At 36.1% G+C, this 72,089-nt stretch overlaps 1 long non-coding RNA gene across 1 annotated transcript; it reads right to left on the reverse strand.

Annotated features, from left to right (window-relative positions):
- Nucleotides 1-10,661: 10,661 nt before the first annotated feature.
- Nucleotides 10,662-49,749, reverse strand: LOC141420676 (uncharacterized). Its single transcript, XR_012445200.1, has 5 exons — nt 49,658-49,749; nt 42,422-42,671; nt 33,427-33,514; nt 12,666-12,798; nt 10,662-10,819 (listed from the first exon to the last, which is right to left on the reverse strand). It is a non-coding gene; the product is annotated as an uncharacterized lncRNA (long non-coding RNA).
- Between the last annotated feature and the right edge of the window lie 22,340 nt (nt 49,750-72,089).

The raw sequence follows: 72,089 nt of genomic DNA on the forward strand, positions 1-72,089 counted from the left end.
TTTGGTTTCTATTTCGTTGATTTCAGCTCTTATTTTTATTATTTCTCATTTGTTTTGGGATTTGTTCTTGTTTTTCTAGGAGTTTGAGATGTATCATTAGGTCATTGATTTGGGATCTTTCAGTCTTTTTAATATATGCACTCATGGCTATAAACTTTCCTCTCAGGACTGCCTTAGCTGTGTCCCATAGGTTCCGGTTGGTTGTGTTTTCATTTTCATTGACTTCCAGAAACTTTTTAATTTCCTCTTTTATTTCATCTATGATCCATTCTTCATTAAGTAATGTGTTATTTAGTTTCCAGCTGTTTGCATGTTTTTTGTCTTTACTTTTGTTGTTGAGTTCTACTTTTACTGCATTGTGATCAGATGGCATGCACAGTATAATTTCTATTTTCTTATATTTGCTGAGACTTGCTTTGTGCCCTAGGATATGATCTATTTTGGAGAAGGTTCCATGGGCTGCTGAGAAGAATGTATATTGTGTAGAAGTTGGATGAAATGTTCTGCAGACATCAACTAGGTCCATTTGATCTATTGCATATTTTTGATCTTGGATTTCTTTATTGATTTTTTGTTTGGATGACCTATCTATTGATGATAATGGGGTGTTAAAGTCTCCCACAACCACTGTGTTGGCGTTTATATATGCTTTTAGGTCTTTCAGGGTATGTTTGATGAAATTGGGTGCATTGACTTTGGGTGCATACAGGTTGATGATTATTATTTCCTTTTGGTCTATTTCCCCTTTTATTAGCATGGAATGTCCTTCTTTATCTCATTTGATCAATGTAGGTTTGAAGTTTACTTTCTCAGAGATAAGTATTGCTACTCCTGCCTGTTTTCGGGGGCCATTGGCTTGGTAAATCTTCTTCCAGCCTTTCATCCTTAGCCTATGCTTATTTCTGTCAGTAAGATGGGTCTCCTGTAAGCAACAAATTGTTGGATCTTCCTTTTTAATCCATTTCATCAAGTGGTGCCTTTTGATGGGTGAATTAAGTCCATTAACATTAAGTGTCAGTACTGATAGGCATGTGGTGATTCCTGTCATTTAGTTGTCTTAGTTGTTTGAAGGTTTGATTGTGTGTACCTAAGTTGAGGTTACTCTCTACTGTCTTGCTTTTTCTTTTCCTGTGGTTTGGTGCTGCCTGTCTTTTCATGGTTAAGTTGGGTTTCACTTTCTGTGTGCAGAATCCCTTGAAGAATCCTTTGTAGTGGTGGCTTTGTGGTCACATATTGTTTTAGTTTCTGCTTATCATGGAAGACTTTTATTGCTCCATCTATTTTGAATGATAGTTTTGCTGGGTAGAGTATCCTGGGGTTGAGGTTATTTTCATTCAGTGCCTGGAAGATCTCACCCCATGCTCGTCTTGCTTTTAATGTTTCTGTTGAGAAGTCTGCTGTGATTTTGATGGGTTTACCTTTGTATGTTACTTGTTTTTTCTCTCTTATAGCCTTCAATATTCTTTCCTTAGTTTCTGAACTTGTTGTTTTAATGATGATATGTTGTGGGGTAGTTCTATTTTGATCTGGTCTGTTTGGTGTCCTGGAGGCCTCTTGCATCTGTATGGGTATATCTTTCTCTAGATTTGGGAAATTTTCCATTATTATTTTGTTAAATATATTATGCATTCCCTTCGCTTGCACCTCTTCTCCTTCTTCAATGCCCATGATTCTCAAGTTTGGTCTTTTGATGGAGTCGGTTTCTTTTCACAGGTCTTGAGTTGTTTAATTAATAGTTCTTCGGTTTTTCCTTTAATTACCATTTCATCTTCAAGTTCTGAGATTCTGTCTTCTGTTTGTTCTATTCTGCTGGATTGGCCTTCCGTTTTGTTTTGCAGTTCTGTTTTGTTCTTTTTTCTGAGGTTTTCCATACCCTGGGTGGTTTCCTCTTTAATGTTGTCTATTTTTGTCCTGAGTTCATTTATCTGTTTATTCATCGTGTTCTCTCTTTCACTTTGGTGTTTATACAGTGCTTCTATGGTTTCCTTTATTTCTTCTTTTGCTTTTTCAAATTCTCTATTTTTGTTGTCTTGGAATTTCTTGAGTGTCTCCTGTACATTTTGGTTGACCCTATCCAGTATCATCTATAAAATTCTCATTGAGTACCTGTAGTATGTCTTCTATGTCTTCTTTTAAATTATTCCTGTGGGCTTCATTGGGCCCTTTGGCATAGTTTATCTTCATTTTGTTTGGGGATCTGAGTACCTGTTTTCTTCATTCCCCTCTGGTTCCTGTACTAATTTTTTGCTGTGGGGTAACTGATTTCCCTGTTTTTTCTGTCTTCCTGTCATTGTCTTTGGTGTTGTTACTGTCCCTGTACTGTGTGCAATTAAGTATTTTCTAGCTTGTAACAATAACAATGGTAATATTTAGAATGGAAGGGTGAGCTGAGATGGAAAGCAAGAAGTTAAAGAAATGGGAAAAACAAATACATGGACTGAAGGGAGAAAACAGGACAAGGTATCAGACAAGAAGATTTCAAAGGTATAAACAGGGAGCTTTAGTGTACTAATTGACAGTAAGCTGAACAGACATTAGAGAGACAGAGAGAGGATTGAAAATCAAAAATAAAAAAAAAGGTAAGAATAAAAATAAAAAATAAGTAAATGAAAGAAAAATCTATTTATAAAAATGTATTAAAATAAAATGAAAAAATAGAAAATTTAAAAAAACCAAACAACCAAAAAACCTCCAAGTTCAAATGCAATGAAGTTTCAGTCTTAAAAATTTGGGTGTCCATCTCAGTCTCCAATCCTGGAGATGGTGCCTCAGATGTTGTTCTGTAGTTGTCTCATCAAAGAGGATGCATAAAGTAGAACAAAACTACACACACACACACACAAAAAAAAATCCCACCAAGTGTCCCAAGCAATACAGTTTCAGTAAGTTTTTCAGCTTGCAGGTGTAATTCGGTTGTTCTCTCATCAAAGGTAGGGAGAAAAAGAAAAAAAAAGAGTCTGGATACAGTTCTGAGAATGGTATCTGCAGCTGTGGCTTGCCTGCCCGCTGCTGTCAGCCTGCTGTTGCTGGAGACGTTATTTATGCAGATCTCTGGGGTGAGCTTAGCACTCACCTGGCCCTGCAGGCTTTGTTTACTCAGAGTTCTCCTGTGCGGGGGCCTCTGCTACAAGCTTTCCCCTTTCCAAGCACTGGGAAAGATGACACTGCACCCGCGTTGTCAGGCCTGCGTGTTTATTTACAGTTCATGTGGGACATCATCTTCCCCCCTCTCCTGTGCAGTTCTCCTCCCACCTATTTACAGTTCATGTGGGACATCATCTTCCCCCCTCTCCTGTGCAGTTCTCCTCCCACCTCCGCTTTCACAAGCTTTCCTCCTCCTGATTACTGGGCGGTGCTGCTGCTCCTGCCAGCCGCCATGTTTGTTTACAGTTCACGTGGGAAGTGGGTCTTCCCTCCTCTTCTGTGGAGTTTTCCTCCCTCTGCCACTCTCACAAGCTTTCCCACTCTTGGTTGCTGGGCATGCGCCCCTGCTCCCACCAGAGGCTCTCCTGCCCGCCCGGCTCATTTATTTACAGTCCCGGGAAGGATTCCCTTCCCCCAATCTTCAGCACTCAGGGCGCCCCACCCTTTTCCAGCGTGTCTTATTTGTTCTTATTGCTTATTACTCAGTTTCTCTTTTTTCCCCGGGTGGAGGTCAGTCTGTTCAGGAGACTATGCTGCTCTGACCCAGGCTTGTCTGTGGGAGTACTGCGTACTGCAAAGCTCACCTGGTCCACGTCTTCCCAAGCCGTCTGGGCGCCGGTGACTGGTGGCCTGGGGGCCCTCCTTGTTTCTCCATTTAATGTGAAGTGGAGATTCTCTGTGCCAGTTGGAGGTGTGGAGGGGTCAAAGTTATGCCTTTTCTCAGTGATTATGCCTGCAAAGTGTGTCTCCAGCATCTCTCCAAGATTTCACTATAGGAGGCTCGCTTTCTGCTTCCTCCCTCTAGCCTCCATCATGGAATCCTCCATGTGACCCTTTCTAAAACTGAGTACGAATTTTAAGTTTTCATGAAATTATCAGTTATCACTCCAGAGTTGAAATAAACCTTTCCAAAATGTCAAGAACTTAAATTTATTTTTGATTTGTTTTTAATTAAATATTTATATGTTTAATTTTTAAAGAAAGAATTAACCATGCTAGATACAAGAATGAGTTATCTTGATCTTGTCTACATAGGAAATGTTATAGATTGTTGTCATATAAAGAAGCAGTCAAAATTACATAGCCAATAATGCAGAAAACAATTTGTAAAAATGTTTGAGGTGGTTGATACCTTTGGTTTTTGTGGGGGGTAAGTTCTTGGGATTGAACTCAGGGCCTAACACATGCTAGGCAGGCTCTCTACCACTTGGGCCATGCCTCCAGCCCTTTCTGCATTGGTTATTTTTGAGATGGGGGTCTTACTTTTATGCAAGCAGCCTGGACCATGATCCTCCTATTTGTGCTCCCCACATAGCTAAAATGACAGGCACATACTATCATGCTCAGTCATTGGTTAGATGGGGGTCTCATGAACTTTTTGCCCATGCTGCCCTCAAACTGTACACATTTTAATCTCTGCCTCCTAAGTAGCTAGGATTATAGGCATGAGCCACCACATCCAGCCTAAATGTTGAATTAAAATTCAATTATCTTTACTGGATGTTCAGATTCCATAGTAGTTTTCAACTTTTTAAATATTGTAATTCATTATAGTTCCACATTTTAAGCATAGTCAATTTGTTATCTAATTTTGAATTTATAAATTTGTTCTGAAAGGGAGGTTCCTAAACATAGGCTTCCAACCTCAAAATTCTGTCTATAAGCTTGGTAGTACCATTACTAAATTGATATTTGAGTTTAACACTGAAGGCTTGAAAAGGCTTTGGATGTTGCAATGTACTATCTAAACATCTTTATGCTTCCTTTCAAATAACACTGAATGTATCCCCCCTATATAACTGCATAAGGCAACTGTATTGTCACTGCCTTCTAAGCCCTTGAAGGGAAGTGTTCATCTTGGCTTCAAGGGCCTCAGTTAAGTACCAAAGGCCATAAAAAGAAAAGGGAAAGAGAAATGATTTTATCAGGGTTGATAAAATCTCAGGACACAGACACAGTGATGACACACAAGCCATGGTCAAGGAGCTCCTTGTACATAGAACAGCTCCTCTAGCAAGAGCAAGAAAAGCAGTGCAGAAACAGCACTGCTGTGACTGGCACTCACTGAGGGGCAATCAGTGGTGGGAGACATTGGCTCTGCTCTCCATTGCTCTCTGCTTCTAGCAATAATTGTTGCTCTATAGCCTGTCAATGAAGGCATTGCTCTCCTCCATCTCTAATTATTTCTGATGAGTACATCAAGAGTCTATTTAGAAGTTTGAAAACAAAACAAAAGAAAACCAACCAACCAACCAACCCATGATCAATGCTTGCTTTTTGTTTTCTTGCTAATTTCTAATTCTTCTTGTACCAACAGGGCAAGAGAAAAGTCATGCACATAGAAGCACAGAAAAGTAAACCAAAAGATTAATGTATCAACAATATACAAAGATAGTTCAAATTCCCATGAGTGCATTTCACCAATTCTACACATCTATAAACACCACAAATAATAGGATTGTTGAGCATGGCCCAGGATTATATTAGAGAAGTCAGGTGTCCAGAGCATTTAAAAAGCAAATTTCTCAACATAGGAGGCCATCTCCACCCAGTTGCACATAATATAATTTCAGCACCAACCCCCTGTTTTCCATTGTTCTCCTCCAGGACATAAATGTATTTTATCAGTTTTTGGTTTTATAATTTCTCCATTCAGAAATCTACCTCAGTTTATAAGCATTTTATGGTCTCTTCTATGATTTATATCCTTCCCTGAATCTTCTCTGTTCAATATTAATAAATTAAAACTTATAATTTAATGAATCTGTAAAAAAAAAAGAAAAAAAACCTGAGTCTTCCATAATATTATATGAATCTGAGGGCAAAGATTTAGATAATATTTCAGTGAATGTAAATAGGATTGTTAGATTCAAGGGTGATTTAAATTAAACAATTTTTAAGAGTTTTATAATCAGTATTTTAGTGTTTCCTCACCCTGAGCATAAATCTGGTTGCCCATATGCACTTTAATAGCATCTAGGGCTTTTATTTTTTAATGTTCTGAATCTAGGGATTTAGTCATTTTTTTGAAGCATTTGAAGGAAATCCTTAAATTCAGCCTTTTTCAAAATATAAAAACTAAGTTAGCTGAAACATATGGTCCAAAGAACACATTAGATAGCAATTAATAATAAATTTCACGCAAAACACTGAAGAATTCAAATCTTGGGATCTACATGCCCTGTGCCTAACCCATTCAGCACGTGACTCAAATTTTACTTGACATCCTATGCGTGTTATACTAAGAAAAAGGCTATTTGTTTATTAAAAATAAACATAATGAGCATTATTAAATGTGGCAGCCTCATATTGTTTTAAGGTTTTGCTTTTCAAACTGATCTTTAAAGGCACTACCAAGTATACTATGTAAGTTTGTATCCAAATGTGTAATGCCTACAGTTCTACCAAATCACTTCAAAATATTCAGGTGGATACATTTATCTAAGTTGTGACAATGACTTTAAATGTCAGCAAAAATTTATTAAATACTTTTACCATTTCATGTGGTAAAACTTTATTTTAAACAAAGTCTTTTAAATATTAAAATGAAGCATCAAAAATGTTAAACATTTAAAAACTGGTGGGTAAGTTAAGAGAAAAATGACCCTTTTCTCAGTGAATATCAAAAGGATGATATGTAAAATTTTTATCTCATCTGGGTATGGTGGTATACACCTATAATCCCAGCACTTGGAAGGTAGAGGCAAAAGAATGGAGGGTTGGAGGCTAGCATGGGATGCATAATGGTTTGAAGGCCATCCTGAGCTTCATAGTGAAACCCTGCCTGAAAAAGGGTTTGGAATGTAGCTCAGTGGTAGAGTTACTTGCCTACTATGCTCAAGGCCATGAAAGTAACCCCCAGCATTGCAAATTTGTCTCTGTTCCTCACTGAAATATAACTTATAGAGAATGTGCAATCATTGGGAAATTTCTCATTTTATATTTTTTTCAGTTTCAGTCATTTTACAATAAGGTCCCAGAAACTAGTAAATGTATTTTAATTTCAAAAACCATCAACACATTACTCATGGCTTTTTCAGGTTTACTTTCTAGTTCTAAACCTTTGTTTAAAAATAGGACCCCCTCCATTATTTCCTTAGTTATGGGGCAATTATAATATGGAGCGCTAGTCCATAAAAAAAAACAAAAAACAAAAAAACAGAGCATCATGGTTCTCAAACTATGGAGCCATGTCCTCCAGAGGCTGACAAATGCATCTGAGCATGAATTCCACAGATATCTGTGAGAACATTTATCAATAACACCCAGTAGAAACATAAAACAGTGTGGAGGTTCCATATTTTATTGAGAAGTTCTCTTTTCCACTAAGTATCTTTCTATTCAGGTGTGTGGAATTATAACTCAATATAGCAACTGCGACTTCATCAGGATTTCATAACTTAACAGTGTGCCCCTAGGTACCCTGCTGTGATAAAAGGGTCACTTGCATCAGAGGAAAGCCTATCTCTGCTTCAGCTCACATTAAGAGAAGTATTCCTTCAATCAGCCTAAATAAATATAATACATACTTCTGAACTTACAGACAGGGTGTCTAGGCAGAGAACATGTGTAGGAAACACATATGTAATTTTCAGATGGGATCTTCTTTCTTTACACATAGATTTGACAGCCTATGTTGTATGACAGTCTCACTTCATCACTGCAGTTCTTTAATAATAAAAGGGTGTGGCTCTTATTTTTGTCTTGTTCTTTTCTGTTAGAAAACATTTCTTCTTTCATGCCTAGACAAAATTTCAAATTGCTTAAATGTACAGAAATTCACACATCTTTGAGATCTTTTAGATTTTCGGAAACTGAAGATGAAAACAGGTTCCAAACATCTTAGTCAGAGAAGCTAAAGAAACAAAGACAAAAGTAGAAGGGGCAAAAACCACCAACAAACTCCAAAATTGCAGCCAGATCCTAAACACTCATACCAAACCTTGAGCAGGATTTCTAGGATAAGAAACATACCTCTAAAAGAAAAGACAACATTAATACTTAAAGATGGTGCCCCGTAACTGCTATCATATTTCCATGCAGATAAACCTGTCTAATTTAAAGCAAGCTATTTCTTCCTTTATAGTTCAGAAGCAGTAATGAAGAAAAAGCAAAGTATTTGCTCTCTTTATCTAGTTGCAATCAGATGAGGCTAATGTTCTGTCAAGAATCAAAGTATTAGAACTAAAAAAATTAATTTAACAAAGACACCAAATCACTTTGCTAATTAAAAAAAATAAATTCACGCCTTAGTCACAGAGATCTACTGGGAAATATCTAACTTGTTTAATTAGTCTTAGTAAAAATGTGAATATCATCAACTTATTTTGAGAGTGCAGTCAGTCTAGAAATTTGGAAGAACCTGTGATACTTGGTCCAGTATAAACACATTATTCACTGAGCAGACTCCATCTACTGTGTTCTTCCATCAAGCCAAACTATCTACTGTGTCCTTCCACCAAGCCACAGACTACCTACTGTGTCCCTCCACCAAGTCAAAAATCTCTGTTGGGTTTCCCAACAACTGTGCAAATGAGATAGGTCCTTATATCCACCCACATGCACAGTTAAGTCAGAATATAACAATACTTAACAGAAACAGATTTCTTTCCCTACAAATTAGTGTGGAGGAAAAAAAATATCATTTTGTCTGAATATGGGTTTTGTCTTAAATCTTGCAGCAAAGTGCAGGGAATAGATTGGTCCTAGTTACCATGAGGACAATTCATCAGAATTAAGGTCCTAGTATTGTAGAGGTGGAAGCCTCCTGGAGAGGTCATCAAGCCTAGCCTCCCTGCTATTAATCAAGAGGAAGCCCAACATATGCCCCAGCATGCACTATGATTTGTAATTTGAAGTTGACATAGTATAGATTTCTGAGAAACTGCGAGTAAATTACCTTACCATTTTCTGTCTTTGTATCACCATCTGTAAAATAAAGACAAAAATAATTTTTAAAGAGCTACTGCAAACTCATCTGACATTAATAGAAAAAAACATACTGATAAATTAACGTGACAGATTAATTTGTGAACTAATAACCTTACGGTTGGAAAATGCATGCTTCAAAACATGCCAGCCATGCTTAGTTCAATATCCCAAAAAAGGAAATTAATTTGAAAATTTAAAAATAATATTCAGTAAAGAATATAGGAAAAAAGTCTCTGTGATATTATGTAATATTTCCCAGCTTATCTCTGAGTTACTTTTCATGTCATCCAAATGTCCCTCATTTCAGAATATTCAGCAGAATAATAGGCATCATGTTTTAGATCCAATGTTAAAAATATCACTGTACATTGTAGAGATTTGGAAGGTGGTTCTGAGAACATTGGTGAGCCAATAATTGGCATGCTCTAAAAAGAAACACAATTGTGAATCAAACAGAACATCCTTTTAAAATGTCTTCATATTTAATCACGTTATGCAGCTTTCTTCCTCCCTTGAAAAAAAAAAAAAACTGCCCAAATAGTAGTTGAGGAGCCTCACTGGTCAGCATCAAAAAGGCTTCCTTTTCTCTGGGTTTTCTGCCCATCTGAAGGAGCAGGAACTCTTCTGCACACCAGAATGGAAAATTCTCTACAGATTTTGAGCTTTCCTCACTGATAGAGTCAGAGGCTTTGGGGGCTCAATTCTAGCAGAGTTTTGGATTTTTTAAGCCAATAATGACTTGGATTTGTGCTGTGTTTCCAAAAACCATGAAAAATGAAGCATATACTTTCTGAGAATGTAGATGATATGAGGAAATAGACAGGTAACTATATTACTGTCACCTTCCCTTGCTCAGGCTCCCAAAAATATGGTTACTATACTAGCCATTACACTTTGCTCTTCATTAAATATCAAGACTCTGTAAAATTCAAGTCCTGAGAAATGTGAACATCAGCTGTAAGTAGCTGTGCTATCCTGTAGCAAACTTATCCACTTTTATCATTTTGTTGAAAGAACTCACCTGTTAGAAAGCAGTAACTATAGGATGCTTACTCACTGCCTCACTAAGGAGAAAAAAAAAAACTAATGTGTATACTATGCAACATGTGATATTTTAATATGCCTCATAATTTTCATTTATATCTAAACTTCTTTCTTGGGTCAAATAAAGAATGAGGGATTTCAGTAAAATAAGTAATTCCAAGGTGTCCAGATTAATGACCATGTGAAAACTAATTCTGAATAAGAAAAGATATTCTGAATAAGAAAAAAATGGCATTGAAATCTAAAGCAACACATGCATCTGCATGTCTACTCCCTCCCCCTCTCTCAGGGTAGACATCCCTGATCAATCACAGACATTCTCATTGGAGAATTTTCTCCCCTCCAGCACCCACTGCCATAACCAAAGACCTTGTGTTGTTTTGTTTGTTTGTTTGTTTAAATTTTCTCCATATGTCATGCTGGGTAATCACTATGTTATCTCTGAAAGTGGTTTGCAAGGAAAATCCAGTGCAAGCCCTCACTGAGCTCCTTTACCGTGTGCACTTAGAGGCAGCACTAAGAGGTCTTTTGTATAAAAGAAATCATCAGTGTTTTATGTTCTGAAGAGAATTCTTCCTTCTAATGACCAACCATATTACTAGCTTTCTGGGGCTACAGTAGCAAAACGCTGCAGAGTACACGACTTACCAACAGAGCCGTACTTCCTCTTAGCTCTGGAGACTGGAAGTCCAAAATCCAGCTGTGGGAAGTGAAGATTTCTTTCAAACTTCTCTCATGGCTTGTAATTGGCCACCCTCTTCCTGTTTCTTCACGTGATCTTTCCTCTGTGCAAATCTGTGTCCAACTTTCCTTTCTTTTTCATCTTTTCTCTTTCTTTTGGGTTATATGAGACAGGGACTCACTTTTTAGTCTATGCTGACCTCAAATTTGCAATCCTCCTGACTCAGCCTCCCAAACGCTGGGATTATAGGTTTGTACCACCATGCCCCGCTACATGTCATTTTCTTACAAAGACAGCCATTATACTGGATCAGGGCCCATCCTACTGAACTTGTTTGAGATTTATAGCCTCTTTAAAGACCTTACCTCAAAATGCACCAACATTCTAAGATACTGATAGTTAGAACTTCAACATATAAATGGAGGTGAGGGGACACAACTCAGCAAAGAACACTACTTTAAATTAATACTGGGTTATTCGTCAAACATCAGTGACATTTATCAAGTATTTACCTTATTATTTCAAATGATATATTTATATTGATAAGATTCAACTGAACTCTTTCAGTCAGCTACATCATCATGATCTGCCATCTATGATAAATTATATATTTAAGTATTTATAATATTCTTTCCTTTTTGTGACATTTAAAGATGAAGTCAAGGTTTGCAATTAGCTTTGCTAGCTGATTCAGATTCCTAAATAGAAATGACCCTTGACCTTGACATTTCTCCTTCTAAACATTTCTTTTTCTTCCTGCTCTTTCTAGTTTTCCATGTATCCAGTGTCATGATAATTATACTATTACAAACCAATCTTCTGTCCTCACACCTTTTCCATTTTGATCTTATGCATCAATACTGATCACTGTTAACTAGTAATCTCTCCTTCAAATAATTATTCAGCAAGCAAAGTCTTTCGGGGATACGAAATATCATTCCTTGAGAACACTGTCTCAGTGTGTACATGGTTAGATGTCCTTATGCGTTATTTAAATAGAAAATTAATATTACCGTTCCAGTATGAATACATACACTGAAAAGTATGTATTCAGAAGGAAAAACAATGACAACAGCCTATTATTTGCTTTTTAATAGTTGGAATTTATTACATGTAATTTTGTTATATTTGTTCTTTAACCTCACAGCAGAGTTTCCTGAAAAGTTGAAGTTGGCATTTTGCCCATCAATTGGTAAATTTCCTTAATTAGAGACAAAATGAAAGAAGCATTTGGAAACACTCACAGAAGAACTTCCAAACCATTGAAAAATCAAGGCCATTTGAAACAATAGCATGGCCATAATACTGTGTATAAAAATATATTGTGCTGCAGGGAAGACTAAAAAAAGTCAAAATTTTTAAAGTCCTCTCTTCTCCATAATGCTCATTTAAAAAAAATCTATTAACACAAAAGATTCAAACCAATATCCTGGCAACTTGAACTGATAATTAGTTGAATTCATTCATGAAGTCTAAGGCAACCTTAGAATTAGATATTCAAAAAAGTTCCAAAAAACATGTGATGAGCATTGTAGAATATTGTATTGTGCTGCTGCTTCTTAGGAACACTCCTTGTATACTGTATCAGTGTATAAGTATCCTAAAGATACTTCAAATTAAAGTGTAGACACAGAGCAGTTAATTTTACTATCCATCTTTTGAAAAAAAAATCAATTTGTTTGATTACTCATACATTTTGTTTTTAAGCAGAAAATTGATTAATAAAACGTCACCATTTCCATTTATGAAGTTTTTAATCCCTTCCAACACACATGAATGTTCTAGAACTTCTGAGTATTTATCAGAAAACAAACTGCAATCTTTCCCTGAGTCACCTTGTACTTGTGCTGACAGATTGACTCACAGTCAGACTTGATGCTTTATGGTTTTGTTGGCCAGACTTCCATCTGCATGACTGTTTGTGTACAAGAATATCCTTGCCATGGCCACTGTTCTTTTCCGCACAGCTTTCCTTGTTCAGTGCTCTTTTATTTAACCTTGATACAAAAAAGAAGTCAATGTTAGGCATTTTTGCCTTTTACCACATAAAATTTTATCAAATATGTGCATGAATGTCTGTGTGCATGCAACTGGAATATCCTAGGAGTACTGCCAAAAGGAAAAGTCGCAACACAAGTTTGAACAGCAAGTGTCTTTGACTTATTGCTGTGATTATACTAATTGCTCATCTACTTGGTGGGAGGTTGCAGGAAGCTGTTTTGAAGTAATCAAGCTGAGATGGGCCCTTCTATTTATAATAGTTCTGAAAATTCTTATCCCCCAAAAGCCTTAATTGCATTTTCCCTCTTTAAAAAATAGATTCATTCTGTCTTCTTCCTGTCATTTCCATTGCTTAAATCCAATAATAAATATTTGATAGCTTCTTAGTTATTATATGAGTAAGTATAAATTATCCTTCATTTCACAGATCTAAACACAAAGCACTCAATATTTATTAATGAATCTGAAGTGCACTGCAAACCATTTATAAGATAACAGTAATTCTTTAGGTAATTCAGTTACAAGTAATTCTTGTAGAGAGTAAATTTTTTGTGCATATCTTTCCTGTGAAAGGAGATCTGTGTTATAAGAAAAGACAATGGTGGCCTTTTCTCATGACTTCGATCTTTATTTAGACAACATTTTATTGTTATGATTAGCATTATTGTATCAATGAATAGAATAGAATCAGCAGACATAAGTCTTTTTTAGCACGATATGTGCCACTTAATCTTTGGTATGCACTTCTTTCTGATAGTCTATCCTGACAAACAAAGGCCACATTGTAATCTGATAAGAGCATGTAAGCAATCACTCAAACCCAAAGCCCCCAGATCCTGGGTTTCTCTGAGCCATAGTTTACCAAGCTGGATAAACTGGATATTAATGTCTATTTTAGAGCTGTTGTAAGAAATAAATAACTGGCATCCATAATATCCATCTCATAAAATTGGTTCTAAAATTTACTGTTTGGGCTTCAAGAAGTATTTCTTAGTTCTGCCTTTTTTCTATCCTCCTTAATCTTTAATTCTTCTCAAATGTTAAGCAAGTAATAACAAAACCAATGGTATGAAACCTTTTAAAGAAATGCCTACATGCAAATATGTAAGGTCATTTATTAAGATCTGGATAAGTTGCATAAGATGAGTACAGAACCATTGAATACTAGAACCTGGAGAATCACTGTAAGAGATACTTAGGCTTACCCATTCATTTTGCAGAAGAGAGAATTATAATCAGAATGGTTAATTGGCTTACTTAAGAGCACAGGGTTGCAATGCATCTTTGTATATGAAGTACTATGCATATTCTAAATAATTATATTTTTAAAATTTCACTTTCATATGGTATTCAGGAGAAAAAAATTAAATACAAAATAATGTATTTTAAGGCATTAACCAGATAATTGAAGATAATTATTTCTATATGTGTGTGCTTTTGCACATAAGGATATGGTTTTATCTTTACAACCATTTTTCAACTATATTGTACTTTTGAGTATGACCAAAACACACACACACACACATAAACACATATAGAGAAAGAGAATTTAGCTTTCTACTCTGGGTTTTGAATGACTCCCTAGCTGGAGATTCTAGAATATATTCTGCATCTCAACAGATCAAACATCTGGACATATAAAATTTTAGACAGAACTCATTCTAATACCAATAAGTAAAGACCTAGTAGAATAGTTATTTAAACATCTTAATGAGCCTTGAATTGAAATATGACTTGTAGATGAGGAAATTCCCCCCAAATTAAACCATTTTTGAAAAAGTGAGTAGATATTTAGGAAGATGAAAACAGTATCTAAAATGTATAATCTGAATTCAGGCAGGAATTAGGGAGAAAGACTTCTTCCTAAGTCTCTCCCAGCTTCCCCAAAAGGAGACCCACTGTCCCCACAGCGATTAAGGTTAGCTCCTTGAAGATTTCTTCTTTGCGGTTTGACCCTTCAAATGACTGTATATAATTTTAAAAAAAGAAAGAAAAAAAAGAAAAGAAATAATGGCACTGTTTGTCCATTGAAAAGTATTTTTTCCTAGTAATTAACTTTTTATTATTGTTGTGCTGAGGGTAAATTGTGACATTTACAAAAGTTCTTACAACATATCATAGTTGAATTCACTTCCTCCATCACTCTCCTTTATCCCTCTGACCCCATTCCTGGAATAGTTTCAACAGGTCTCATTTTTCCATTTACATACATGTGCACACAATAGTTACACCACATTCACCTTCCTATACTCCTGCCCACGTCCTCCCCCTCCCACTGGCTGTAAAGTATTCTTAAGACAAAGTAATATAAATATTGAAATATGGCATTTGTCATGCCATATTGAGGCATCTTTGGCTAAAATACACTTATTTTATCCTGATCTCAGACCACTAACTTAACAAATTTTAACATTATTTATGCAAAGAAAATAAACTGTAAAAAGAAAAAAGAAAACAGATATGAGAATTTGAGATGCATTACTCATATAAGAATACATTTTAATCTACTCCATAACTTCCAGTATGACAATTAATTAGTCTTCACAATAACTACACACCAAACTATCTAAATAAATAATTTATATAGTAAATTTTTGCTCAATAATCACTCACATAGTTCATGGGTTATTTGCCCAAATGGCACTTGAAAGATTGATGTAAAACCCTTGGATGTTTTCCCTAGACTCCATTTTTACTGAACTGAAATACTTTGTACTCATGAGTTTCACTATGTGAGGTAAAGGAAAGCTCCACATTTGGAGGAAACACTTGAAAGACACAAAGGAATAAAAAAAATGTACAAACCATGTACAAGGTTTTAAAAATGTCTTCATGTTTATCCTAAATTCATTATTTTGACTGTAAGATAGTGCTGCTTTTTTTTTTTTAACTCCCATGATACCTTGGACAGATATCCACAAAGAGTAGATATTCAGTACCTATGACTGATAGACTGATCTATTTCTTCCTGTTTGCTTCTAATGGTTGTTCAATAAATCACATAATAACTACTATAGTTGCTATATTGAAGTAGTCAAGTAAAAAAAAAAAGTATCTTTTCTTCTTTGGATAGTATTTTCTGCTAACAGAGCACACTTGTCAGAGCCCTTGAGTATCTCAGTGATAGGTATCAGATAAACATACAAATAACTAGATGAGTAACTGACAAAGCACTGTACACTATTTGAAGACAAATGTAAGCATACCACAAATTGTAAGATTAACACTTGGCATCTTTGAGAAAATGCTTCTAAACTAAGACTGTACTATTAATATTGGATTATGGAACAAGATTTTATAACTTTTAAAAATTCTTGTTGGACAATGAATATTTTCTAATTGCTGAGTAACAATAATAATATGGCATGATTCAATTCTGTAAGAAGACTGAATGATTAAATAATTACCAAAAATCAAAGACTCTTCTGTTTTAAAGGATCTACATTGCATTCTAAGTAATAACTGGAAAAAACATAAAACTCAGTAGCAATCAACATCATTGGAGCATAATGTTTTGGAATGCTTATGAGATTGCGTATGAACATCATAAAGCCCAGTTTTAACAAAAAAAATTATAGATGTCATACCCAACACCTATGATAAAAGCCAAAATAAAAAACTTGGTCCTTGAATCATGATGAATGAATGCAGATAGTGTTTTATTTTGGAGGGGCAATTCCATATGTTGGTTGGCCAGACCTGTCAGGCACATTGGCAGGCCATCCTGTTGTGCTTATCCTCAGTGTGACACACTCCATGCAGGGATGATGATGTACAGAAGCCAGGAAAATTTCCACTAAGTGTCATGATTATGAGAAAGTCAGAGCTTGGTTGCTGCTGACAGTCAGTGATGGTATTAGCTGGCCTTCTGGAATGGTAGCAGTAGAAAATTCAGTCAACATATTTTAACCTTCAGAGTTATTCAGGCACATTCTGATCTCACCAAATGGGCTGATAAGAGTGAAGTGCAAACTTGGCATCAAACAGCTGTTTCCAAATAACCAATTGGAGGCAGGGCAGAGGAGTGGTTTTTTTTTTTTTTTTTTTTTTTTTTCCTTTCTGTTTTTAGATACAGACAGTGCCTTTCAAGGCTAAGTTCAACAACAATTCTTCCATTGCATAGAACAAGGAGAGCTAGCCTTTTAAATGTATCAGAACACAGCAGTGCAGTGGGTAGGTGGGGGGAAGAAAGAAGAAGAAAAGAAAGAATAGCATAACTGCTACGGGGTGAAACCAACCAGGTTCTCAGGCAAAAGCACTATGTGAACATTAGATAAAGCTCTTGATCGACTCTAATTCAAGTCAAGCTGGTTCTGTGTTTCACTTACAGTCTTTTGTCCTTTTCTGCTTGTTACTTATCATGAAATCTGATCTATTTGTAGGTTTAATGCAAGGACAGGGAAAAGGCTGACCTAACCTTAGTATTATAGGAGATTGCACTAAGTGTGGGAGTGAGAGCAATAATTCCACAGCTTCCTACTTGGACATGGGCCCAGCGTCAAGAAATAAAAATAGAAGTGTCTGAATGTAACTAAAATGCTCAGCTACATGGAATTAAAATGTCAATTCCCTCAGCCTTCTTTTTTCCAGTCATCAGAATTCCAAAGCCAACAAATTAAAAAGATCCTACAGTCAAGTATCTTTTTGGTAATCACATTAATTCACATTAATTCAAAACGACTTTATATTCAGTAGTTCCAACCTGGCTGTTCTTATTTCTTTAAAAAAAAATCAAGTTTCAAAACAGCAATTATTAAGTTTCAAATGTAAATCAATAAATACCTATAACCAGAGAGCACTGCAGCTCCAGCACAGCTCTTTCCTAGTTGATGGTCATCCTTATTATTATAAAATGCACTTATATTAATTTTCCTTTCTTTCTAAATAAACACAACATTTTAAATTGAAGTAAGAAAAATAATTTCTTAATGTTTTACCAACTTCTGTTTCTAATTTTCCCAAGGGCCCTGTTCAACATATTCTCAGTATCATATATTCGAATTGGAAGAACTGAAAACAAAAAGCAGACTTAGGAACCCAAGATTTACAGCTTGTATGAGATGATAATTTCATGTGTCTCATGATGACTATATACGTTAATTGCTTTTATGAATGCTTCCATGTTTTACCTCTGTCTTCTGAACTATAGATAGATCTTGATGTTCCCAGAAAAATTAAATTTATCTCTCCCTCCACTGTTACTGATCTTTTGCTTGAGGAGAATCTCTTTGAATTTAAGGGGAGCTCTTTGTTTAAAAAAGGTACTCGGGGTGCAATGAGGAAGATGAATGTGACCCAGGCCATTCTAAACTCTGTTTATCCAGCATTCATCATTTTCTCCTCCAACATATGAATATAGTTCCCAAAACCACAAACCTCACAAGTGTTTAGGTCCCAGACTTGTAAACAGGTTTGATTTCCTTTTATTGAGCGTCTTCCTTCCTCACTGCTTATTACATTCAGCTGGCTCTAATTCCTTTCCACGTACTTAAAGAAATGAAATATTTTGTCTGAATTAAGAGTAATCATGTGTTTAAGAAGATCAATCCTGAGACAACAGAAAAGTGAATCATTTTCAATGAATCTGTTTACAGTGACTGAGCAACTGGGGCTTAGAGGAATAAATAAAGGGCCAGTAATTTTATTGAATTATATTGTTCAATTTCAATCGTGTCTCTCAACATAAACAGCTCAGTGATTGATGTATTATTGAATATTCGTGGAGTGTGTCTGTAATGAATATGTTTATGAATGACCCTCTGGGAGTAAATCAATGTTAGAAAGATATCTCTGTTGATTTGGAGTTTAGATGATTGCAAATCAAACATTGAAACGTCCATATTTTAACGTAGAGTACTTTAAGATTTAAATGGGAAAATAAAAGTACCTAAAAAGCAAAAGAGCCAGTGATTTATGAGAAAGGAAAGGGGTTAGAAAAATTTTTATTCCCTTTTATAGTGCTTGAGGCCATTATTTTGAAGTATCTTCAAGAATATAGCCATTAGCAGGTATGGTAGCACACATCTATAATCCAAGCATTTGGAAGCAGGTAGATTGGGAGTTCAAAGCCTGCCTGGGTTACAAAGTAAGATCCTTTCTCAAGAAAGAGAGAGAGAGAGAGAGAGAAAAGAAAAGTAAAGAAAAAGAAGAACATTACCAGAACATAATCATGACCTAATCAAATACAATGTTATCTTCAACCAATCATGCTTTTCTTTTAAAATTATTCAATTTTTAACTGCCAGGCAAATCCACTTATTATTCTACCCAGTTATTATTCTACTCAATTAGCTCTAAATATACTGCTTTCCATAAGCTCCTGAGTCATATGTTCTTCTGAGCTTCATCGATGCCCAAGTATCCAAATTGAAAGAGAAAGCAAGTCATCAACATCTTTTTTGTGGAAACCCACTTGCAAAATCCCTCACTTTCTCCTTTCATCTTTTATAAACGTCATAGTCTCCCTCAATTGCTCTATATTCTAAATGCCTATAACATGTTACAAGATACTAAAAAAAAAATCCTAAATATAAATCTTCTACCATCCATGGAATGACTGCTTATAAACCTCACACACAAACGAAATGCTTCCATAACTTCCAACTAGTGGAAGGTCTAGGAAATTAAATAGATTATTCTCAATCATAGCTGTTGATGGAATGCAGGGATGGAAAGAAATATCTCTTTGACAAGGTGATAGAACATGACCTATCTTTCACCAATACTCCTCCTTTCTCATGTCTTCCTCTGCTATCTCTTCCAAGATTCTTTACTTAATTTCATTTCTGATTGTATACCCACATATTCAGAAATATCATTCAATCATTGTGTACAACACCTAAATCAATATCTCAAGGCTGACTTATGTTACAAGCTTATTTATGACTTATGCATTTCAACTGCCTGCTACTTTCACCAAAATCAGTGTTTTCCTTAAACCAGCTGTTGCTGACTCCTCTATTTCTATAAATGTGCTAAAATTCACCTACTTGGCTTAAAATTCAGAATTGTCTTTTCTATATTCTGTCTCTTTCAGTCTACAGCCTTCACCTTACATTTTGCTCCACAATTTGCCCAGTGTTGTTATTTACACATTATTACCCATGACTAAGAATTTGCTAACCATGGTCTGGTTCATAGATCAGCAGAATGGACATCAGCTTGGAGCTCATTAGAAATGCAAAAGTTCATCCTCCACTCTAGACTGAGTCAGAATCTGTATTCTAGTATTTTAAACCTTGTTCAGGAAAAGGTAATAGGTTTGCATAAGATATTACAGTCAGGAGGTAGTAGAACCAAAACTAAAAACACAGTATTCTAACTGCAGATTTTTAAGCCAAAATGTGGTACTGTGAAAAATGTGGTGCTCAGACCAGCATCAAGGGCAAACACAACAATGGGATTGGACTTTGAGCACATGATAATAGTGAGAGCACACAAGGGAGGGGTGAGGATAGGTAAGACACCTAAAAAAATTAGCTAGCATTTGTTGCCCTTAACGCAGAGAAACTAAAGCAGATACCTTAAAAGCAACTGAGGCCAATAGGAAAAGGGGACCAGGAACTAAAGAAAAGGTTAGATCAAAAAGAAAACCTAGAAGGTAACACACACGCACAGGAAATCAATGTGAGTCAATGCCCTGTATAGCTATCCTTATCTCAACCAGCAAAAACCCTTGTTCCTTCCTATTATTGCTTATACTCTCTCTACAACAAAATTAGAAATAAGGGCAAAATAGTTTCTGCTGGGTATTGAGGGGTGGTGGCGAGAGGAAGGGGGCGGAGTGGGTGGTAAGGGAGGGGGTGGGGGCAGGGGGGAGAAATGACCCAAGCCTTGTATGCACATATGAATAATAAAAGAAAAAAAAAAAAAAAGAACGTGGTTGGGAACACTTATCACAACTGACCACTAAATCAGACTCTCTGGAGGCTAAGCCTAGGAACCGGTGTGCTTACAGGTTCTCCAGGTAATTCTTATGCATATTTAACTTTGAGAAGAATTAGTCATGTAATATTTATATCCCCTAAGCTCAATTAGATGCCAATTCATCTCTCCTCATTCCTTCTTATGTCCTTTATCACCTCCCACATCTAATTCATTATTCTTTTTTGTATATAATCCAATAGCCATCTTACCCTTTTTTAACTAATCAGCTTAGTTACATCTCTCTCTGAATTATTTATTTTGAACTCATTCAACAAATATTTCAATGTCTCAGATAATGAGTTCATTGCAAGAATTTCAGTGGCTCCTAACTGCCTCCTAAGCAAGGCAATCTTCACATGCCCTTTAGACCTCCAGCGTATTCTCAAACTCCCTTTCCTTACAACTCCTACTATTGTTCTGCATTAAATTTACTCCTAATAAAAGCTCAGGAGGAAAAAAGTCAAGAAAATGCACTAAAACAAGACAGAACAAATAATAGTCTATCTCCAACAGCAAGATTAAAGCTGTTGTTGAATCAACGTCTTTGCAAGGCAGATACTCCTTAGGTTCTTCTTGCCCAAAGCCAAAACTTATCTTAGAAAGCAGTTGAGTTGGACCCCAATGGCAGAAGAAAGGCTCACAAATATGTAGTGAAGAAATATAAACCAAGGCAGTTTTTCCTAGTCTGGAAGTACTTTGAATAGTTGATAATCATTTGGTACAAATATCACTATGAAATATATAGATGAAGAACCCAAAACTTAGAGTTAAAAAAGACTTCAGGTAAAGGTCCACATTTTTTGAATTGCTGAATATTAGGAATGCAATAAGATTTAGAGTCCTTGGTATGACCCTACATCTTATTATAAATCAAATAAATGGGTTCCACCGTGATTAAACATCTTATACTAAATCCAATGCCTTGCCCACATTTGAGGACTTTATACTATAGTCAATTTTGGCTGCACCCTAAAATCATCAGTGGAGATTAAGAAAAATCTACACTTAGTGGCCATTTCCAGAGACTATATTTAATTGACCTATTGTCATTTTATTATTTCCTTTTTATTTCCCCAAGTTAGTCTAATGTGAAATCTGGATTGAGAATCATTGTATCATGCTGTACTTCTCATATTACAGCAGGTCTGGGATGAGATCCATGATTACAAAACAGTTCCCTACGTGATTCTGCTGCTGCTGCTGCTCCAGAAACCATACCTTGGGTTACAAAGCACCATGTGATTTCTGCTTTCTATTAGCTTTCTCTACCCTACAAATGACTTCCCTCTCTATGCACAAGTATACAACCCTACCTTTAAAAGTCTCTTCTTATATCTGATATACTGTCTTCATTAACTCAACAAACATCTGAGTTCCTACTATGTATCGGACATTGGAATAAATAGTGTGGGAAAAGGCTATACATTATCACCATCAACTTCTTTAACATAAAAGCCTGAATAAAATAGAAATCAAAACTATTCAAAAGCAAGAAACTGCTACCGGCATAGCACCTAGAAAATGTACAGACCCCTGGTTAGCTTGGAAATGAGCAACAAGGCAAAGAGACGTATTGTACGGTATGGAAATTGTACAACCAAGACAAATAAAAGCCTAAGTAGTATGTATCCCAGTCCTTGTTACCTCATCCTTAAACACAGATAATGGAAGTAGCAATCTTACAGGATTTTTGTGTATCAGTGACAACATACATTCAGCAGTGCTTTGTAAACAGAAATGTTCTTGTTATTCTTGTAATTTGGTTCTTTACATTGAAATCCTGAGAAAATTTTCCAAAAGATTAACTTCTCATTTATGTGTAATTCCTCACAAATAAGTTCAGCAAATATTTTCTTTACCACTTAACAGCTTTGTGAATTTAGCATAATTTTTTTAAATAGTAGGGGAAAAATCAATAATGACAAAGCTATTATATCTTTTCCTATAATAAAGCCTTCCTAACTAAATACTCAGATTAGATATGCAGATCTTTTAAGTATATGAGTTTCAAATGAGTTCTTTATACTATTTAGAGATGCTATAATAAGTTCAAAGCACAAGGGGAGGTCATAAAATATGCAAAACCCTACAATACAGACAAGTTACTAAATGCATACTTATGAAAAGATCATCTCTCCCAACTAAGACACATGTATCTTATTAAGAAAAAATCTTTACAAGTGGTTTTGTTACATCTCGTTTTTATAAAGAAAAGGGGAATGTCATCATACCCATCAAAAAACAGGATGCTTCTTGTCTCATATATCATACAGATTCTGTATGATTATATCCTGCTCCTTAGTTGTGAAATTCCCTAACATGCAAAGTTCATCAGAAACAGTAGCATATTTCAGTCATTTCCCCTCTCTGTTGCCATAGCAACAGCAACCAAAAAAAACCAGTCAAACAAATAAACAAAAAACCCTTGAAGGAAATGTTTTTTAAATACACTTTAATAAAGATTAAATGTAGTGTTCACACAAAATTTCAAAATTGTACTGCTTTTTCTCATCCTTATGCATACTTTGATTATGTTTGCCTAGCTTTTCTTCTAAAAATTTTAGCCCACCTAAAAATTGCCAAACAGGACAAGTTCTAATGTCTCTCAGGGTCTGGGTGAAACTCAATTAGATGGGTCTGTCTGTTGTTTTACAGCTTCCATTGAAGTCATGTAGGTACTTTTTTTAACAGATCTCAAGTTTAGTCTCTATGTTTTGATGAAATCAATATTGTTTGACTGCATTTAAAAAAAATACCTCTGACAAGTAAGTGTGTCATTCTCACCTTTAAAATAGTCTCAACATAAGAAGACAAGTAATATCTCAGGAATAAAAAATACACAGAAGCAAACATCTCTGAAAAGACAGGTGGCAATCAAACTCATACGTATGGGTGTACCATGATTAGTTTGAGAGGCATAATGTTTATGAACGAGAAACATATTTTTGCTCGTGAGCAAATTCAAATATTCTAGAGACTCAGAATTACAAACATTTGCTTCTTTGCCTTCCAGGGTGCAAATCCAAGCAGCAGCTAGAGAATAATTAGTAAAAATATGACAACAGGGAATAACATCAAATATTATTAGTTAAAATGACAGAAATGCAAAACGTGAAAGCTCAATACATAGTCACCAAGGGATAAATGGAAAAGATTTCCAAAAAGGTTGGGCTGTGATTCAAGAAAGTTTAACCTAGAAATAATATCTGTTTTAAAAATCATTCCAACATATATCATATGCACTGCATCTTTGCAGGTCAAAATAAATTGCCCTTTTCCTGTGCTGGTAAATCATAACAGGTCTACAATGTGGTTTTAAAATCCACTTAGGTAATGGATGATTTAAAATAATAAATTCTAGATTTCCTCCTTTTGCTATCAGTCACCTTGAAGATGGAAATTCAAAGACTTGGTAGTTGCATATTGCCTTCCATAGCATCAATATTCAGACACAATAGGTGCCGAGAAAAGCATATTGGTAAGATCTTCCAATGCTTTCTAGCTTCCTGGGCTTTCTAGCACACCATGATTTGAAACTAATGAAAAGAGCAAGTCCCATATAATCTTCACCCTCTCATTTCCCTTGAAATAGTGTCAAATCTTCTCTAATTTTCAGTTTCTCATTCTCTCAACCTCCAACTGATCAAACTAATACTTTAAACATGAAGACATCATCTTTTGCATTTCTAAGCCAGTTTTCCATGACTGAAAATGACAGCTGCCAGTGTTTTCCTAGGAGGACTTCTCTATCTGTAAACTATTTCAGCTTTCTCCTTGTACTACTGACATTTTCTCATCTGCACCTCTGTACATCTTCTTTCAGTACTACAATTTCTCAAATATACTCCAAACTATTCTGGAATTTTTACATAAGTCTCTGGCCATGAGAAAAGAGAGAAAAGTTGAGTTCAAATGGAGAAAGACCATTCTCCTTGAGCAGAAATTGCTCATACTGTGATTGCTACCATGCAATATTCAAAAGCACTGACTGTGGGTGTAGCTGCCTATTATGTTATATTCGTTGTCATGCAGTCCAGAATAGCACTAATGAGACCAGAGAACAGATGAATTTACAAATAATGCCTGCATTTTAGTCTAACTAATGGCTAATTTCCTACATGTAAAGGTGGAAGTAAGGCAAAGTCTTTTCCTCTAACCTAGCTGCTTCTTACTTTGGAAACACTGATTAATAAAGAAAAGACAAGTACTTACACTTCCTGCCACTCCTTCTCCTAGATGAGGAAGGGGACAGTCAGCATTGCAACTCTATCATACTAAACTAGAGACAGCCACCCTGAAACCAGCTTGGGTAGCCTACAGCTCATGGAGAGGATGTCCCCAATATCATTTGATATGAGAAATGGAAATGATTTGAAAATGCCTTTAAGGCAAACTGCCTTTACATTGAACTCCACCTTGAAGGCTTCCTAGAACTAAGATATTAAATCCCTTCCACTACTTTCATCTATTACTCCAAATTTCTTTGTGTTGTAACAAGTGCTTAGTCAGAAATTGGCTAATTGGGGAATGTTTATTAGCAAATAACTGATATTTAAATGGAAATATAATTTTAATTACTTTCAAGGAAAATTCTGTGTTATTATCACGAGTAGGTATCAATGCTGTTCATATCACAATTCCAGCCACTGGACTAATGATATTTATCCTGATAAGTACTCACACAATTTCAATCCATATCACTCTTGACCACTGAGTAGAATTATAGGCTCAGCCTAAAAGTCTGAAAGAATTTTTCACTAGTATAAGCACATTTTCTGGTTTTACAGTTCAAGACATGATTTTAGCTTCATAACATCATGATTTATCGACTGTATTAAACTGCCCAGATCTCTGTGTTCTCTTTGAACAGAACATTTAAGCTTTGGATATATAAATATTTACATTATTCCAAGTTTAGGGGTCACTTGGAAGTGTTTATATGGGGGTTGGATTCAGGTAGAAGCATTAAGCCAGGTGCATGTATCTTCTATTGTTTTGCTTATTATGCTGCATAGAAGCTCTTTCTTTGCATTTCACCCACACCTGGACTTCGACATCATTGAGAAGAGTAGCACCATACACATTTCTCTCTGTGGATCAGTATAGTCCATAATCCTTGTTAAATGAATAACTACTGCCAGCAAATGCTTGTTAAATGAATGAATCTATCAATCATTCAACGAAGAGGCACTGAAGACACATCTTCCTGACAGAAATCCTCTCAAGACAAGAGTGTGCAATTACAAAACCAAATTAGTAGCTAACAATTTGAACTCCTGTATAATACCAAGGAGTCTCTTTGAATGGAAGGGCTTTCTGTCTGGAACAGCAATATAATAGTTAAATCTATTTTATCATTAAGTATTTAATTACCCATTCCTACCTACATTCAGGGAGGTGCTAATCTCACTGATTGTATTACAATTAGGATAGCTCAGATTCACAGAGGAACATGGGGAGAAGTTTGGGTTTGAAAAAGTAACTAACATTTTGCACAAACCACACAAACCTCTGAGCCCTATTAAAATCACTGATAAGCAATCTTTGAAAAACATTCTCCAGTAATGGCTAACTGGGCTTTTGCAGCAAAGCAAATTGTTTTTTCTTGGCAAACGTCCCACAAGCAATAGGCAGCAAGAAATTGTTTGTTCTACATGCACAAGTTCTCGTGTATCTCTGCAATTCTAATGCCAAATTTGGTTCTATCTCAGAAGCCACTTTAACCGCAAAGAAAATTGCCAGGGATTTTACCAGGATAGCTGTTTGATCTTTAGCAGGACCTCATGGTCATCACAATGAATTCCCATGTATTACTGTGTATTATCAGTACAGAAAACTGCTCTCTCCCAGGTCCACTAAAAGAAAAGAAAATCACTCTATTTGGTTTAAAATTCTTATACATTTTCTTCTCCTTTCCCCTGGCAAGAATTTTTGTTTGGTCTTGGACACCTAATAGCAAGCAGGATATAGAAAATATACCATTTGCCCTTCAGTAATATAAATGTAAAACAATTCAAACTAAGAAGACATTAATATCAACAGAAAAAAATGAAGAAATGTACACTGGAGATTTGTGATGGATCACTAGAGAGCTTGCAGTGGCCAAGCCAGCTGAGTGAAGCTAGAAAAACACCTGAAGATCAAGTACTTAAAGCAATGTTTTGAATGAGCAAGAAATATATTGTTGAACCATTGGAATTTAAGTAGACATTTGGCAGAAAAAGGAGTTCCATATGATAAATTTATAGAAGATAAGAATATGAGCAAATAAAAGGAAGGTTTCATAAATGTTACTGAGTAGCTATGGGCAGGTAGGTGCTAGAGTCTCTCTCTCTCTCTCTCTCTCTCTCTCTCTCTCACATACACACACACACACACACATTATTCACCAAAGTGTATAGTGGTTTAGTGTTTATTTTAAAAGCCTATTTACCAACTAATGTGACTTTGTTATTTACTAAATAAGATAGAAATAACAATTTTCAGGATTTGTTACTTTTATGTGTAATATCTGTATTTTAAATCTGACTCCTAAGCTTTATGCATAAAAAACAGTAAGGTAACAGGAATTGAATAAAGGTTGGAGAATAGGTTAAAGAGCAAGGTAGGATGGCCATCAGAATGTGCACAGCTACTCAATTACACGAGTTTCTTGGGAGATCACCCAGACATGAAGTTTATGCAGAATTTGACAGTTTGTGTCAAGTTGCTATCTTCTTTTGACATCCATCAAACTACACTATTCCATCATTTATACTTTCCTCTAGTTTTTTATGCTAAAAATCATTCTCAAGAACAAGCTTTTTTGGGAAAAAAAGGTTTCTTTATTAATTTAGTCTATTAAATAGAGGTTTATGTGGTGATAAGGCAAGAAAAATGAGAACCAGATGGTCACTCTGCTTCAATAATTCCTTCCAATGAGAGGGGCAAATTAAGGAAAAATTCTTTCAGGTTTAAAAGACTGTAAAGTTTCTGTTTTATAAGTCTTCACATTGTTTTAAAATTTTTGTGACATTTCCTTTCAGTATGTTTAGTTTTAGAGCATGTGGGTAAAAAAAAGCAAGACACAAAACAGAAAACATTCAAAGAACAAAAGTGAGGATATTAATATTGCCCTAAGGTTAATGAGTCTAAGAAAATCTAAAACATTCAGATAAAAAACATTCAGATAAAAAGTGGATATGTATGTCATAATTTAATATTTCTAATTATCTTGGAATTATCAAATTCTATGCTCAAATGGTCATCATCATAAAGGTATATGTTTTTCCTATAGGAAAGGAAATACTCAGAAGAATAATACTGATTTATATTTGATTTTAGGACCCAAACTTTGGATTTTTATTTATTCCTTAATGAATTTTATTTTCAATTCATATTATCCTTATTTATACACTTAGCATGGAAACTGCTTATATTTATTGCCTTTAGTTTGTACAATTTCTAAGCACTCACTGCTATATAGTGTAATATCTGTGCAAGTTAGTCACTGTTCAACCCAGCTATATTAGCACACGCTAAATATGGAAGAATTAAATTTAGTATTAGAAGAGACTGCAAATTTTTGAAATATATTAATAGTTAAGGGAATTTAAAACATTTAGGGAAAGTTAAGGGAAAAATCAACATTCCATGAGCTATATGTAGCAATAAGGAATGTTTAAATGTGGCAAAATTCCAAAGAATGAAATCAGACTTAAGAAGAAAAATAGTGCTAAAATATCTTCAAAAGCAAATTAAACTTCTATACAAGACTATACTGTCTAGCAAACATTGCAAAAAAACAATGTCCTGCACATTATTACCTTACCATTTCATTCACTTTCCAAAAAGAAGAGCTGATTGCTACATTTATTGCACTTTCCATGGAAACATCACTTCCATTTATAATGAAAGAAATCAAAAGTAAGAGAGTCACATTGTAGTAACACTCCACTGAAGTTATTGCTGGAAGTTACTCCTGAGTGAGATGTGCTGTGAAAGTATGTCAAAGGATGTTATTTTTCAGAGAATCAGATACCACAGAGTGGCTAGCCTGCTTTGTCTTCTTGACCACTTGAAAACTCCAGAATCTGAGGTTAAGTAAAAACAGCCAGATGATAAGTTCGCTATTGTTGCAGCTCCTTCAGCAAGAGCCCTGCTCAAGCCCAGAAAGAGAAAGGATAAGGAAGACCGAAGTCTGAGCTTCATGTCTAGGCCTTTTTAACCAAAATGGCTAAAACACCAGATAGAGAAAACTTCTTCAAGAACACAACCCTGCTCCTGAAACCAACAATAAGTGTTTACATGTGATCTTTCAGCATTAGATGGTCCCTATATAACCGGAACCACAAAATAGGCAGGAGAAAGCCTAGTGTGGTACTTCAGTCTATAAAAAGATCAGAAAGTCTCACACATACACACATATATACACATACTGATGCTTGAGGAAAATCTGTTCTTGTAACCATCCGCCTCATGTCCTGGATTCCTGACTTGGTCCTGTGTCTTTATATCACTTTAGACTTTTGATAGACTGACTGCTGGCTAACAATAGTACTGCTTCTGAGTTCTAATCAAGTAGTTGAAGTCCATTTACCTCTTACAAGACTTTTGGAAAGTTACATAAAGTCTCTGCATTTCAGTTTCTTCTTTTGTGTAAGAGAATAAAATTTTCATCTCTCAAATAGCGTTATTATGAAGTTAATTTAGTTAATAAGCACGAATCTCTTAGCACAGTATAAGCAATATGGCATTTGTTTAAAGTAACCCCACACTGTGTAAGCTCCTAAAAGTATGAACATCACAGTTCCATCTTTACATTCCTCCTTTGTTTGTGCTCCTAAATAGCCAGAACTGGTAGATTTAAGCTTAGTCATCCACATCTATACTCTAGGGACTCAAGCAGTAAAGCGTACCATAGATGTAACATTTATACCTCATTGAAAATCCACTCTAGCCTTATCATGGGATCTCATAAAGCTGCTTTTCAATTGTTTAGTTGCTCCAACTGTGAAATGATTTGAGATTTTTTAAAAGGCATCTAGAGCAAAAATAGATGTATAGTTATTTGTACTTCCAAAGCATTCTTAATAATAGTTTTGAAAGCAATTTCCAAGCTATAGATTTTGAAACCTAAGAGACTATTTCTGATATTGTTGTATATCATTATATAATTCTATAGTTTCTAGGTAGTCTGATCTCCTGTTCCTAATTTATCACATGCATAAATCTTCTGTCAGGTCTGAGTTAAAATAAATGTCTATAAATGAAAACATAGTATCAGCTTCATGTTTAAAACATCTAAACTGACTCCATAGGAAAAAGCTTACATATGAAGAATAGAGAGAGTTTCTGCTGACAGTCAGATTCTCGAGTTATGTTTCAGTGGTATAGTTTGCTCATAGTTTACAATAACAGAAAAACTTAAAAGGTCATATGTATGTTAGCTAACATTATAACAGGTACAATTTTAACCTTGACCTTAGAGAAATGGCTTTGAAAGCTTCCAAAGGATGCAATAGGGATACTTATTAGTTGGTGCTATAAGTTGGTTAATGGTTGGGACTATGACTAGGAGCAAAACAAGTTTGTAAGCTTGCTCTGGGGTAAGAGAACTTTGACTATAAACAGTGGGTACCTGGCCTCAGCAACATGCTTCCTTAGTAAACACCCAAGAGTTGCACATCAACCTTTGATAAGAGGAAGGGTTTGAAACTTGGATCCCACTTGGATATTTTTTAATGTTGTATAAAAATCACTGTTTACAAGAAAAATGCTATCAGTGACATGCATCAGAGAACAGGTAGTTTAGAGCTTCCAAACAGTGAAAGATAATAAAGAGCTAGGTGCACATATAAACAAATAATTTCTCATCTCATGTGAGTGCACATCTCAGTTTTGTAGTGAATCAAAAAAAGAAAGATGCGCTTCTATCTAAAAAGCAGTTATCCTCTAAGATACCCAATAAAGGCTGCAAGGTTCTTGATTCTTCTTTTATCCTATACAATAATATAGAAGACATTAAGGAAATGATAGTGAGAAGAATGAAGAAGGAAAACTTGAATCCATTTCCTTAAACCTATTAACCAACTATGCCCAGATAGAGTTACAAATATTCACATTTAAATTTTGATAGGTCCACTAACAAATTAATGGGTTTCCACTGCAATTCACAGGAAAAGCCAACAGCAACAAGGTCTTTAATGCAGAGGCAAAGATCCAGAAATCTGTAAGCCATATTTGCATGGTTGGGAAATGTTCTACCTACTTCATCTCAGAACAGTTGGGAAAAGAAAATTCACATTGCCTTATATGAAAACAAGTAAGAATGCCTGCTTTCCCAGAACAGCCATGTAATGATATGAAAAACAAAATACACACTATGGTGAAAAATCATCTTTTTACTTCCCTTCTATTGTTGAGCACTAACAATGCTTTCCTTCTTCTTGAGGTTCCAGGTGGATGTATTTTGCCTGTTTCCTCCTGTCACACCACTTGGTCACACAATTTTCTTGTCCTAGAAAAACTAATACCCACATCTGTTTTCTACAATCACGCACATCCACCTATTTCTTTCCTTGTGGGAAATACACTTACTAACTCACCCTATAACATAGCTCCTCTGCAGGAGTGCCTGTGTTTTTCTCATAATTGCTTCCCAATTTGTGTATCATAAAAATGAAAATTGCATAATCTTGGACATTATCTATACTGGGAAAAGATCTATCAACTATTTAGAAGATATAGAGTTGAGCAAAAGGATTTAAATACATTGTGGAAATGATTAAGGCTCATTCATTCTCAACAGAATGGAACATCTCATCATAAGGAAGAGACAGTAAAATGCATAATTTCACTGTCCTGAGTGCGAATATGTAAATGAATAAAAGTCTCAATAGAGTTTATTTCCTCACCCCCCTACAGTAATATGTAGTGATACTGCACATCAACTGTGCTCTTGAGTCTCTCTTTTTTTTTTTTGGTACTGGGGTTTGAACTCAGGGCCTAAACCTTAAGCCACTCCACCAGCCCGTTTTTGTGTTGAGTATTTTTGAAGTAATGTCTCCTGAACTCCTGAACTGTTTGCCCTTGTTGGCTTCTTACTACCATCCTCCTCATCTCTGCCTCCTGAGTACCTAGGATTACAGGCATGAGCCATGGTGCCTAGCTTGACTGTCTTAAAGTGTTTATTAGAAACTCCTCCCTTCCTTCCGTTCATCCTTCTTCCTCTTCCCCTCCCCTTTCTCTTTCTTATTCCTCCCTCCTTTGTACTGTTTCCTCCTCCCTCCTTCTCTCCCTCCCTCCCTCCCTTCCTTTCTTCTTTCCTTCCAATCTTTAATCATGTTTGGAGTTGTTTCTTAGAATGTTTAGACTATTTTCCTCACATTGTCACCAGCTCATTACCACAGAATTACACTTCACAAACAAGAGCTGGCTGGAAAGACAAGTTGGTTTAGCTGTGCTATCTAAAGGAATTATTAAAAGGATGGTTTCTTTCTTTTTGAGAAGACAACACAATCTGACCAGCGGGCAGGCAGGGCCACTGCCTGTGTCTCTCTTCAGTGCTGTCTTGTGGCCTTTTGCTCTCTTAGAGTCACTCACTGACAGAGTGAAAAGCAGTGTGGTGTTTTTCTACTTGGAACCAAGATCACACGTGTTTTGTTGCAAGAACACATGCTTCACAGCTTCCTTGTAATTGGCTTTATGGTTTCTGCTGTTATTATTTGTACTAACAACTAGAAATCCCTATTTCACAATAAAAAGAACTGAACTTCATATGTACACACAGAGACATACACACACACACACACACACGTGGGAGTAAGAATTACTCAAAATATTCTCTTTGATTTAGAAAAGCTAAATGCAGTTTTCATTGTTTTAATTATATAAAAGCTCAGTTTCTAAAAGTGTGGCGCTGGAACATGATGCTAGATGAGACACGATGGAGTGTATACACACGTTATACATATCTGCATCAAATTCATGATTTTTGATTCAGCATTGCTTGTCTATTCGGATAACTTTGATTAGTAAGACAAAAATCTAAAAAATGCTGGATAAATAATAGGTTGGAAGTATGTGATTAATTTTATAAAAATCATGAAAGTATTGACACCTATTCTATATTTAGAAAATCATTCAGTAAGAAATTCTTCTATCTGAACTTATATTAAGTAACACATATTTAAAGTTCAATGGTGAAAAATAGTACACCTACAAAACTTATAAGGGCCATGAACATTTCACTCTACCCAGTAGTCTGTTTTTTATAACACCATAAGTGAGCTTTTGACAAAAAATCCTGAAACATTACTAATGATTGATTTAAAAAAAAAAAAACAATGGAAAACTAAAAACTGTATTAAGACTGATTATCTCTCCTTCAATGAACTTTGGTATATTAGGAGATATTTTGTTTTAGAGACAATAATTTTACTTTTTCTTTAGTAAAATATTTTTGGTCATATTACTTTCTTTGTTTTATTCTCTATTGGTTTTATCAGACATGTCAAAAAGAGTTTCTAGTTTTATCTACCAGTGTCTCCCATGGAATGCTTCTTATGAAGAGAAAGAAAACATAAATCATGTTAGTGAAAATGGCAAATTATGGTGTGTTAATTGTCTCTTCCACAAAGTATCATGAAAACATTGGGACAAATGTCAGAGGAGGTAGGCCAAAGATTGAGAACATGAAGAAGAATGCCCCAACTCACCATTTTTACAGATCCACAACCTTTAGACTCATGGTATACAGATGTGTCCTTCTCTTTATGCAATATCCTTGGTCACATGTGTCCGTATCTAGAAACCAAAATACTACATTACTAATCATCCTTTTTCTAAATTAACTCCCTCTCTGAATAATTAATAGAATATTTTTCCCTTTTCACTCCTTCTCAGTTCTCTTTAGTAATTTCTTCTCCTGGGCTCCATTTATTGTGAATTGTATCAGTTTGACCAGACATCTGCTCTGTTAGGCATGATAAAGCTTCCCTGTCTAATGTTCCTTCCAGAAAAGATAAGGATCTTACATGCTTTTGACTTCCATGATGAAAGTGCGTAGGTAATTTAAAATATGCATTGTCATGAATGCACAGTAGCATAAATGAGCTAGATGTGCTTGAAGACCTGAACCAAGCTGGTTACAGAGCTCAGCTTTTCTCTCCAACCACTGTGAACTGGATAGATGGTGCCTGGCTTAGCCTGTTGACCACTGAGTGGTAGAACATACCATTCTACATAAAGGTCAGAATTCCCAAGGCTGGTATCAGAGTGATGACAGGAATGCAACTAATGTACAAATGACTCTGTTTACCATAATAATTGGCCATTACAAACCAAAGGAATCCATTACTGAAATATAGCCAAGAAGACTTCTTTTTGTGCTGAGGTCTCCAAACACCCAGTAAAGGGTGAAGTCCAAATAAAAATTATATCATATTGTTACCTCTGTTCTTTCACAGATTTTATACATATTCCATTTGTTATACCTTAATAAAGATACTTTTGAAATAGGCTTTTGTCAGATTGCCAATATCTTGAAATCTTAGAAACTCACTGCAAATGTGAGCATAGACTTTGAGTAACCTGGCAGCTGGCCAAGCACTGAAGATCTTTAAGACAAGAGCCTTTCCATTTAATGTTTTGATTTTGTGCTTGAATTTAAAAAAGGCTGGACTAGATAACCTTCCAACTCAAAAATTCCATGACTCTGTTTTTCAAATATCCTCATCATCCAAGTACTCTATAAACAAATGTTCTACAAGAGAATTCTAAAACTGTTGTGGTTTTCTCTCTCTCTCTCCCTCTCTCTCTCTCTCTTTCCCTCTCTGTTTCTTTTTCTACCCTTTTTCTCTTTTCCACTATCCACCCCAAAGATGGTGCAATAACAAATTCCTTCACCAAAGCTACAGAATTGTTACTTGTTACGATCCATGTTTTTAAATTCTCCACTCACTGATGAAAACATGTGATATGAAATACTGAAGAAACCTCAGGGACATTCCAAGCATTTATGGACAAAAAGTCAAGACTTGTGGTATTTTTCTTTCAAAATGCATGTGAACTGAATCAAAGAGACATATGAATTTATACTTAAAACTTCCAAGACAGAATGAATGCCTTCTGTCATTAACAATTGCTGAGTACAGTGTCTTTGAAGTAGCATAAATCCAGACAGGCCTGTCCATCTCTCGTGGCATTCCTCTGCATCACACCTTATTATTCTATCTATACCGTTGAAGGAGCCTCCAAACTGGGCTTTTCCAACCCAGCTCCAGGTGACCTTTATTCAGGTCAGGCCTCCAAAGAACCTACTCTGATCCTATCACATCTCTGCATAAAATCAGCATAGTTGCTCTCTACATAAGTAAATGACTCACATTTCATATTTTTACAGTTTTTCCTTACATTATTTTCAGCCTGATTTGCTAAAATATATATTTCTAAAATCCAGTTTTTTTAATGCCATCACGGTGGACATCTGGGGCAGATAATTATTTGTTGAGGTACACCATTCTGCACGTTGAAGACTATTTAGCAGTCTTGCGAGCCTCTACCCAATTGATGCCAGTAGAACGTTGAAGTGACATCAGTAAAAACTATATCCAGACATTCCACAATATCTTTTTTTTCTTTATTCATATATTCATATGTGTACACATTGTTTGGGTCATTTCTCCTCTCTTCCCCCTGCCCACTCCCTCCTCCCCATCACCACCCCCCCGACTTCCAGGCAGAACCTGTTCTGCCCTTTTCTCCAATTTTGTTGAAAAGAAGACATAAGCAATAAAAAGAAAGACAAAGCATTTTTGCTAGTTGAGTTAAGGAGAGCTATATAGAGAGATTACTAGCATTGCTTCAATGCACAGGTGTATTACAACTCGAATTGATTCATCTCTACCTGACCTCTTCACTACTTCCCAGTTACCTTCCCACATTGACCTCTGTCACTTTAAGGTTACTGTATTAGTTCCTCTGCAGTGAGGACATCGAACACTTTCAAGTTTTGGGTTTCCTACTTATCCCCATTCCTCTCATATATGCTCTCCCCTTAGTGTGTGACCCAAGTCCAACAACATTGCTAGTTTTGCCCTAGATCTAAAGTCCACATTGGAGGGAGAACATATGATTTTTTGGTCTTCTGAACCTGGCTAACCTCACTCAGGATAATGTTCTCCAGTTCCATCCATTTACTTGCAAATGATAAGATTTCATTCTTCTTCATGGCTGCATAAAATTCCACTGTGCATAAATACCACATTTTCTTGATCCACTTATCAATAGTGGGGCATCTTGGATGTTTCCATAACTTGGCTGTTGTGAATAGTGCTGTAATAAATAAGGGTGTGCAGATGCCTCTGGAGTAACCTGAGTCACATTCCTTTGGGTATATCCCTAGGAATGGGATTGCTGGATCATATGGCAGATCTATGTTTATTTTTTATAAGAAGTCTCCGTATTGTTTTCCAGAGTGGTTGCACTATCTTGCATTCCCACCTGCAGTATTTGAGGGTTCCTTTTACCCCACATTCTCGCCAACACTTGTTGTTGGTGGTGTTTTGATGATGGCTATTCTAACAGGGGTGAGGTGGAATCTTAGTGTGGTTTTGCTTTGCATTTCTTTTATGGCCAGAGATAGTGAGCATTTTTTCATGTGTTTTTTGGCCATTTGAATTTCTTCTTTTGAGAAAGTTCTGTTTCGTTCAGTGGCCCATTTCTTTATTGGTTCACTGATTTTGGGAGAGTTTAGTTTTTTGAGCTCCCTGTATATTCCTGTTATCAGTCTTTTGTCTGATGTATAGCTGGTAAATATTTTCTCCCACTCTGTGGGTGGTCTTGTCAGTTTAGAGACCATTTCTTTTGTTGTGCAGAAGCTTTTTAATTTTATGTAGTCCCATTTGTCCATCCTTTCTCTTAGTTGCTGAGGTGCTGGAATTCTATTGTGGAAGTCTCTGCCTATACCTATTGTTTCCACAGTATTCCGTGCTCTTTCTTGTACTTAGTTCAGGGTTTTGGGTCTGATATTAAGGTCCTTGATCCATTTTGAGTTGATACTAGTACAGGGTGATAAACATGGATGTAGTTTCAGTTTTTTGCAGATGGATAACCATTTTCCCCAACAACATTTGTTGAAGAAGCTGTCTTTTTACCATTGTATGTCCTTGGTGCCTTTGTCAAAAAGAAGGTGGGCATAGCTGTGTGGATTCATATCCGGGTCCTCTATTCTGTTCTACTGGTCTTCATATCTGCTTTTATACCAGTACCATGCTTTTTTTATTGCTATTGCTTTGTAATAATATTGTGATACCTCCAACATTGCTCTTTTTGCTGAGAATTGCCTTATCTATTTGTGGTCTCTTGTGTTACCAAATAAACTAGGGTAGATTTTTCAATCTCTGGGATGAATGTCATTGGAATTTTGATGGGAATTGCATTAAACATGTAGATTGCTTCTGGTAGTATAGCCATTTTTACTATGTTGATTCTACCGATCCATGAGCACAGGAGATCTTTCCACCTTCTGCAATCTTTTTTTTTTTTCTTTTTTACTGATTTCATTTCACATTATTTACATTTTAAGAATCTTTTCATAAGAGTTGTACAAAACTCCACGATTATATTATCAACAATTGTTCAACTGTGCTTTCCTGGTTTTTTTTTTTTTTATTCATATGTGCATACAATGCTTGGGTCATTTCTCCCCCCTGCCCCCACTCCCTCCCTTACCACTCACTCCGCCCCCACCCTCTCCCCCCCACCCCCTCGCTACCAGGCAGAAACTATTTTGCCCTTATCTCTAATTTTGTTGAAGAGAGAGTATAAGCCATAAGAGGAAGGAACAAGGATTTTTGCTAGTTGAGATAAGGATAGCTATACAGGGAGTTGACTCACATTAATATCCTGTGCATATGTGTTACCTTCTAGGTTAATTCTTTTTGATCTAACCTTTTCTCTAGTTCCTGGTCCCCTTCTCCTATTGGCCTTGGTTGCTTTTAAGGTATCTTCTGCAGTCTTTCTCAATGTCTTTCTTCAGGGTTTGTAGTTCTCCTTATAGAGATCATTATCATCCTTTAAGTTTACTGCTAGGTATTTGATTTTTTTTTTAAGGCTATTATAAATGGAATTGTTCCATAAATTCTTTCTAATTTGTTTCTTGCTGATGTGTAGAAAAGTTAATGACTTTTGTAAGTTGACTTTGTATCCTACCACCTTGATATAGCAGTTTACAGTATCTAGGAGTTTTGGGGCAGAGTTTTTTCGGTCTTTAAGATATAGGATCATGTCATCTGCAAATAAGTATATTTTGACAGTTTCTTTACCTTATCTGCATTCCTTCTTTTTCTTCTTCTTGCCTAATTGCTCTGGCTAGCAATTCCAGGACTATGCTGAATAGAAGTGGGGATAGTGGAGATTTTAGGGGAAATGGTTTCAGTTTTTCTCCATTAAGTAGGAGGTTGGCTATAGGTTTTTCATACATAGCCTTTACAATGTTGAGGTACATTTCTTCCATTCATAGTTTTCTTAGAGCTTTTATCATGAAGTGGTATTGGATCTTATCAAAGGCTTTTTCTGCATCTATTGAGATGATCAAATGGTTTTTGTCTTTGCTTCTATTGATATGCTGTATTACATTTATAGATTTTCGTATATTGAACCACCCCTGCATCCCTGAGATGAACCCAACTTGGTCAAGATGAATGATCTTTCTGATATGTTGTTGGATTTGATTTGCCATTATTTTGTTGAGGATTTTTTCATCAATGTTCATTAAGGAGATTGGCTTATAATTCTCCTTTTAGGAGGTGTCTTTGTCTGGTTTTGGGATGAGCATAATACTGGCTTCATAAAATGAGTTAGGCAGTGTTCCTTCCCTTTCTATTTTGTGGAAAAGTTTAAGGAGAGTTGGTATTAGTTTTTCTTTAAAGGTCTGATAGAATTTAGCAGAAAATCCATCAGGTCCTAGACTTTTCTTTCTTGGGAGAATCTTCATTACTGCTTCAATTTCATTTTGTGTTATAGATCTATTCAGGTGATTAACATTCTCTTGGTTCATTTTTGGGTGGTTATAATATCTAGAAATATGTCCATTTCTTCAAGATTTTCAAATTTAATGGAATATAGGTTCTCAAAGTAGTCTCTGATGATTCTATGGATTTCCTAGGTGTTTGTTGTTATCTCCCCTTATGTATTTCTGATTTTACTGATTGCAGTTTTTTCCTCCTCATTTTAATCAGATATGTCAGGGATCTGTCAATCTTGTTTCTTTTTTCAAAGAACCAGCTTTTTGTTTGTTGATTCTTTCTATTTTTTTTTGTTGTTGTTGTTTCTAGTTCACTAATTTTGGCCTTTATTTTTAGTATTTCTCCACTTCTGCTTGTTTTGGGTTTTGCTTTTTCTTGTTCTTCTAGGAGTTTGAGATGCAGCATTAGGTCATTGGTTTGAGATCTTTCTGACCTTTTAATCTATGCTCTCATGGCTATAAACTTTTCTCTTAGGACTGCTTTTGCTGTGTCCCATAGGTTCTGATAGGTTGTGTTTTCATTTTCATTAACTTCCAGGAGCCTTTTAATTTCCTCTTTTGTTTCATCAATGACCCATTGATCATTGAGCAATGTGTTGTTCAACTTCCAATTGTTTGCATGTTTTCTACTGTTGTTTTTATTGTTAAGTTCTAGTTTTAATGCATTGTGATCAGATAGAATGCATGGGACTATTTCTATTTTCTTATATTTGCTGAGGCTTGCTTTATGCCCTAAGATATGATCAATTTTGGAGAAAGTTCCATGGGCTGCTGAGGAGAATGTATATTGTGTGGAAGTTGGATGAAATATTCTGTAGACATCAAGTAGGTCCATTTGAGGGGGAGAAATGAACCAAGCCTTGTATGCACATATGAATAATAAAAGAAAAATGAAAAAAAAAAAAAAGTAGGTCCATTTGATCTATGGTGTGATTTAGTTCTAGAATTTATTGATTTTTTTGTTTGGATGACCTATATATTAGAGATAGGGGGGTATTAAAGTCTCCCACTGCCACTGTGTTGGAGTCTATATATGCTTTTAGGTCCTTCAGAGTATGTTTGATGAAATTGGTGCACTGACATTGGGTGTATATAGGTTGACAATTGTTACTTCCTTTTGGTGCATTTCTTCTTTTATTAGTATGGAATGTCCACCTTTATCTTGTTTGATCAATGTAAGTTTGAAGTCTACTTTGTCTGATATCAGTGTAGCTACTCCTGCCTGTTTTCAAGGGCCACTGGCTTGATAAATCTTCTTCCAGTCTTTCACCCTCACCCAGTGCTTGCTTCTGTCAATGAGATGGGTCTCCTGTAAACAACAGATTGTTGGATCTTCCTTTTTAATCCAGTTTGCCACACAGTGTCTTTTGTTGGGGGAGTTAAGTCCATTAACATTCAGTGTTAATATTGATAGGTATGTGGTGATTCCTGTCATTTAGTTGTTTTTGTTGTTTAAGGGTTTGATTGTGTGCAGCAGAATTAACATTACTCTCTGATTCCTTGTCTTTTCTTCTCCTGTGATTTGGTGCTGCCTATTCTCTCATGGCTTTGTTTGTTTTCATTTTCTGTGCGTAGAATTCCTTGAAGAATCTTTTGTAATGGTGGCTTTGTGGTCACATATTGTTTTAGTTTCTGCTTATCATGGAAGACTTTTATTGCTCCATCTATTTTGAATGATAGTTTTGCTGGGTAGAGTATCCTGGGACTGAAGTTGTTTTCATTCAGTGCCCAGAATACCTCACTCCATGCCCTTCCTGCTTTGAAGGTTTCTGTTGAGAAATCTGCTGTGATTTTGATAGGTTTACCTTTGTATGTTATTTCCTTTTTCTCTCATACCCTTCAATAATCTTTCTCTGTTCTCTGTGCTTTTGTTTCAATGATAGTATGTCGTAGGGTAGTTCTATTTTGGTCAAGTCTGTTTGGTGTCCTGGAGGCTTCTTGTATCTGAATGGTCATAGCTTTCTCTAGGTTTGGGAAATTTTCTGTTATTATTTTGTTAATATATTATGAATCCCTTTTGCTTGTACCTCTTCTCCTTCTTCAATGCTCATGATTCTCAGGTTTGGTCTTTTGATGGAGTTGGTGAGTTCTTGCATATTCCTCTCACAGGCCTTGAGTTGTTTGACTAATAGCTCTTCAGTTTTTCCTTTAATTTCCATTTTATCTTCAAGTTCTGAGATTCTGTCTTCCCCTTGTTCTAGTCTGCTGGAGTGCCTTTCCATTGTGTTTTGTATTTTTTGAGGTTTTCCATATCATGGGTCACTTCCTGTTTAATGTTGTCTATTTTCATCTATAATTCATTTATCTCTCCATTTATAGTGTTCTCTGTTTCACTTTGGTGTTTATTTAGGGCTCCAATGAGTTCATTTATTTATTTCTGTGTCTTCTCGTATTCTTTATTTTTGGTGTCTTGAAATTTCTTGAGTGCTTCTTATACATTTTGGTTAACCATGTCTAGTAACATCTCCATGAAATTCTCAGTGATTACTTGCAGGATTTCTTCTTTGAGATTTGTTCTTGTGGATATCGTTGGGTTCCTTGGGGTTGTTTTCAGAACTACCCCATTTTCTTCATTACCCTCTGAATCTTGTATTAAATTTTGGGAGGGAGAATGGTTTCCATCCCTTTTTCATCTTCCCATCACTCCGCTTGGTACTGTGCAACTATGTTCTTGACAAGCTAGTTGGTGGTTTCAGTCACCTGTTTTGTTTCCTTTGGTTTAATTTTGTTTTGTGGTTGTATTGGATTTGTAGCTAAGTGTGTGTGTGCTATTTCTGTCCATGGTCTGGGTGTACTTTAGTATTTGCTAGTTCACAATAGTAAAACTAACCAAAAAACCCCCAAAGAAATCAACACAGAGATAAGCAAACAAACACAAACAAGAAACAACACAAACAAATAAAAACATTCCAGGTTCAGGAATAATAGAATTTCAGCCTTAATTTAAGTTCCAGTGTTACTCCTCCAGCATCCAATCCTGGTATTGGTATTTAAGCAGATGCTCTGTTGTGGTCTCACTGGGTGGTTAGGTAGTGTTTTTTTGTTTGTTTGTTTGTTTGTTTTCTTCTGTCTTTCAGAGGCTGCTGCTTGGTCAGCTCCTTCCTCAGTGGGATGTGGCAGTTTACATTTGCATGTTGTCCTCAGGTTCTGGAATCAGCTCTGTAGCCCACCAGCTCTCCTGCTTTGGAGTTGAGTTTTCACTGTGCTTGTTTACTAGGTGCTTGTTTCTTTGCCTCATCCACTTTCTCTGGGGTAAGGTCAGTGATCCATCAGCCGATCCCCTGCTGTCAGCATGTTGTGATAGTTTGCTGATTATTTTTCAATTTTGCAGTGTCATTTGACTTTGGATGTTGCTCACTGGCTCAAGAGATGAGTTCTGTGGACCACTACCTGCCCTATTTCAGGCAGCAGCTTATCACCCACCGGCTGTCAGCCCTTCTGCCTTTCCAGCCTTTGTTTACTGAAAGTTCATGTGGAGATCACCTCCTTGCCCTTCCTCCCTTCTCTAGTGCATTTTCAGCAACACTGACCCTCTGTTGTGTGTTAGTTTTCAGTCCCTTGTTTATTGTTCAGTTTTTTGGGGGGTTGGGGGTTTTTGCAGAGGGTGGTGGTCTGTCTGCCCAGGAAGCTACACTGGTTTATCCCAGGGGTGGCTGGGGAACTACTGTGTGACACTTGGTGCTCACCTGTTTGGTCTGCTGAATGTCTCCCAAGCAGGTTTGGAGCTGGTGTCTGGTGGCAATTGGAGCCTTCCTGTTTTCTCAGTGTAACATGGTGTAGAGAAGCTCTCCATGGGCTAGGGGTTCAGAATGTTGAAATTTTGATTCTCCTTGCTGCTTTGTTTCTGCCAAGTGAGGCTCCAGTATCTCGGCAAGGTTCACAGAACTCGCACTACTCCTATACCCTAGTCGCCATCTTGGATCTCCTGTACAATGTCTTAGGGGGCAAAAATCACACCTCATTGTGAACCGCTTGCTGTAGTAACACAAAATTGCATAACTTAGTGTTCTTATACCCTACCTTTCTCCCATCTAAAGATGTATTTTTATAGATAATCATTGTTCCTAAAATATTTCCATAACTCCTTCATCCCATGTACACACCTTAGTTAACCATCTTCATATTCAGGACATCTAGAGCTTCCTCTACATAGCTTTGTTCAATATCTGCATATGATAAATCCTTTAAATCCATCCTTTGTGCCCAGCTCAATCTTTAATCATCCACTCTCTTTGAGCTTAGAATATTCACATTAATCTATTCATTAAATTGTACCCAAAAAAGCACTAATTAATTCATTCAACTTATAAATATAGAGCCACTACAATGGGCCAGGCTTTTTCCTGAGGATTAGGATTAGAATACTAAGAATACTAAGCAGATCAAGTTCACTACATTGGTCAAACTCACAGGTCAAGGAAAAAAGTAGATGGTAAGTAGAGTATATGTGTTTGAAGGAAGCAATGATAAATGACTATTCTTTAAAAAAAAAAATTTAATGAAACAAATAAGTAATACAATAGACTATTAACAAGAAGAAACTATTTAGACATAGCAACAGGTAGTCTTGCTGAAAGATGATATTTAAGATGAGGATTGAAATTTTTTTTTAAGTCTTTCTTTATCTTTGGGACTTTGAAAGTATCAGTAGTCTGTGTAAAGGCCATGAGGCAGGAATATTTGAAAGGAATTCCTGGGGCTAGACTATAGTGGGCTTGAGAAATTTTGTCGATCAAATTGTGATACATCCTCTGCCAAGGATTTGTTCCCCTTGCTTGTGTAACTGCTTCTCTGCCTTATTGCTATGACTGCATGGCCCTCTCTCAATTTCATCACTTAATGCACACAACTGGTCCCCCCCACATATAGGATACAATGTTAACATGGCCTCTGTGGTGAGCTTTCCCTATTGCTCATCCTATCTTCAGGAGGTAAACCATTCACTCCTCTTCCAGGCCTTCTCCACTAAACTGTGAATTCCCTGAAGACTGGGTCTTATTTACCTTAATATCTTTAATGCAAAGTAGAGTGTCTGTTAAACTGCAGATGATTAGTAGATACTTGTTAATAATCTTGAGGGCAGCAACTCTAGACTTTGGAATAAATATTTCATATCTACCACTTATTAATAATAGGAGTCACTTATTCAAGTATGTGTTCTACAAAGGTAGAACCTCAGTATCTCTGTGCCCAGTAATGGAAATACATGGGGCCTAGCTCATGGAATTTATGGTCTACACAGAGTGGCAAACACTGCTCAAATAATTAAATGACAAATAATTACAAAATGATGTATATTTTATGAAGGTGCCATGAGCATATACATAAGAGAATCCCATTTTATTCTGGGCTTTCAGTAAGACTTCCTTGATATGGTAAGATTAGAACTAAGACCTGAAGGACAAGTAAATCTTAATTTTGAATGTAAAGCTAAGGATCAAACCCAGGGTCTTGCTTATGTTAGCAAGAGCTCTATCTCTGAGCAACATCCCTTAATCAGAAAAGTAAATCTTAGAAGCCTTATTTAAACTCTTTAACCCTCAGATCCTCACTAGTAATACAGGGTTAATAATGCATTCTCTTTAGGGTTCTCAAGAATTAATTAGTGAACATATGTAAAGTGAATGCCTCAGAAAAGGAATTCAATAATCAAAAAATCCTTTCTCCAATAATGAATGGGGAATGAAATGCAGACTGAGCACATAGGATTGTGTAAGAAATTAAATGCTTCCTGTCATGGAATAAATTGCATCTCCCAAAAATATGTGCTGAAATCCAAATACTTCTGAACCTCCCAAGGTAACTTTATTTAGAAATAAGTTTACTGCAAATGTGATTAGTTAAGATAAGGTTACACAGGAAAAAGATGAACACTCAGTCCAATATGACTGGTGTCCTTTTTAGAAGAAGTAGATTTGGACACAGAGTAGGGGAGAACCTTTCCCCTAAGTTGTTGACAAACCATTAGAAGCTAGGAAGAGGTAAAAGTCTCTCTACTTTGGGTTTCAGAGGGAACATGGTTCTGTCAAAAACTTGATTTTAGACTTCTGCCCTCAAATACTATGAGACAAATTTCTGCTGTTTTAAGACACTCAGTTTTGATGACTTTTTACAGTAAAACCAAGAAACTGATATATTGTATTGCATATTGCAGGCAGTATTGCAGACTTTGAAGACTGGTGAGTGAGTTGGAAGTTAGGATTTGAACAAGAGAATATACATTAAAGGGGACTGAGAAAGATAAATCTAGAAATAGTATTGACCACATTAGTGTATTTTTTGTTCCTGGTGAGCCCCCAAGCTCACTTGAGTCCATAAGTGAGGGAAGTATCCATGCATTCCCTGCCAAGCTAAACTCAAAACATCCTGGTTAAATGAATGATTTCAAATAAACATGTGGGTGCATAAGTTATTTATGGAAAATTTAGAGGTAAAACATTTTAACACATTGAATTTTCACTCTTCTAAGTAAAAATCATCTTCCCATTTTATTTAATTGAAGAGGCAAAGCTTGCAGTAAATTAAGTCCAATTTGCATGCAATTGTGCATGCACTGTAGAACTTGCTTTAACTAGGGAGCAAACTGTGTACAAACTCAAAACCTTTATATTTGAAGTTAACATTAATTATTTGCTTAAAATTTTCCGTAGTTTTATTCTCTCCTCTCAAAGACAAGTATCATAACATCTCTCTATTTTAAAGTCCATGAAATCCATAACCGATAATCAGACTCTTTCCCTCAGGGCTAGTACTTTTCTCTGATAGCGTAGGAGCAATGTTTACAAGTTCTGTAACAAGCCTGCAATCCCGTAAGAAAAAACTTTTTCATGGCTTTAATTCATATGCTTTTGTTCTATTTAATTATATGTATCATCCAGTAATATTCCACACTTATAAAAAATAGTGACTTGTATATAGAGGAAGCAATGTACTGTATCCTATTTTATGAAATTTCATATGCCATGTGTATTGATTGGGTATAAACTAAAGAACATACTTTGTTTAAATTAAGGCTTTAAATTCAATTTTATACCAATTCCTTCAGCTCATTATCTATAATATATTTGTTTACATCCATGGAAATGTTACCTGGTTAAACTATAAAATTTTTCCTAACTCAGATTGATTGATAATTTCTATCTTCTTAATTTGTGGGATTTCATGTTGTGATCACTAAGTAATGAGAGAGGGACTTTACTCTGATCAAATTAATATTGCTGCCCAGGATGTTAATTAAACATGCAGGAAAAAGAAAGCAGAAACTCAATAAAAGAGATGCTGGACATGTTTAAATATGCTGCACTGATAGATGCCAGCAGAAGCAGTTCTCAGGGTTTTTCATGTCTCCAGTATTTCCACGGCAGTTCGTAGATGACCTATGGCCACACTTACTTTATTGAACATAGGTCTTGCTAAACTCCCTTCAAGTTTCTCCTTCTTTAAACACCCCTCATTTTGACTAACTACATCTGATCAGTGGCTTATTTTAAAAGTGGTTACAAATATTCCGGGAACCCAATAAAACCTACTGAAATCAGATTCTTGAAGGACAAGGGCCTAGAAATTTGCAACCACTACAGGTGACTGTGCTGTGGAAAATCTAAAAACCTCAGATGGAAAACAGTGTCCTGGACTTTATGACACATATAGCTTTCCCTCCACGCTTGATTGAAAGCTGCTAGGTCTCCCTTAGTCCTGTTATAGAGATGTTGGGTCTAAACACACCCTCCTATGCTGTTTGCTTTTTCCATGTAGGAGAATTACATTTAATTGTGTAATCTGAGGGACTATATCAGACTAGTGGAAGATGGCTGGAAGGATTTTCCCCAATTCACATAGATTTATTTCTAAATAGACCATCTAGCGGCTTTGGCCAGCCCCAGTAGAACAAGTTATATAACTTATTTATCTGGACCAGATATTCTTATGGTGAAAATAGCATGCAGATATAGTTCAGATTTTATCATGCCCCTTAGATAATATTTTGTGCACATATTTAGTTTGCTTAGTGGTAGAGAATGGCAAGGAGCATCCCTAACATGGACTTTCCCACTGGATAGTCTTCAGCCTGAAACCCAGACTTCCCAAGTGCTACCTATGGGGCACAGTCATGTGGCCTAACTGAGCCTTGCATTTCTTAAAAGGAGATAATAATTTGTACTTTCTATAGTTTTTAACTAACAGTCATATATGAAAAGTATCCACATCATAAGTACATAGTAGTCAACAAATAGCAGTGAAAAGATACACCAAAAACTTTCCATAAAGATTAATCCCAGTTCCGAAGTAGTGCTAGGAGCTCATGTAATATCCTCACTGCCCACAGAAAACATGTTGGTAGAATTGGCTCCAAGTTCTTAGCTGTAATTCTAAGGCTAATGATGAAGGCTGAGATAAGAATAAGGAGACACCATTTAAATTAGTTGAAATACCTGGATTCCTTCACTTTAGATAGGGGCAAAAACAGGAAATCTTTACTAAGTGATCTTTAAATTGGCAACCAACCAAAGGCCAATTAATTAATTTTGATGAGTAAAACCAATGGAATTTAATGTGGGAAAAATTTATCTATTCTGTCCAAACTGCCATATTTTAGAGCATATTCATTGGTAGTTTTCCATCATCTCAGTTTCTGGGACAGAGACAGAAGATTTGGACAGCAGCTTGTTTTTGTTTTATTCTTTTCATTTGTTTGTTTAATTTTCCATTATGAACTGGGCATGAAGTGAACACTCAAATTCATGCATTAAATATCCCTGACACAAAGGACATCTCCAATACATTCAATCATTAATGAACTTAGTACTGAGTGTCAATTGCAAGAGAACAGTGGCAAGTTTCAGTATGTCCTACAGCAAATGACTGAAGGATTTTGCTTTCCTTGTAATATGAAGAAACCTGCAGTCACGTTATCACCTAGCCCTGGACCTAACAAGTGAGTAGTCTCTATGTCTTAGATACCACTACCCTGAAGTAAAGATAAAATTACATAGCCCTAGAATAGGTTTGCAGTCTGAAATCCTGGGCAAACATAACCTTGTGAACTAATGAGACCTTTGCAGCATTAGATAGACATTTTATTTTCTCTTTCTTAGCATCTTAATTGGCCTTTGATATTGAGATACTTCTATGCATGCAATACATATACATATTATATATGTATATATGTGTGTATGTATATATACATATATGTATATATATGGAATATATATATTATCCAAACACTTAAATATCTGCTTTTCTTAAAAGAGCATGTAGAAGCCATGTGTGGTTGTTCAAACCTATAGTTCCAGCTATTGGAGAGGCAGAGGCAGGAGAATCTTGAGTTCAAGGCCAGCCCAGTCAAAATTAGCAAGATGGTGTCTCAAAAATACAAGCAAAAGGGCTAGGAGCATGGCTCAAGTGGTAGCTCACTTGCCTAGCATCCTTAAAGGCCTGAGTTCAATCCCCAGCACCAGGAAAAAAAATTGGATTCTTGAGTACATACAGCTGTGTCTTGTCTTCTTCTGGTCAAAGAGATTTAGGTAGATTTTTTTCTCATAACTGTGCAAAAACAATGACTTTTTAATTTTGAGGACCAACTGGAGAAAACAGCTATGAGAACATCAGAGCAAGAGTAAGCAAATTACTGCAAACATGGGCCAAATCCAGCTCACCACCTGTTTTAGTAAATAAAGAAAGTATTATTGATTGAAACCCAGCCATACCAATTTGTTTTGGTGTATGGCTGCTTTTACACTAAAACTGTAGACTTAAATAGTTGAGATGCATACTTTTATGATCCACAAAGTCAGCAGCATCCCCTACACCCATGTACAGAAAAGGCATGCCAACTTTCTTTGTCTAGAGTACAACCTGAACAGTGTTTTAAAGGTCAGTGTCGGTGACCTTCCATTAACTTTCACTTATTAACAGTCTCTATACAGTGGATGCGGTTTAAGCTTAATTAACCCAGTAATTTCAGGTTCTAAATATGAAAAGTTTTCTTAATTTTTGTTGGATAACTTCTAGAAGCATACTTAACTCTCTACTATATGATATGGTTTACAAGTGAGTTTATGAAAACTACTATCCTACTCCTTACTCCTTTTCCAAATATATTCAAAATGAAAATTAGACATTAAAAGTAGGACTTTGACGAGAAATTTATTATTGTGCTGGTATATGTAAGAGAAAGAAAATGACAGGAAGAAAATGCACATAAATTGCCTCAGATTTTTGAGAATGTGCACATTTGTAATCTCATGTGTAATTTATAATCATACTGGCTCTGATCTGTTCTTTAAGATCTATAATTCAAAACAAATAATTTGAAATTACATGTTTATTGATGCTGTCAGGTAAATGCTTACTTGTAGAACTTAAACGTCATAGAGTAAGAGCTGATAATGTCAGCGTAGGCAGGGAACTGCTTTATTTAGAATTTATTTCCTCGAGGGGTCAAAGTATTCTTTTTTAAAAAGAAAAAGACCTTCCTCATGCTCTCAGATAGCCCCAACAATTAAGCTCAGTATTTATTTTATTTTATTTTTATTGTTGTGCTAGGTGGGGGTATATTGTGGCATTTATAAAAGTTCTTACTTTTTTAAGTAATATATCATACTTGCATTTCACTCCCTCCAACATTCTCCTTTAATTCCCCTCCCCATTCCTGGAATAGTTTCAACAGGTATCATTTTTCCGTTTACATACATGTATATACACAGTAGTTGCACCATATTCATCTTCCCACACCCTTTCCTCACCTCCTTTCCTCTCCCACTGACTGGTACTCCCCACTCCAGGCAGGACCTGTTCTGCCAAGCTCAATATTTTTTTTAAAAAGGCTGGAGATTTCACTCAAGTGGTAGAGCACCTGCTTTGCATGTGCAAAGCCCTGAGTTCAAACCCTGGTCCCTGAAAAAAAAAAAAAGTGAAATTACCTTTCAAACTTCTGTTTGACTTTACAAAGTATCCTGGTTCAGTTCACTATTGGTGTTGAATAACTTTGTCTATCCTTAATCCCAAGACACTGCAAAGCAAAGCAAGTCAATAAAGAAGAAATTAAGAGTAAGGTCACTACACAGAGTTCATTAAGCCTTAGAAAAGATTTTCATAGCATTTCTAACTCCATGTCTATGTCTCTGAAAATAGAAACTGTTCTGTAAACAACAGACCTCGCACTGACCCAGAACAATGATTCAGGACTGAAGTGAGTCAGAATCACATCTCACAGAACACAATCTAATCGAGTGGCACAGATATCAGACGGCTCCATGTACTAGGTCCTTGCCTTCACAGAGCTTATACTTAGTGGCGAAAAGAAACAAGACAATCCACAGGATTGTGAAATGTGTCATGCTCTGCTGAAGTTCAAAAGTATTACTCCCACCCACATATAATGCAAACATGTTTTATTCAAGTCATTAATTAATGAGTAAGATGTCATGACCAGATCAAAGACCATTTCAGTTGCTAGATAGATAGGACAATCATAAAATAAGATTGATGACAGATCCAAAATTGACTCACATCCAACAGGGCCATAAACCTTTGGGGTTGTCTGTTCTACTTGACAGATATTATTTGCTGCTTTACTGTACAAAAAGCTATGCACTAACATGTAATTTCACTAAGTCTGAGATTTTTAATTAAGAGCAATCAGAGAGGCAATCCATATATACTTAGTTATCTTTGAGTGGTCTTGGTGCCAAGAGGACAAGGAAGGGAATTTGTCCACATTTTTCACTTATTCTTTAAGCTTCACACATACCTTCTGAAGCAAAGAAGAGGACACAATCAGTTGGGGTCAAGATGAGGTGGGACAAGCATGGTAGTGTTTGAATACATTGAGACTTTGGAAGGGAAGAGGGAAAAACTGGACAAGGATGGGAAGACAAGGATTCCCTGGAAAAAAGGAAAATGCATGACAACTTTATTTTCATTTCTGCACTACTCTATGTAATCCACCAGCAGGATGATGAATTGCAAAACAGCATTAGAAAAGAAAAGGTGGAAACAGTTTATAAGAATAAGGAATAAGTCTGCCAGCTTTTTATAGGCATGGATTAAGACATAAACTCCCAGGGTGGCATTATCCAGAAGCTGGGGAAGGATCAAAATGCCTCTATGAACCTTAGTATATGTCTCAGGTTGGATCATGAGTTTAATAGAAGTTCTAAAAAAGGGAAAGAGGGGAAAAAAAAAAAAACCCTATAAATCACCTATTTACTAACCACATGGATTGCTTGTCTGAATCAGTTTGTGGTCTCTCACTTACTCTGCTTGGAATTCTGTACATCTGGGTGTATTTTTTCTAGTGTTTCCTATCATATCAGTGACAGAATTGCCAACACAGAGATATCCATAAATTATACTACAGTCTAGTAGTTTCTAGTGTCTGGAAAGATTGGAACAAAAGACTGAAATGCAAATGTAAGCTGCTTAATTCAGTGAATATTTGTGATGTTACCCAGGTGCCAATGACATCTTCCTGACCAGCTCAGAGGCACCAGGGACCAACCCAACATACATTTTTAATGTGCTCAGCTGTGACAGCATATACACACAGAAGACCTTAAGGCCTTAAAGTCATCCTCTTGGAAACCACTGCACTTTTAGAGACCCAGAAGAAATGGTTTAATTAATCTTCGTTTTCAGGGTAGCTTTTTTTTATATAAATTATGTACACTGAAAACCTGCCAATTATAGCAAATTAAGGGACTTGGCAAGTACATCCCATAGAGGCAGATGGTAAATAATATCCCGATTCTGATTTGAAATAGGACAAGAGATTAGCTAGTGCAGAATGTAAAAGCAATCCAGATATGAGAAATAAACAGATTTAATGTGAACTCAAGAGGAGTGTTTTGTCGTAGGATGGCTACAGTGATGTGTTGAAAAGGATGACTCACTGTCATTACATACAATTCTGTGAGATGAGCTTCCTCTTAGAGATTTATCTATGATTCCTTGATGAAAAAGTTGTTATTACGTTAGTATCTTTGTGATGTTACCCGGCTCCCTTAGTTTCCTTATCTGTGCAATAAGCACAGAGCAGGGTAGTGTGAGCTTTTAATGACATCACCATACACTGTGATGTGCTTAGCCTGTGTGGCATACACTAAATGCACAAAAAAGTCAGCCAGCCTTGTTAGTGTTGTTTTAATATTATTACCAAATTAAATAATTCATCACGGGCCCTTACCCCCACCTATTTCAGTCAATTATGTGCCAAAGACTCTACCACAACTTCCGTTTTATAGATCAGGAGTGGTAGACCTTAAGCACAACTTCCGTTTTATAGATCAGGAGTGGTAGACCTTAAGCACAACTTCCGTTTTATAGATCAGGAGTGGTAGACCTTAAGCACAACTTCCGTTTTATAGATCAGGAGTGGTAGACCTTAAGCACAACTTCCGTTTTATAGATCAGGAGTGGTAGACCTTAAGCACAACTTCCGTTTTATAGATCAGGAGTGGTAGACCTTAAGCACAACTTCCGTTTTATAGATCAGGAGTGGTAGACCTTAAGCACTGTGCTTTGGCATACAGGTAGTAAGTAATGTGTCCTGGATGCTTACTTATGACATGTTGATGTCACTCAAAAACTGACAGCTACTTAAAATCTGAGGTTTCCTGATACATAAACTCCAGGATGCTATATCTTGGGAAGTGTGGAAAGACAAGTGAGTGTATCAAAGCTGGAGTGATGGTCTGGGGATAAGTTCAGACAAGCATAAGTCAAGGTAAGGTCAATTCTCTGCTCACCTTTTCACTCCAAACTCAGTTTGTTTCCAGTTTAAGTCACTACAGCAAGGAGGATGGTGAGCTCAGCTCATTTGCCTAATACCTAGATTTCTTGCTCACTAATTTACCACAGAAATCACTTACAAAAATTACTAGGCTCAGTTACAGACTCCACATTTTGAAAGAAAAATAGTGTGGGGGAGAGCCAGTAGACCCCCACCCACCAGCCCACAGGAAGAAACAGCACTTGTTACAGTGGAGATAACTGGCAGCGCCATCAAGACAAAGCTTTCAGTATCTGCTTACAGAGAGCCACTCCAAGCTCTCTGCAAGTCTCAGGAAATACCCTCAGCATCCACCAGTCTAAGGACTGAATCTTCTGGGAGTCCCAAGTCTTAGATAAGACAAACTCAAGTGCATGTTCGTCATGTAATTCATGTTCTGCCTAGGTTGCTAAAATTAGGGAGTGACTCAATTATCATACATCATTACAGCTATTTTCAAGCTGAAAGTGATGCAGAGCACAGGCACTGATGCAAAAGCTTACTCCAATTAGCCTCTGCAAATGCTCTGCCTGCAACAGGGCTCCGTTTCCTAGGAGCCTTCAATCTAATTACAAGGCTTGATTCTCCCGCAGGGCCTGCCTGGCCGGATGATTTCATTTTACTTTTAGGATAACCTTTGCCATCAGTGATGTCACTGGAGTGTTCCTTCTCTTGAGAGGTTCCTAGGAACACACTAAAAGGTTAATTTGTTTGATATTTGGTTAAAGAGGCTTCTCGACTGGAGGGACCCTGTTTTGCTGTAGGCAGGTAATGGTACAAAGCAGGAATCTTCAGATGAAGGCAATTTGCATCCAGCCAGCACCAACATAGCTTTATGCACTACCTACCCAGGAGCCACTCAGATGGAAAATCATTACTGAGAAAGAAGGCAATGGATCCTTTCTACAATTCAGATTACTCACTCAAGGAGACTTTGAATATTTCCTAGTGCATTTTACCTTAAAAACAAGAGCTACAAGACTCAGTGGAAAATGTAACCGCTGTCACAGGAAAAACTTGTGTTCAACCTTCTGAAAATCAGAAAAAGGAATGGAAAAGCACAAGTAACATAAATGCCGCAATTCAGTCATTAATATTTCCCAAACTCAAGGTGCATTTGCTACCCATGTAGATCCTCTCCAACCTTCTTCCTGCACCTGTGAGCAGGGCTCTTGCTGTGCAGGACTAAAGATGCTATGGAAAGGCTCAGATCCTACGTAGACCCATCTACAATGTGTGTGTTAACCACAAAGAGCCAGTGCCAACTATAAGGTTGTATAAACCCAACCAGAGTCACAGATTAAGAGCCTAAAATCACGGCAACCTAACAGTTCTTATGATCCACACAATGAAAAATAATTGATTCTACTAATTTCCTTCTTGGTCTTAGTTTCATTTGCCTTTTCATCTTAAATGAACTTAGCATTCTTCTTATCTGTTAAGGCTTTCTACAACCACCCTCACCCCCACCTTTCAATGTACTATCTAGGTTGTTATTTTCTGCTTAATTAAGTAAAACTTCATGTCCTGTCTATACAGTATTTCAATTTCTATTATTTCAGTAATAATGGAAAAACCTTTGTAACATAGTAAGAGGATATGAAGCATGATACAAAAATCAGCATATGAAAGCAGTAAATAAAATGTATAAGACTTTTAAAGCACAAATAAGAGAGTCTGCAATCAAACTGACAAAACAATAAGCCATATGACAGCCTGAATGTGGATTTAAAACAATAACCTTTCCATATAAAAATGTAGTTTATGTTAAAAGCTGGAAAACAAGGGTAAAAATAGAAAAATCACTTTATTTGACAGACAATAAATTATAGGACTTCTCTAATGGTAGTTTCAGCTAGATTTTTAATACTAAAAATGTATTTTTATATAAGTTTGTGAATAACGAATTAAAAGTTGATTGCTGAAACTTTGAGTACTGATGGCATTTAGAGTAATATCATATCATATCATTTCCAGTTTCCATTTTGCTTTCACACATGAATAAACATAAATAAGTTTTGAAAATAAATCATTATCAGCAATAACAAAAGACAAAGATGCACAACAAAAAATAATAAACATTAACAAGTAAAGAAGCCAAAAGGAACCAACAAAGATTCTGGAATGAAGCAAAGCAGCAAACGCCATTTGGCTGGCGTTTAATCCTTCATCAGCATTCTCAAAGCAATAGTGCTCTCAGTAATAGGCTATTGCTGCTGCTGATGATGATGATTTGCTCTACTGGGGTTTGAACTCAGGGCCTTGTGCTTATCACCCAGGTGCTACTCCACTTGAGCCATGTCCCCAGTCCTTTTTGTTTTAGTTATTTTTGAGACAGGATCTTGCTTTATTCCTGGGCCGGCCTGAACCATGATCTGCCTATTTATGCTTACTGCCGTGGTGGGATGAGAAGTGCACACCACCATACCTAGCTTTTATTGTTTGAGGTCTCCTAAACATTTGCACAGGGTTGGCCTCAAACCACCATCCTCTGCTTCCTGAGTGGCTTGAACGACTTTGCCCAGTCTATACTGATGGTTTTTTACTAAGACGGAAAGCTTTGGAGAAACAAATTAAAATTATAGCCTATATTTTTCTTCCCCTAACTGAAAAGTAGTGAACATAGTTCCTGAAAAGGGGAATGGTGGAAAGGAAATGAAAATGAGGACAGTTATATTCGAAGGTGCTTACTGTAAATAATGAATGAACTGAATGGGATGAATTGCAAACCCTCTGTTTTAGATGTTCAACACAACCTCAGCTTACCTATGTATACTCTCAAACTATAGCTAAAAGGAAAAGCAACAAAAATAGATATAAAATATGGCAGAAAGGGAATAAGAAAAAATTTTCCTGCATTTATTAGCAAAATTATCAACTCAGATTACTTTTTACCAAATAATTTATAGCAAGTACAGATGCTCCTTGATTTACAATGGGATTACACCCTAATAAACCAATGTAAGTTAAAATATACTTAATTGAAAATGCACTTAAATGTATCCAAATCTCATAATTTAGCAGCACAATCCACTGCAGACAATTGGTTGCTTACCCTCTCAATTATGTGACTAACTGGACTTTGCAGCTTCTTACCACTAGCCCAGAAAAGACCAAAATTCAAAGTTTGATTTCTACCAAATGCATACAATTTTTGCACCCTCATAAGGTAAAAATATTGTAAGTCGAACCATCATTATGTTGGGGGCATTCTGCATAAGTAATATTAAAAGAATCTGCATGCCAGTAATCCAAAGACATTAGAAGGGGAAATTAATTAATAAGTAAAAAGTAGGAAATAAAAGATGCAAGTCAAAAAATAAAAAGAAAAGAAAATGAAAAGATGAAAAGAGGGAGTGTCCAACATTAAGTAAAATGGCTATCTAAAATAAGAATATTATGGAACACATTAATAAATTATAGAACACAATTCACAAGACTAAGAATAAGATAGCTATTCTAAATAGTTTTTTTTATAATCAAGACAAATATAGATAATGAAGAAAAACATATCCAAAAAGGAGAGATAGAGAAGGAAAAAAGCAAGGAAAGAAGGAAGGAAGGAGAGAAAGAAGGAAGGAAGGGAGAAAGAGAGGGAAGAAAGGAGGGAGGGAGGGAGTAAGGGAGGGGAACAATGTTTAGGATAGATAAATATAAGCTTACCTAGGAAAACTTCATTTCTTGAAGAAAAAAGCCCAACCACAAATTCAAAAACATGTTAAAGAATATAAAAGAAGAAAATTTCCCCAAGATGTTGGGAAAAAAATAACTAAAAATAAAAAGAATGCATTCTAACTCAGGCAAAATTAATACAGAACATGTAAAATGAAGAGATCTCAGTTTACTATTAAACTTCAAAGATAAAGAAAAACTTCAACTACCTCAAGAAAACCCAAGGTTGCATATCAGAAGACAAAATCAAAATCCTCCAAAACTTTGCCATAACAACATCTAAGATTAAAAGATTAGCGATAAAACTCTACAAAGTTCTAGAGAAAACCTTCATGTGAATTGTGTATCTAGGCAAGTTTCTGGTATAAGGGTCATAAGGAGGTTACACCAAATCACACAAGAACTGAGAAACACAGTACTTGAAAAACATGTTTAAGAGAGGTCATTGTGGTCTACTGTGTGTGTGTGTGTGTGTGTGTGTGTGATGTTTTTAAATAAGAGAGTAGTTTAAGAGATTGAGATTAACATTTAATTTGGATACCAGGGAGAAGCTTATTGTAAAAATGAAGTATAGATTAAATGAAGACATTCTAAACTGGCAGCAATACAAATGGAAGGGAAAAGGAATATTTATGTGTGGAGCTACAGAGTTTGTAAACAATAGTAGCTAAATTGGTATTTTCTTGAAAGCACAAATCTCTCAGCTTCACAGAAGATTTAACTAACCCAGTATGTTAAATTACATTTTATATTTGTATACATTCTATACTCATTTTTGTCAACTTCTAAAGCTTGTTTTGTTTGCTAAAAACATTTGCAAGTCAAATTATAAAATTTTCCTTCCAGAAATTTAAAAATTTATACAACTTTTAGAATTGATAATGTAATTTACACAAAATAATTGAAATATCTATTATAACTTGTGAAAATTGATTAAAAAGTTTGGGTATTATTCCATTTCTATTCATGCTTCAAAGATGAAAATAGCATATTTTTAAACAGAAATTCTGGTAACTTTATTGCCTTATTATTGTATTGTTGAAGGAATGCCATACTAACCTGGCTCCTGAGGAATAAACCTATGGCTATGTAATATCAGTACGTAATAAACTTACATATTATCAGCCTTGGTAAGAAAATTCACTTTTAGAAGAGTCAATAATTTGTGTTTACCTATCAATAAGGATATTGATTGATGTATTCAGAATCCTCTTACAACCTAATTTCAGTCACAGCTGCTCTTTTAGCTCCTTCACACAAAACTCATTCCAGGGGAAATTTACCATTCAAATGTTACAGGACATTGTAGACTTCACTGAAGATTTGAATGATTGTGGGATGGGAGGTCACTCCTTCTAACATAAAAAACTGTCCCTTCGATTGTTCTCCAGTCTGCCACTTTCTTCTTTTTTTCTCCCCTTCTCACAGATTATACATCTTTACCTTCTATGTAGCATAACTCCTCTTAAACACTAGGGCCAGCTTGCCAACCCAGACAAGCCTTGAGAAGGTGGATCAAGCATAGTCTTACAAAAGTGCAGGCTACTGATGAAGAAATTTCAGGTCACAAGTAAGGAGAATATTTCCCCTCTAACATGGCACAGGTTAAATATGGAGAATTTCACTTTTAGATGGTAATATCCAATGCATTCTTTAGTAATTAATTCACAAATATCAATGGAACTTCTACTATATACTGAGCCAATTACTATTAATGCACTAAGTCCTGTTTGGGGAGCTCCATTTCTCTGTTTCGTGTTTAAAGACTCATGATACACATGTGGGAGCCAGGCATAGGTGTGTGTAAGGAGTGGGGGGCAGTTATCTCTCCAGGTAATCCTACTAGGCAGGCAAGGATGACAACTACCCCACCTGTGGAAGCTCTGTGGCCTCTGGTCTCATCATTTCCCATCCCTTGCCATGGTTATAAGTCTGGCATAACTGGAATTGGTTTATAGGAATACATGCAGTACAGCCCTTTCCTTTGCCTGTTTGTAGTATTGTCCTTTTAAGAAGCCATGACTTCTGGAACTTCTGCTTCCACATAGTAGACATGCTTGAATCCAGGCCAGGCTTATCTTCTAGGGATGGATCTAAAGACTGGTGTCTGTCATTCTGTCACAGATTTTGCAGGATCTAAGGCAGCAAATCTTGGTAAGTATATCTCCTCTACAGGCTCAAATAATCTCTCTGTTGGGTCACATCTGTCTAGCTTGCAGAAATGATGAAAAGCCTAGCATGGTTATATATTTATGCCACTCTTCAATTTAGCTTTGAGAGCAATAAACTTAATGCTTTATCTCCATCTGACTCCTTTGCCTACTTTCAAAAATTACATCCTAAAACACAAGAGATATATGTGACTTTTCACTCTCTAAAACTCCAATAATCTCTAACTCTATTATGATAATTAAGTTTGGGAAAAAAAAGGAAACAGAAAAGATTTACCTAAATGATTTTCGCATTGACATAAAAGGTCCTGAGGACTTAGCTGTTAGATTTTTTCCTTCTTTCCTCTCTGCTTCTCCTTAATTCCTTCCTCCTTCTTCTTTTTTTTGGAGGGGGAGGAGGAGAAGTAATAGGGCTTGAACTCAGGGCCTTGACCTTAAGCCACTCCACCAGGCTTTTTTTCTTTTTTCTTTTTCTTTTTTTTTGTGATGGGCATTTTCAAGACAGGATCTCATGAACTATATGCCCAGGCTGGCTTCGAACAGCAATAATCCCCATCTCTGCCTCCTGAGTTGCTAGGATTACAGGCGTGAGCCACCTGAGCCTGGCCCCTACCTTTCCTTTAACTTTCTTTTTTCCTTCTTTCTTTTCTGTGTCTCTCTTTAATAATAAGATTTTTTCAGGAATGCATAGGTTAAAAAGATTCTACTTCTAACATTCAAGGAAACAGTGTGCCTTAGTTACCTTAATCACACAGGGACTACCCTAGGTTTCCTCTGTGATATCAGTTCTAAAGTAATCATGCAGCAGCTAGCCATAGAGGTAAACTCACCTTCTGCACCTTCTGGGCTGGAGAAGTGTCTCAAATGGTAGAGTGCTGGAGGCCCTCAGTTCAAATCTCATACTGCCAAAAAAAAAAGAAGGAAGAGGAGAAGGAAGGAAGGGAGGGAGGAAGAATGGAAAGAGGGATGGAGGAAGCAGGGAAGGAGGGAAGGAAGGAAGGAAGAAAGAAAGAGAAAGAAAGAAAGAAAGAGAACACTTGCTTCCTGTCTCTATTACTGTTCAGAAATACATTTACAAAGAGCCATATTTTCCCACACTCAGATCCTTAATCAAGATTCTATGAACGTTACTTTGCATACTCAGTGATTAAAAAAAAAAAAACGCTTCTCACATGTATGACTTGTTTTATGTCACTAACCAGAAATGTCTTTGAGGACAGGGATAAATGATCGCTCTCCATTCCTTTGAAGTCTCACTGTATTTATATTACATTCTGATTGACTGTCAATAAAACTTGCAGCCTGATTGGTAAACTACGCTAAACCCCCTGTTAAGCTTATATTCTAGAATACAATGTACTAATGGAAACACTGACATTTACAGAAAAGGCAAAATGATACATTGAAAATAATTTTCAGGAAGCTCAAAACCAAATTTTATGCTCAGTTTCAGAAGCTATCTTTAGCATATAAATTCATTCTTGACCTAGCATAGCCCATAATTATATTCATTTGTCCTTGCGTGAATAGTTTTTAGCATATCTGTGTCTTATATAAGCTTCCTCAAATATTTTTGGAGGAAAGGAGGGTTATAAATAACAATTACTGTTTACTTCCAACAGAATATATTAAAAGTTAAAATATAATAATTAACATTTTTCACATGTAATGAGTTGGGCACAGCAGAAGAAAAATGAATGAAGATGAAAGGTAGTTTTGTAGCTCCAATCTATTTTGGGGGCACAGAGACGAGCAGCTGGATCATCTGAACTTAGAAAAGGCAGAATATCAAGGTTATCATCTCAGCTGCTTGTGAAAATGATTGCACAATCTTTAGCAAGTGGCCTGGAGCAGGATCTCTGTTCAATGACTCATCTGAGAGGTAGCCCTTCCATTAGCTCCCCAACTATAATACTGAGACATCCATTTAATTCTGACTCACATTGTTAAATGTCACACAATGAATCACCAATCCTACTACGCAAAGCACCTGGCCCAAATGTCTCCATGAAATACTTATCCAAGCTGAAAATCTCCTCTGGGCCTAAGAAACACTGGAAACCATGGCTGCAGTGAGTTGCCTTGGAAGTCACATGAATTCAAGTTCATTGGCTGTCTGGATGCAAGATAAAGGCCAAACAATCAGTAGATTTTATTTCTGTATGGTGCTTTATGATTCCTACTTATACTTTTATTGTATGTAATAAGACTTCTCAATAATCTCATTCTTAATAATTTCTGCTTTAAAAATATTTCTCTTTGGCTGTATGCTGTTCTCCTACTTGCGTTATTTTCCAAAGGACTGCTGTAAATGTGGGAAAAAATATGCTACAAAGACCATCAAATGAAAAGCATTCTCTGAGTGTCCAGATGTTCATTTCAATGTATGCATCGTATAAATCTAAACTGATGAGGACAGTAATAGCCCCGCTCAGTCTGTCTTAGTTGGTGAATTCTGAAAGAAGAAAAATAAAAACTGTGCTTTTTTTAAATTACGAATTTTAACAACTCATGAAAACACTTTTTGAATTTTATTACTTTGATTTTGTGGACAATAAAGTTGACTTCCCACAGTGGTCTTCTTACTATGTAACAGAAAAATATTTCTGTTTCAAAATCAGCTCTACAAATTTGCTCTGTAATAAGGCTATGTTTGTAAAAAGAACAGATTAAAACCCAAAGTAATCCTAGAACCAATTCTAAAATACATGGCACGTTCTATTGCTGTTTTTTTTTTCTTAAGACTTCAATACATATACATTATATCCTAACACCTCACAAGTGTGGGCAGATGGGATTGATCATCTGCTCTTCTACCTCTTAGAATCTACATGAAATTATACAAATACCATATAATACAGCTTCATTCACTTTTTGGTGTCCTTTGGTAGAATAACTGCAAACGACAAGCATTCACCTCTCTTTCTACCCCTTACAGTGAAGGAACCCTAAAAGCCTATACATGTCCTTAGAGCAACTTCAATTTCTGGACATATGAACCATGTTATCAGGAGAGATATTAGCATTGCTAGTGCTTCATCCAGACCTTACTCCAAAATATAGCATTTCCTGTAAGTATGCTTGAACAAGGATCTTAACCTTTCTCGTGCAGCTGCTTAAGTCATTTCCACACTAGGAGTCAGAGTTAACATTTATTCTGGCCCACAGTATCCTAGAGTTGGGATGCTAGCATTGGACCCCAAGAGAAGAATATTTTCAAGAATCCTGCTTTACACATCATCAACAGCAAATACGCATCTGTTTCTACCTTATGCCAGACCCTACACCAGGCCTACATTTGCAGCACTAGGAAAATCAATATATCCTGGTCCTCTGCCCTCCAGGCCTCTGCTGCTATTTTTTTTTTTTTTTCATTATCTTGGCCCTTTAGAAATAAAAAGGAATAGCACCTATTAGAAAAATCCCCAAAGGCTGTTTTGTTGGAGGAGGGAAGGAGACAAAAAGTGCTTGACACAGAAAATAAGGACCATTAACCCTACCTGCTCTTAATCTTTCAAGCACTGAGTATGTACATTTAGCCACACCACACTCAGTTTTCTAAGAAATTGATCTTAAGGCTTTTCATTTATAGTTCTTCTCCCATTCAGCAGATTATGATCTCCCCAAATGCAAGGACAGGTCAAGAATCTATACCGTTCTTCATTCAGTACCCCAGACACCTTAGAATGCTGGTAATGAACAGCTATGTCAATAGAATGAGAAATAAAAGAAGATTCTTAGAACGGAAGAACAGCTCAGAGTTTTCTTGGCTCAAGGAGAAGCATCAAATTCGGCATTTAAAATAGTAGAGATTACTTTCCATAAAGTGCATTTATTGTTATAACAAACTTTGGTTTAATTCAAGGATTAAGTCAAATGAGAAGGATATTTTTATGATTTTGTATACTGCCAAATTAGCACTATCATTTAAAATTTTTAAATAAAAATTTTGAAAGATTTCCTGGAACCACTGAAATAAATACCTTTAAAGACCGGAATTTGTAATTTATCTTGCAGCGTTCAGATTAAGTATGTGGTTATGATCTGGCACAATGACATTTCCTGGATTAGCCTGTAAAACTCTGGGACAATTTCAAAGGGAGCTGTCCAAAAGCAAGGAGATGGACCAAAAGTTCACAAAGTCTGCTCTGGACTGAGGATTACGTAACTCGTAAGTGTAATTTGACTGTTGTGGTCTTGACATTTATTCTAGAAGCACTACAGCACATTTTGGAATGGAAGAGTCTTCTCCCACAGAGCTATAACCCGTTGGCCACTACTTTTGCTCTTAATTCAAACATCATCTGAACTAAGAGGTTGGTCACCTCTGAGAGCATCAAGACTTCTCTCTGCCCGGGTGAGCCTCCTCAGCACCCCTTCCCATGGCCAATGTACCCCTAATTTTGTAGAAGACGAGCAATGTTGGAATTTGTATTTGAATGCCTTGTTTCACATGTTCAATGAATGATATTTTGACTGCTTCTAAATCTCCAAATATCCTTGTTTTTCAAAAACTCATTTGCACTTTGTGCTGGAGACTATATGTAATATATGTGTGTGTGTGTCTATACTGATTAATCAAAAGTTTCTATTATTCATTTCCACATTTTCTCATGGAGTAATAAAACTGAGCTCCAAATTTTCAGATTTACTCATGAACTTGGCAGACATGTTTACCTTCTCACATTAATAATAGCTTCTTATTTTCAAGGTAATATTCGGTTTACTATACGGGATGTTACTGGAGCAGTGATGATCTCAGAACCATGAGTAAAGCAATAACTCAATGTTCTTCCAAAAATTCTTGGAAAAAATATTTTGTCTCTCCTTCTTGAACTGACCCACTTGATCGTTCCTGGTCCAGAGATCTGTGCATGTACCTCCAGGGGCAAAGCTAGGCCTATTTGCAATCTGGCTTCATAAATATTTAATAAAGAGTTTGAGAGGAAACTGACTGAAGATCCATCTGGTAAACTGCTGGAGACAAACCAGACATTGTGAATTAACTACAGAATAGGTCCATTATGTTGTCAGGGTTCGATAGAGGGCCAAAGATATGCAGCTGATCCCAAATCAAGAAGACAAATGCTGTGATAGGAATGAAGCACACAGAAGCGGATGGATATAAATTCTACAACCAAAGAAAGTTAATTCCTTATGCAAATCAGTTATCAATGCCCTGACCAGTTTAAAATAACACAACTAACTCTGATTTATCTGTAATAAACTGTATCTCCCAGCTAAGTCAAAGTTCTCAAAGTCTGACTTCAATTGTTATTCATCAATAAATGAAAATCAAGTTAGCAGAAGTGAAACGAAGATAAACTACACATATGTGTTCATTGACAGTCATTCGATCCGCAACACTTTCTCAAATTAAATTTAAAATAATCTTAAAAGCCAAATAACCATGTATCAGACTGCCACAGTACTTTCTGTCACACTATGAAAGATGTAGTTGTTTTTCACTGTTTTTTTAGAATAGACTAATGTCAGGATTTCTAATAAATCATTGATAGTTTATAGAAGGTTATGTCAACCTCCTTTAAAGAAACAGGCCTCCATTAGCATGGTAGGAGAAGAGAAGAATACACTGAAATCAAGTTCTATCTCTTTAAGCTTTTGTCCTGTTTTCTTTTCCGGAGACAGTTTGCAATAGAGATAAATGGACTCGAATAAAGAAAAGGGCAAAGTTTGTACATTCACAGATTTTGTTTTCATTTATTTTCCCCTTTCCTTCATTTCTATTTCTTCCCTTACTCCCACATGTAAGGAAGAAAAGTTTTCAACCAGAGATGGCAAAGGAGTCCTATTTCTGAATTCATGCCCTCAATGCCTCCCCTGCTTTAAAAAAAAAATTTCTGCAGCCTTGCCCTTTAGACATAAAAAGAAGTAGCATCTATTAGAAGAATCCCCTAAGGCAATTTTGTTGGAAGTGAGGAAGGAGACTAAAAAGTGCTTGACACTGAGAAAATAAGGAAATGATTTAAAGCTCTTGATTGCATTCAAATTCACAGGCCAAGAAGAAGAATTAACTCCTTTTTTTTCTACCCTTAACTTCACACATGTACCCACTTAACTATCACACACATCCACACACAGGGCAAATGCACACACACATACAACACTCACACTGGCAAGAACACAACCTCCTATAGTGTTTCAAGTAAAGGTGAGGAAATCTATTTCAGACATGTGGTAGATTGTGTATAATCTTATTTCAAATGAGTAGATTATATGCTTTCAGAGCATCGTGCCTTTGGTACTTTTGGCTACAAGCCTAGATAAAGTATTATAAGTAAATAACCTATTAGTATTTTCACAGTGGAGTAAACCCATAATTATGCTGTATTATAATGGGGCACTAAGACTTCACGAGAGTGGAGGGACCATGGTGTCTAAGGTGTCCATGTGGCCACTGGACTTCATGACACATTCTAATGTACCTATTTTAGGATTAAATATTTTGTATTGTAGAAGGAAACAGTCTCATCATTAATGAATGATTACAACTCCACTTTTGGTTGTGGTTCCAAAGGATGACAACAAACTCCATTTTCAGTTTACAATTTTTAGAAAGCAAAGCTTTCATTTAAGTACAGATCATACTGTCAGAAGGAATATCTGTATTCTGAAACATAGGCTTCATTATAGGGTATGAGAGCATTGGAATAGAAGCACAACTTTAACAGAGTAAAATTTTAAGGCTTTTTTGCTATTGTTCTTAAAGAATAAATGACATAATTGTGGTATTATTAAAATTTTCAAATCCAAACTCCATTAGTACCCAGGTTTAGGACACATGTAAGTAAACTCTTTATTTCTCTAATATATGATTATTCCATAATTACTATTTTACTCATGATGTATATAATAGGTAAGGTATTAACACAGGAAGTTTCTGTAACTGGGCCTGCTTTATACCAGGATATGAGTTTCCTGTGAAAAACAGATCAGATGCTTAGATTTGTCTTCCAGAGGAGAGGAGATCGGGCGTGTTCAGGGTGGTATAGCTGTAGACCAGATTTCTCTTCCATATCTAAAAAGTTAGAGTTAACTATTTTTCCTCAGGTATCAAATTTCTGCATGTCCGATATCACCAACTCAATGGCAACTCACACAATTTGCAAATATCCAACTGGAAAAAAAAGCACAGGAAACCAGCGCCACCAGAAGAAGTCATGCATGGTGGCCTCACGCATTTACAAACCCCTGGGGTCTGCCCTGCCACCAGCTCTCTCCTGGTGTTGCCTTCCCACACCAAGGCTCTGGCAGGAAGATTAACTTCACAGGGTTACAGTGTATTCAAGCTGAAAAGGTCACAGACGCCACTTAGTCCAACATTCTCACATCATAGATGAGGAAATGAGATCTATGCAATAAATGACATTCTTAAGGTTTCACAGCAAATTTTTGTCAAAGTTTAGACTGAAACACATATTTCCTGAAAACCAGGTCTCTGTAATGTTACGATGTACTCAGACCAACAGCATCAGGAACTGATTAGAAAGGCAAAATCTCAAGATTTTCTCCAGACCTACTATATTTCTAAAAGGTTCTCCAGAGAAGCAGAACCAATAGAATATGTATTGTGTGTGTGTGTGTGTGTGTGTGTGTGTGTGTGTGTGTGTGTATAGAGATTTATTTGAAGGAAGTGGCTGCCAAACCTCAAATAAATGGGATAAAAAAGGGTAATAAGGACTGGAATAAATATTACATATATTTATTATACACATGCATAAAAATGTAAAAAAAAAAAGACTACCATAGGAAAATCCAGCTGGCTGAAAAACCAGGCAGAATTTCCATGTTACAGTCTTGTGATAGAATGCCTTCTTTTTTGGGAAACCATGCTTTTTGTTCTTAAGACATTCAATTCATTGGATGAGATCGTCCCACACTATCCATTGTAAACTCTTGACTTAAAGTCAACTGATTGTAGATGTTAATCACATCTACAAAATACCTACATAACAACATCCAGACCAGTGTTTGGCCTAATAAGTAGGCACCATAGTTTAGTCAAGCTGACACATAAAACTTATCCACTATATATACTGAATCAAAATATGCGTCTGAATGTGATTATTAAGTGAATAATGTGTACATTAATGTCTGATTTAGCAACTTCTAAGTTTGGGGGCTATCTCAGCACCATGGTTAAAACAGAGAGACACAACCTAACAGTGCATTAACTAAGAAGTGTATCTCTCTCCCATCACCCAGGTTTTAACATGGCAACCTGGGAGGAGGACAAGGAAGGAAATTTGGCAGTGACAAGGAGCCCAGGACTCTTTCAGCTTCTCTGGTATCTTCAACACAGATCTTCCATTTCATGGTCCAAGACAAACTGCCTTTTCTTTGGTCATCATGCCTTCATTTCCATAAATTGAAAACAGAAAAGAGAAACAGAGGCACAACCCTTTCCTTGAAGGATATGACCCAAAAGATACATTCATCACTGTGCTCAAATTCCATAGTCCAGAATGTTATCATAAGGCTACAAATAGCTGCAAGAGAGGCTGAAGAATAAAGCAGAAGATGGCTAACAATGCAATAGTGCCTTGATAACATTCAGAGTTCAATATGTAAAAAAAAGAAGAGGAGACTGATTACTAGAGTACAGCTAACCATTTCTATTACTTATTTTTCTGGACCAGGTTACTTGCAAGCTCTTTTGGGACTGCAGATAAGCAGGTAAGGCAAATTGTACAAGTAGCAGCTTTCCTGCTTCCTTCCATAGGAAAGAATTAAATTCAGTGTATCACTTTACTAGAAAACAGAGGTGCATTGACTGGCTACTTCCTTCTCATGGGGCTGCACCTGCCCAGTGCAGCCAAAGTGGAAGTTCCCCTTCTACAGAAGTAGCATTTGTGGAAGAAAGACAGTTCCAGACTCAGTCTCTTTTCACGTTTCATCACTTCTATCTCTTCGCTGGCACACAGGGATGACTTACGTCTCCCTATTTCTAAGACCAAGAAGGAATAGAAAGAGGAAATGACTCCAAAGTTTCATCTCTTCTAGTTCAGTCCTAGTAATTGTCAAGCCCACAGCTGTGGATAAAAGCATATTGAGCCATTTTCAAAGTTCATGCTGACCACAAAACTCCTTGTAATTTCCTTTCCCAAAACAGAAGTCCTATGTGTTTGGAGGTAACCAAGAAGTACACAGAAGTATGTCTAAGAATGATTTAATACAGAAGAATGATATTTGCATGTATATATATATATATATATATATATATATATACTTTAATTTAGTTGATGAAAACTACTTAATAATAAAACACAAAATCTAAGTATACAACAACTTCCCTCTTTCACTGCTTCCTACAATAACACACATACATACACAAATTCCCTTCAGAGACCAACAAGGCATATTGTAGAGAATTTGTTATAACCAGGGGAACAAAACATTGTTCTATCAACTTTTAATATCAAAAAGGCAGGCATCTTTATACTGAATGTTTCTTTATAATAGTGCTCACTACTATGATATTTGCTGACATCTTTAAAAGTTAGGTTTATGTCAAATACTTATTTTCTTCTAGTCACTAACTATAACTTTCAGTGGGTAATTGAAAGCACCCAGATTATAAATCAAAGTTCTCTTAAGTTAAGCAAATAAGAAAACAACTATGACAGGATTCCACTTACTTTAACATTTCTATGAAAACTTAATAGCATAATTGAGTGTCAGTTAATAGATAGATACATACTAGTTACATGGTGTGTACACATGCATGCATGTACACATGTATACACATGTGTATACAAAAAATGATATGTACAGCATAAGTTGTATGTCTACTATTTCATATATGTAAAATCATTCAGTATTTTCTTTACCACACTTGACTCACTAATAATTATTCTTCATCTAGTTTTGTGATGAAATAGAATGAGATGATACACTCCAAATCTTACATAACCTTGTAAGATCATTCACTCCCAAGTGTATATACTCCCATCTTTCTCAAGAGAGGCACTCTTCTCAAAGTTTTCATTTATATGACGTTTATACTTAAATGCCTAACTTCACAATAAAAACAAAAATCTTTATATGTGCATGAGAACACAGCTCAGTAAAAGTGTGTAGTCCTGTGACAGTTATGTTTCCCAACTAAATTTTATCCTCTTGATCTCAGTTTGATATGAAACTTTTATAGGCATGCTCTCTTTCCTGCATGGATTCCATTTTACCTTTAAAAATATCGCTATTACTTAGTGCAAACTTGATTCAGAAAGTCACTATGAGTGCTGTTATTTTGGGCTCCTGGTGAATAACTGAATAATTTCTGACTACTGCCAAGTTACTAAGAATTTTTACTTGTGTGTGATATGTGAATAAATGTATAGGTGAGTATGTGTGTTTGTGTAAAATTGGTAGGACTTAACATTTATCACATCATGTAATTGCAAGTGTATATTGCCAGTATTACTGAATAAGATTCAGAAGGATGTTTATTTTGTGGTACTGGGGATCAAACTCAGGGCCTTGCACATGGTAGGCTACAGCTCTACCACTACGCTATCTTCCCAGCCCTTACTGTCAGCATTACTAATGTATACATTCATTAACTTTTAAAAATGATCATTTTATTTTGGAAATTAGTGATTACTTAAAGAGTTTTTGCCTACTTGCTAAAATTTGGAAATCATTTATGCAAAATGGCAATGGTATGCTAGCTGTGGAAATTCAAGCCATGAAATGTGACTTTTATCTCATATTTCAAAAGGAGTAAACTACTTTTTGAATTTAATAGAGCAAAAATTAACTCGTTATCATAGTGCTCCAAATTTCCTCTGGAATCACAGCCTACTCATTTGCTTCTCTTATACACTTTCTTACGTTAGGAAGAAATTGCTGCTGTAGGGATCTGGACTTGTATTCCCTGGGACTGTGTTCCCTGTATGATCCACTCCCAGTCAGGAAATGAAAGCATTTGGCTATATAATGTGCATATGATTGAACTTCTCCAATAGTATAGACTTAGTAACTCTAAGAATTTGCAAGTTTATATGAATTTTTTTCCAACCTAATGATATTTGCCCTGTAGCTCTTAAATTAGATTTTTTATCTTACTTCACAGATGTCATTTTGGTTTTAGACTTAGACATCTTCTAGCTACTTGGCATAGGGGCTACATTTATATTCTTAAAGGGGGAATTTTTCATTCTTTTTTTTTTCTCCTGAATTGATTTTGAGAAATTTTAGTCTCAATATATTTTAATCCATATACTCAGTTATTTTAAAGAAAACTTTGAGTTATAATACTTATGAGCTCCACCTAAAATTAAGACTACATAGAACAGTGCTCAATTGTCTCTCAAAAACATGATTACATTTTGTCAACTTTTGTACTATAATAAGCAATAGTTATAAATTTTTTCACAAATATTAAAGTAAAAGAACATGTACATGTTTTTATTTATGAAACCAAATTACATCAAGTTCAGAGCCCCACTAACCTGAAGAGTACACAACTGGTCCAAAAGAGCGTGTATGCTAATGTATCTTTCCGCTTTAAGTCATTACGGCCTATGGCTGCTCAGGAAGCTCTACCACTCACAGAATATGCTCTTGCCAAAGCCATCTCAATTTCTAGGACTGTTGCCTGGGTCTCAAGTCATTTGACTGCAGGCCATACCTGTACCCACATCAATCTTGCAGTCCATTATCAATCGTGTGGACTATATATTCCCTACTCTCTTCACTCCTTAATCTCTAGAACATACTCTCTTACAAGTTGACTTTTGCTTAATTTCCATCAGAGCTTCATCTATCAAGGTTGAAAAATTCAAGCTGGGATTTCAATAAGTTCAGGTTTTCATAAATAAATAAAAAGTAATAACAGCAAATAGTACTTACTGTACGAGAACATGTTAAATATATTTAACTTATTTAATAAACAAAACACAAAACATCTAGATTGTATTATTATTATATCATTTAAAAGATGAGACTATTGAAACTGAGAATGTGAAGTGACTTGTCATTATTTAGCCAGTAATGAAAAAGTTAGAAATCAAATCCATTCTCAGTCTGTTTTGTTAGCAACTGCATTTTACATCTCTCAGTGTGACAAAGCCCTGTTATTCTTTTCCTAAAATAAGTAACCTATGTCTTCGATCCATTCAGATTTGATTATGCAGAGTAATAACTGAAATTAGGAAAAAATGGGTGAATGAAAATACTGCATATACTTATTCTTTTAGAAAGTACCTCCAGGTGAATAGAAACACTATCAAACTTTCAGTGATACGATTTTACATATATACGTATCAGGGCCTAAAATATATTCCCACTACAATTGGCGCATGCAGTGAAAAATGTCTTTTCTATATTTTTATCTCTAAGTATTCTAGACTTTCATATAAGCCCCCTCCCACTAGATAATGTAATGGGAAAATTACCAAGTTCAAATATAGTTAACCACTTAATTTAATAGCTTAGACACTTTACACATGCCCAATCTATTAGGTTAATTACTCAAATTCTCTCATTTTTTACTCAATTTCTTTGATGAGTTCTAAAATGGAGTCCAGGTACATAGGAAAGAGGCTTATATGTCCTCTTGGTAGAGAGAGCCTGGAATGGTCTGGCTTTGCCTGTGGTTGCTATTCAATAGCTCTTCCTATGGTAGTTTCAAGAACCACTTTTGATGTCTCTCTTCTCTCTCTGTCCAGAGACTTCCTAGATTCCATTGTCTCATGTGGGATATCTAAGCCCTTGTGAAACCTGACATACTTTCCATCGTGTCCTTGACCTGCCTAGACTACCCTTACTTCTATTCCGGCATACCCTTTCTGTGGCCATTTAGGACTCCTAGGAAGTTTGTTGATACTCAGCTTAGGGGTAAGGTCATAGCAGAACAACAACAAATAAAAATGAGAGAGAAAATAAGTGCAAATTTGATCCTGCTTTTTCCCTTTGCTATAAACTTCTGCCCTCTGAGCTCTACTAGTTAAGGCCGAGTGCTAGTGTGAAATCTTCTGCCCATGCAGGACCCTTTCCCCTAGGGCATCAAACTGAAGGTAAGGAAGTATGCTGAGAGCTACTTCCCTGTCACTAAACCAAACCATGCAAGGATGTTGTGACTAATACCTGATTATTTTCTCTCCTTCCTCTCTCAGTATGTCCTCCTTCTTTACAATTCCCTGGATAAACTTCTCCATTCCTCAATATCATAACCACCTTCTACTAAAGATAACAAGCTTTACTTACATAGCTTTTTTGTTATATTTTTGCAATTCAATTTTGTGACTATGAAAATTTTGCTTGCTAGGTACATGATAAATGGATTTTATAATAACTGTTCTTTGCTTTAATCCCCAACTCCCATTCCTCAAGAATGCAGAAAATTAATGTTCCAATTATTTATGGGTTTGTAACAAACCACCCATACAGTCAGTGATTTAAAATAACAATCATCATTTATTTTGCTCACAAATTTACAATTCGTGCAGGGTTTTGGCAGGAAGGACTCATCTCAGCTATAAACAGAAATAACTGTGATAATTTCACCGGATCTGGAAGATGACTTCCAAGAGAGTTCCTTTACATGGCTGACAAGTCAGGGCTCCAATGAAGATATTAGCCAGGGTTCTTAGTGCCTTCATGCCTCTCCATGAGACCTCTGCACCATGCTGCTTCTTTCTCATACTGTATTAGCTGTGTTTCAATTAAAGAAGTGAAAGAAAGTAAAGGCTGCTAATATCTTAAGTCCTAGCTCAG

This window comes from Castor canadensis, chromosome 1, assembly GCF_047511655.1.
Source record: "Castor canadensis chromosome 1, mCasCan1.hap1v2, whole genome shotgun sequence".
In the NCBI taxonomy this organism is placed as follows: Eukaryota; Metazoa; Chordata; class Mammalia; order Rodentia; family Castoridae; genus Castor; species Castor canadensis.